The following is a 72089-nucleotide window of genomic DNA, read 5'->3' on the forward strand; positions in this document are numbered from 1 at the left end:
TTATTATATACTGTAATTAAGTGCTGTAATTTACTTTTTAGGTAGATATGCTTTCTTGCCTCAATATAACTGAACTATAACTGTCTTTGCTTGTGAATAGTCATAAGACCTTAATGTTTACTGCTGGTACCCTTTGCGGCCATTACTATAATGAAATCTTATAACCCTAATACCCTTAAGTTATTTGCTTACTATTCTATCAGTGGATTTGCACATAACAATCTGTGCCATTACTGAGCTTGGCAACCCGTGAATTTCCAGAAATTGTGGAATTCTGGGCAATTTGCTCAGCAGTGGTAACCATATAATGTAATTATGATTAGCTCTGGGTCCTTTTTGATGAGAATTCACATTTCATTTGAGGTGGTTATTTAAATTTATTTCCTCATGTTTCATTTAAAGTGTTTTTTTTCAATCTGAAGTATTAACTTGTTAAATTTATTTGCACCATTGTAGTCAACTAGACTTATTGCCTCCCTTCATTTATCCAAGTCTTCTTCAAAACGTAACTTTATGTTTTTGTTTCTTTGCCAGTTACTCTGCCACACATTATATTGCCCTTTTTTTGTCATTAAGCAGCACTGATCATTTCTAATTATGTTAGGCCACCACTCATGGATAAATGTAGAGAAAACAGCTGTCTGCACTATAAACTAACTGTTGGCTAACAGCAAACTCCCCCCCTGTTAAAATCCATTATTTTTATCCCCTGAATACTGTCATTATCCTAACAAGAATGAACAAACTGTCTCTCACACTACCCAGTATCCCTCCTTAGCCAAAATCAGTATTAGTTTTCCACCACTGTCCCCGGGCATGTTCTGGCTCTCTGGCTCCATAATCCAGGGCATATTCTAAGATCCTTAACCTAGCAGCAAGCTTTGTTTTTGGGCTTTAGTCCAGCTCTACTCTTGGGAGGTCCAACAGCTCCTCCAAACCCCCTCCAGTCATTTTTTTGGCGTGAAGGATTTTTATTTTCAATCACGCTGTCCCAATCCCCAGGACAATTAGAGGTCATCACAGAGCAGTTTATAGAAAGTGCAGAGCAACAGAATGTTGTTTTGGAAAGTTGTAATGATCCCTTGTGTGACTGAATAGGCTTGGAACAGCAACATTAAAAGAAAAAAAAAGATCTGTACAACACAGAAACAGAAATAGGTTGCTTATCTTTTAATAATTTTTACTTACCGGAAAATCTTATTTATTCACATCCCTCAGGAGTCGGGGTTGTCCAAGAAAATGAACTGTTCTGCATAGACATTCACTGAAATTCACCAGATCCTATAAAATTCTGAAATGTGAATGGAATATATTTTCATCTTTTCATTGCTTGCACTCATCTCCATCTAATCCATAAGTGACATCAGACCTCTTTGGCTTTGATACACTCAGGTTATATAATATCCAACAGTGCTAATAAATCTTCACCACCTCTTTCATTCATGCTTTTAATGTGGTATGTTTGTTGAGAAAAAAGTACATTTTCTGTCCTTGTGTCATAATCCATCGTCCAACACTATGTAGATACTGAACCACAAGATATGTACCACACTGAAGATATTACAGCAGACAACTTGTATGGCAAATTCCTCACATTCTTCCCGTATGAGAAAGTTTGACCCACATTTCTGTAATGATTAGTGATTTGTTTAAGACCAGAAAATGAAGAAACAGACCATTAATGTAAGATTTTAGAATCAAAATGTTGCTTAGCAGCCAGTTACCAGATCTATTAAGCACTCGGCTATGAGGTTTAAAATAATCATGATGCACTCGTTCACCTCTCATGTGACTCATACAACCAAACTAAACACTGCCCCCTCTCTCTCCGTCTCCATCTCTCTCTCTCCTCTCTCTCTCTCTTGCTCTCAGACATTATTATCGTGTCAGCATGAGGCCATTGACTGATTGAAGCCTGATGATGTCATTTCCTTCATAAACAAGTCCAGCTTCCTCTCTATGGTCCATATCAGCTGAGTTTATCCTGTGAGTGCCCCAGTGGGAGTTGAGTTCATTTCAGTGTCCTCCCCAGGACACTGAAATAAATGCTGTAAATGGGGGAGGGTACAGCTAAACTCCTCAGTATTACTTCTTGTACTCATTTTTGCACAGCTGCATGAAACTGTTGTATTTCTGCAACATTTTATTTAGTTCTACGGGCTACAAGAATATGAATAGGCTACTGGTGTACTGTAGACCCACAAAAGACTAGTCTGGTGAGTCATATGTTATCCTAAAACCATCCCTGTATACATGTAGACTCTACTTTAGTTACCCTGACTCACTGCACAGTTAAACTGAGTGAAAACAACTGACATTTCACTGGCTTGTTGGTAGAGTAGTGTTTGGTTTGTGTAGCAGTGTGGATCAAGTGTTTAACCACAACCTACACTGATGTCAAACAAGTCTCAGGCAATGCAGTGTGACAAATTCAACAGCTTTACTATGTTTGACCATTTAAAACACTGCACCCTGTCCTCTAGATTTATTCAAAAGGATCTTGTAGTTCTTAAAGTCAGCAAAGTAAACAGAATGACTATGAAATACTTTTTGGAGTTTTTTTATGGAGTGAGACACAGCTGTAGACTGCCTGCATCAACATGGGCTGGGTTGTTGTATTCAGCCAAGGTAATCACAATTTAGATGAGCTTTAAAGCTGCTGGTTGCTGTTGGGGGAAAAAAAGGTCCCTGTTTTTCCTGCCAAACTCCCTTCCCACTCTGTTTCTCGGGGAAGGTTGATATGGGTTAGGAGTTTAAAACTGCTACACACCCATGTGTTTTCACAGTTCTCCACCACATGTGTTATCAGCTGAGCCATGAATGTGGGAAAGCCCCGCAGGCAGAATGACATCATGCCCTGTGTAAAACTAGATATAGTTTAACACACAAGGGTGTAACTGGGAAAATATAAGAAATGAGAAATGGCTGAAAACAACAGAACCCAATGGAAACTAAAATTACCATTAACTGTTAAAGTGTGAGTTGAGTTGTCTATGTTTGGACAACATTCAACATTTTATGCATAGCAAACTACGGTGTGGGATATATCAGGAGAGATCAAAGCAGGGATGATTACTCCAATTTCTGAATCAGACTCTGCATTAAATATGAAGTTTTTAACCTCTCAGTCTTACCACAGATGCATCCTTTACACTATCACAGTAATGGTATCGATTTGTTTCACTACGATGTGGCTGAAGATATTGATTTTAAGCTTCAAATGTTTCTGTATGCTACCCTTTTAAAAGCTCTGGCATAGTCAGCTGTTTAGTGTTGAAACATTTTAACTGTTCCTCTGCATTTGTTATCGGTTTTGCCATAATGAGCAAGAAGCTCAGTGGCACAGTGACATCATTTATAGTTCAGGAACTAACACACAGGGGTGGAACTGGACAGCAGCAGGGACTCTTTGGTATTAGGAGAGATTGAAAACAATGGAAACCATGATGGTTACAGTTTTTTCTGTAGGAGGGGTTCATGATGATATACTGTTATTCACTCACATTAGAGACTTTAGCATATTGAAGTAATAACTTTTGATGAACGTACAAACGGTGAGCACAATGTCTCATGAGTGCTTAGTAGGGCAATAGAAGATGGACTGTATCTTTAGAACTGGAGTCTATGTTTAGACTTCTCCAGGACATGTAGGCTCCATTTAACTAAACACCACAAATGCCCTAAGATCAGGCTAAAGATTCATCAACTTCCAATAGACAGTGGAGGAGCAGAAACTATATGTCCTCGCTCAGCTTTTCGATGAAGCAACATGAAACAGGCTGAGAAAAAAGCTCTGTTTTGTAACAATATATAAGTGGATCATGTGGGACCCATCAGCATAACACATGTTTACCAATTCAGATGCCAATGATGAACATGTCAGACCAATACATTATGTTTCAATTTGGAGTAAACTCCAGTTTATGGTACTTGAGTGATCAGGCGATTTTGTTTGGAAGAAGTAAATCAGCTGAGCTCGCAAGAGAACTGATTCTTCCTCTATAGCACTACCAAAAGAGAAGTAGCTCATGTTGTAAAACTAAAAGGGAAAAAGCTTGAGGGAGGATTACATCATCATTGCCATCACCACCATGACCACTGCACTGACCAGCACCTTCATCATCACCACCACTCTCACCACTGCCTCCAACATCAGCATCACCTCCCTAAGCTTAGTGCTTTAGCATAATAACTCTGATTTAAAGCCCCGTTGGAAAGATGACATCATTCATTTTCCCTCTATAACTCTCTAGTGTACAACTGATAGATCTGAAGAGCAAGGACATATTTTTGTAAATGATGTGATGTGTTGGCTTCTTTGCAGAGATTGTCAGCTGCTTTGCTGTCTATATCTCACGGAGAAGGTCCTGTAGGAAAGCTGACATCATTCTCATGCTGCAGAACAATAACTGGCATCCCTAATCCTCTGACATAAAATTGACATATGTCTGGAAGAGGCAAAATATATGACAACAATGGAAATTGTTGGCCCTTCCGCAGAAATAGTCAGCTGTTTGGTGTTCTGGAAATAAATGGAGGGGATTGAAGTGTTTTAGCAGAGCAGCAGAGTTGCCAGAGACACGGTACGTGAACTGTGACTGCAAGGGTTCAATCCTTCCTCATGAAATGCTGTCACACATTTCTGTGCAATGTTCCATGTGAATCTACACTGTAATGTCTAAAATCGGTTAATGACCCTCTGGAGTGTGACTTCAGACTGCCCTCGGGCTAACTGACATAATTCCCAGACGTTGAAAGCAGTGTAAAACTTGAAACTGATTGAAAGCATTTGAAAAAAATCATAACCACATTGGAGCATTCAAGATTAAAAACCTAAAGCCCATCATGTTTTGATTTAAACACAGAGTACTAAGCCTCATCCACCCTGCAAATGGTTTTAATTAAAGGAAGTAAATTAGTGAAACTTGGAAGCAGGGGTTCATCTACTGTGCATACTCAAGAGAAACACTTAACTGTGTTGAACTAAAACCAAAAGAGCTACAGGCAGAAAAGGAATTAAATCCTACTGGCTAGTGTGATGCTGACTTGCATAGTTGTATAAATACACTGGTGGATTAGGGCCCTAAAAGTGACAGCATGGTGGGAAATGATGACCACTGTGCTAGAAAGGTATGTGTTTGTTAGTTGACAGCGGTTTCCTAAGGAGAGAGAGGAAAGAGAGCTATGTGTGTGTGTGTGTGTGTGTGTGTGTGTGTGTATTCATGGTAGATGATGCACCACTGAAAAAAAACAACAAATGCCCAAAATGCTAGAGACACACTCATGCGTGCACATGCATTTGCAGCCATAACAGAGTGGTGTGTTTTCCCAGAGAGTTGACACACGGGTGATGTCATGCTGCTAAAATCTAGGTCTAACATTGGTTAATATGTCTATGGGGTGTGTGATGGTTATGTATACATATTGTTACCACAGTGACATATGTACCTGCCACCTGAGTCATACATACAGTAATCAGAATATTGTTCATGTCCATGTCCAGTGTATTAATTTGTGTCCACGTGTTTAGGTATTTAATCTAATTTCTTTTTTGCAAGCATTTTTTCCCAAAAAAGCAGTTCTGTTTTAAAGGTAGAGTCAATGATTCTAATCCAATATGCTTTTTTGAAGTTCAGCAAATATCTCGTCTGCTAGCTATTCCTTTCTATGTGTGCACTGGAAAAAATCTGGTGTCCATACATAGCACTTGCTCTGTAAATAGACATGTAAACACAGTGACTCAGATTAAGCCTCACAACACTATTTCCAGCTAGTCAGAAACAGGAGAATTCTTGCTCGTGCACAAGACAGGGGAATATCAACAGAACAGCTGTCTGTGTGAGGACATGACAGTCGCCTGTCTCCAGCACCCATTGAATGGTTATAGAGAGAGACTGTCCCAATTCACATAGACAATGTTTTCTCACAGAACAGATATGCTTCTATTTTATTAAATGTATCAATCCACAGAGTTTGTTTCTGTTGCGTTTAGTGACACATAATCTTAGCAGGCATCTTTTTAAATCACACAAATATCAAGTTGTATATGTGTTTTCAGCTTATTAACCATTCAATGAATCAATAAATATAAACACTGTCAATTTCTTCCTATGGAGCTGAAATGCAAACTACTGTGGTTCAGTAAACTACTGCTGTCAGTCAGGTGAAGGCAGTTTGTCCAGCCCATGAGGCTGCAGGGAGGTGGTGGGTGTGGAAGGAGTGTTGTGCTTACAGAAGACAAAATGTTTTTTCTGCTTGTGATAATGTGTGAGTGATAGAAGTGACTCTTTAGGTGACACATGTGGATTCTGCCATATGGCCTTTGGTAGTTGCTTTGACAATGCATATCCATGAATTTAGGGGATAGACCTACAGGAGCACAAATGGATGGTTTTATTTGTTTGTGTGTTTTTATCAAATGAAAATAACCTTTTTCCAGAATGACTGACTCTATCTTTAAACTACAAAGTCTGGTCAAGATTTGCTCTCACATTTTTGACCTCTTGCAACGTTTCTCTTGGATCATTCACTATCCTGGAGCATACCATCAGTGTTATTAAAATCAAGACAGTTGTCAACAGGCAAATCAAGACAATATTTTGCAAAGGTCCTCAAGCAGTATACATACTACATCTCTGTGGGTGATCCAGTATTTAATTTACATTTAATTGAAATCATTCATAAACAACCTGCGTGGTTTAGGATGCAGTATTGTTTGGCTTGGTCATTTGGAGTTTTCATGTGATCAGGAAGAGTAACTCATTGTATTATTGCAACCACCACTGGATATTACTTACCCATATAAGGGCCTGTGGGTATAAACAGTCTGAATCATTGAATCAATGAATCATTCATAGACAGAGCAGAGAGCCATAGTAATGAGGGAAATCCACATATCAGTGGGATACTACATGCTATGAGCTTGACTCAGTCATCTAAGCAGTAATGCCTGAATAATAAAAGTTTGAATCCTCGGGTGTCCTGTATACATTACACTCTCTTTAGATGTGTCCTTAGGCAGAATGAAGCTTTGTCTCTGACTCACCTGAGTCATGATGATGTCTGTTGAAGAAACATTGTGTATTGTGTTGGAATCAATGAGGAAGGGGGTCGGGCAGCTGAATCATTAGAGTGATACAAACCACGTGACTCATTTGCCAAGGTCCAAAAAACAACTTCTGTTTCAAATTCTAAAGCATGATCTCACAGTCAGGACTTATAGTCATGCAGTTATTTAATTAGTCAGCAAGTTGTTGAGTCCTGGAATAATAACTAAAGGATCTGTCAGACTGCAGGCAGCATGTGTTACTGTAAGTGGCATGTCAGGTGCTTTCAGAGGATATCATATAGTATATGAGAAGATTTCTGCTGAACACTTTTGAGAAACAGAAAATCTGATCATCAAGTGTAGACTAACGGGGCGACCTTGACATCCTTAGAGTAACATTACTATTTGGGCTTAGTTGTTTTGATCTTCAGGAGGAGGTGTGAGAGTGTTTTGATGGTGGATGCAAACATGTGACCAGATGATGACTGTGGGGCCTCAATGTGATTGGTCATCTAATCACACACACACACACACACACACGCATACACACACACACACACACACACACACACACACACACACACACACACACACACACACACATTGTCAAAATGGTCTTCCTTCCTGCGAAATGACAATGCTTCCTTGTTCATCCAGTTGCCATAAAAATACAACCAGCCACAAGTCAACACTGAATGACTCCAAACAAGCTGGATTATTGCTCTAATTAAGCTTTAATAAGCCCTTATTAAATGGCCGCAGGCCTCGTTAGGCGGTTCATTAAGTCATTTCATCCTTTTATTCCTTCATTAAGTCTCTTTTCGTCTCTCTTTTCTTCTCAGGGAGTGCATAAGTGGTGAGGTCTGGGAGATCACGACCTTAATTCTCTCCAAGACAGATGGTTTAATTAACACTGGAGGAATCCTTACTGACTCCACAATGGGAATGTGCAGGGGGAATTGGATGGCTAAGGTAAGGTCCTAAGCTAATGTGTTTTTTACAGGCAATATACAGTAAAAACCTTTAAAATTACAGCTATTGCATATCCTGTATTTATGATGTAATTAGACAATAATATGAAATAGACAAAAACATACAGAAATTATGAATGTACATGTAATTGAGCAGTATTTTAGAGAGGGGCCTGCTAATGATCAACACCGGTTTAATTAAAGGGTGGACATATCTTCCTTTTTTTTTTCTTCTTTTTTTTTTTACCAGACCTTAACATAAGAACTAAGGAGTAAAGTAAATATATATTCATATTGCAAAGTCAAGAGCTATTTACTGGTGCTGATCTGGAAGAGACAGAGCTATGCAATGGTGACTATATGAGACTACAGAAATTACAGAAACCTCCTCTCATTTTTATGCATGCAAATTATGTATGAAATGAAAATGAAATTTTTTTCCCACTCAATGCTGACATTTTAGCTGCACCAATTCTTTAAAAGTTCAAAAGGTTACTGTCTCATCACTTCAGTGTAGGTTGTTTACAGTTAGAAACAGGAAATGATGAGGTTCACTGTTATTTTCAGAATCCCAGAAACTGCAGAGGATGAAACATTTACCACACAGGAACCCCTTTAATCTTCATAAAAGTTCAACAAATAATCCTCTACAGCCTTACTTATTTTTGTTTTCGAGTCAATGTTAAAAAGATATTTTAAAGATTTAAACTTGATATTGTTTTACACCTGACCTTGGTCAGACAGTGATCAGAAACAGAAAGTAGATAAGTTCCAGGACATGACATGGTTTTAAAAAGCATTTCATAGGAACGTATGGTTGTCATTAATATGTTACAACACATACTGTTTATAGGGTTCATTTTAGGTGAATAAAAAGAACAACAGAGACCAGCAGTGAGAAATAAGATATGAAGGCACATGCACTGATGATAAATGATATAATGATGTATTTTTTCCAAACCAATCTCAGAAATGATCATTTAGAAACAAAACAAAAAACTTCCCTTTGAACAGTGCAACATCAAATGTTCTCCCTAAAGCAAAGAAGCTAAGGATTACAGTTAGTAACACCTGCATTTTTTAGTGTCTGCTGCATAGGGGGATTTCCACTTGTGTGTTGAATATTGAAAGATGAACCTTGAACGCATACACTGTGTTTCCCTTTTTACGTGCCAATAAACAGCACCTGAGAGACTGTTTGCCGTTAGCAGTGAGAAAAGTGATACCCCAAGGAATCTGAAGGGAAACAGGTGTCTTAGTTCTTACAACATAATGCAGTTTACTATTGCACAAGGATCAGTTTGAATACGAAATTGTGAAATTGTATGAACATTGATAGTTTTGTGTCCTGAAGGTGGTATAAAACAGCATGCTGTGTGGTTGTGGGTGCAGGTGTGTATGGAGACAAACATTGATGAAGTACTGAACCAGTAACACAGGGAGACTGAGCCAAATTTAGCCATCTATTTTGACTGAAGGAGTTGTGTATGTGTGTGTTTTTGTAAGAGAGCAAGAGGGACATAGAGATAATGAGTGTGTGTATGCATGTGACCATGCGTTTGCATGTTTATTATCAGTTTGGATCCTGCTGGGGTGACAGATGTTCATGACAGAGGAAGGCAGAGATGAGATGCAGTGTCCAAATTAATCTACTGGTGTGTGTGTGTGTGTGTGTATGAGGGGGGGGAGTACACTTACCCATGGAAGTCAGAAAAGCTGTCCTTCATCTGTCTTCATGGCAGTTTTTTGCGTATGTGTGTGTGTTGACATGATTTAGTGCAGACAGGTAAGACTTCCACCTTCAGGCATGAAGTGATTGAGTTTCCTGACGCTTCAGCAGATGTCCAAACCCCAGGATTCACCCTCTGCCTCTTTCTATTTTTGGCTCCCTTCCTGACTTTGTTGTTTTGGATTTCTGTGAGCCCCTCCTTCCCTTTTTTTTCTTTCTGTACTCCTTGTCTCAGTCATTTTCTCACAAATTGCTGCAGATGATCATTTCCCTCAATTGATTTAGGGCCAATTTAGAGATGAGGACACACACAAACATAGAGACACCCACACACATTCACACAGACAACATACACACACACAGACAGACAGACACACATGCCTCAGACTGTTGATGTTGACTCAGGATGCAGACAAACACGTACCTACGCACAGTAAAAAACACAATGTGCTTGTTTGGACGTCAGGTGGAATCTGTATAGGAAGGCACATGAGAAGCGTGAGAAGTCAAGAGATTGGTTACACAATTAGAGACATAATGTCCATTAAAAAGCAGAAGTTCAAACTGTTTTTACTTTTGTGCAAAGAGAAATGAAACATGTGAAACCCAAAAATCAACAGTTGAAGCAGTATATGGGTTGTTGCCTCATTTGAATAACATATTCAACATATTCAGAACTACCTACCATACTGTGTTTTGTGTTTGTTCAAAGCTGCAATCTGCATCTTATTATTATTAGATTGTACCTGTTCAGCCAGTTATGTAAGATGATAAATAATCTTACGATATCTGTTAAACATTGCTGCAGGTTTAATATGATATGGCATTACATTATTAAAGTGGGAACTTTCAAGTTCAATATAATTCAATCAAGTATAAATCTGAGTAATGGCTCTGGACAAATGCTGAACCAACAAGATCATAATATGCGTACCTTGGTCTGCTGAGCAAGCCAGCCCTTAGCTGTGTGTTTTTAATTGGCTGTAATTGTAGCTGTAGTCTACTCAATGAAAGCAATCAAAGGTAATAAATTGCAAGACATTGGTCACCAGCCATTAGGGCAGAACTTCAGACCAGGAAACATGCGCATTTGCACTTACAAATACACATACTGACACACATTCAGGCAGTCACCCACACATTTCCTGTGTGTTTCATGTAAGACAGTCTTTTCTTCTTTCTCTTCTGTTCGAAGAGGAAGTGTGGGTCTAATGACTTTTCCTATGCGTCACAAGCACCGCATGTGGGAGGCAGACAGCGACAGTGCACGTGTGTGCATGTGAAAACCTTTATGCATATATGTATGAGTTTTTGAAGAGCTTGACACACTGTTTTTTATGCATTTGTTAGAGGCTTCATGTGTATTTACGAGTTTGTGTTTTTGAGAAACTTCACATGCACATTTGTTGTTGTTTCTGTGACAAAAAGTTATGCGTATGTTTATGTGTTCACAGGAAGAGTGCACATCTAGCCCCTGTTGAGAAATAAAAAATGGATGAAAAAATAAGTTTGTCTCTGAGGAATTGTACACTCACTGTTGCGTTTGATATGACCACGTGTGCTTGTGAGACACTTGTGTGTGTGCTTGTAATGAAGCGTGACCATACAAGTGCACGCAGTGAGATTGTTTTTGTATGTGCTTCTTGTTTGGTTGTTGTAAACACAGCTACCACTGCACTGAGACCTCACACAGTTTGTGAAACTCGCTTTTTCTCTTTCTTTCTTTCTTTTTTTACCTCTCAAGCTTTGTATATCGATCTTAATCAATATTTTATGTCTTATGAGAATTAGTGGGTACCAAGCTGAAATTTCAGTAATAAACTGCAGTGGTAATGTATCATATATTTATGATTACTTCCCATACTTTTCCATCAGTGTCCCACAGCATTATTTTAACACCCTGAAATCAACAATGTGCTGCCTGTCAAAGTCAGACTGAATGTTTTATATTTTAAGTCAAACAAAACAGCACACTGCACTGTGCATTTTTCAATATTCTATCTACATTATTGATAACATTGATTTCAATTATGCTTAAGAAAATAGAAATTGTATAATATAGTATTTTTTGGTGTATTATACAGTTATTATCATATTTTTGAGAGGTCCTCAAAAGCAGTAATTTTTTAAGACACACATATTTTACACAGCAACCCATTATTATTTATTGAAAGTCTTGTGGTTAAATGAATTTTAACCACAACCTCTTTTTCATGGTACCTGTCAATCTTCTCCAACTTCACATTAACAACAAATATTCAATTTTAAGCTCCCACTGTCTCACTCAATTAATGAATACTATGAATCATTGCTGCATGGATCCCTTAATAAATGATCCAATTCACACACCTAAAATGGACTGTGCTACAGTCACCTTTGGGATCAAATATATCAAGCAATGTTAAACAATCAGGTGCCTAGTGCTAAACCGCATCTACAAGAGTCTGAATAATTCTTCATGGGCTCCTAGAGTGAAACAAGGTTAGCTAATCCCACAATGCTTGGTTCCCCAAGCTCCAGCTGCAGTGAGCTTGCACAGTTCATCTGGGGCCACAGAGAAGTGTTTTGTTCAAAACGAGTACCCATTCAAAGACCAAGGTTGGTGCTTAGCTATGTGCAAGTGACTATTGAAACATTATTTTAGGTGAAATGAAAAACAGAATCAAAAACTGTTTTTTGATTGGATCCAAGGCCTTTGCTGAACTCTTCCTCCAAACTCATCACTCCCCTTCTCTGCCTTTGCTCCCTGGTGCCAACTCCATCATTTCCCTCACTATGTCTTTGGCTTATAAACACCCACTCTCCTTTTCCTTCCCTATCTATCTCTCTCCCTTTCATGTCTCCTTCCATTCTCCTTGCCCTTCCATCACTCTGTCCTCCTTTTTCAATCCTTACTCCCAACCTCTATCAATAGCTGAGCATCTCAACTCTTTCTGCACCCCTACATATTGTTTTGTTGTAGCATGCATTTGTCACTCATTGCCTTTCCACCCCCTCATTTTTCTAGTCTCAGTTCAGTTTCAAATTCATGTTGTTTAAACTGCAAATATGACAGGTTGTAGTGATTGGAGGATTGGTCATTCACATGTAAGTGGAACAAAAACAAGACTTTCATTGGAAGTAATGCATTAAATGAATCATGCTGTGTACTGTAATTATCACCATTCAAAATATGATGAAATTACAGTAAAGCTGCATTCACACCAAATCCAGCAATGTGGGGAAAATGCCAGTTCTCCCCAATCAAATGAATGGGGATGGTGCAATCAGGTTGTGGGAGTGGAGACTACATGGGGTGCACCAAAAAAACCGCAGCGACCAGAAGTTGAACCAGAACTTTTGCTGAATTGCAATGCAACGTCATGCTGCGGTGGCCAAGATGCCCATGGGAAGAAGAACCTTGTGTACCATGTAGCAATTTCTGACTCATTTTAAAAAAGATGAGAGGAAAAAAGATAGAAAGTGTGCGAGATAGAGATTGAATGAAGAGAGGGAAAAGAAAGCTGTGACTCAGAGAAATGAAATGTTATTTTCTGATTGTTTCACAGCGGTTATGTTCTAAAGCACAAATAAACACGCCCACACCTCCAAACAACCCTGCAGGAAGGTGCCATATTGCTGGATTTTGTGTGAATGCAGCCTTCAGAGAAATTAAGAAGGAACACCATCCATTGCAATAAATATACAAAAAGATATTGTTTATTTTCTCATGTCATCATAGTTCAGTAACTAGGTTATCACTGATTATGGACTCAGCTTTATCTATAGTTTTAATGACACATTCTGCCATGTATTCTCAGTCACGGATTTTAGGTGATGAAGTACTACTACATTTCTTTACTTCTAAGTAAGGAATATGTAAAGGGAATTTCTCTCTATTTCTCTCTCACCCTCTGTAGCTCTCTTAATTGTAGCTTCATACCCACGCCTCTCGGCTCCACATCATCAGCAGTGAGACTACTGAAGGCCAATGGTGCTGTAATGCATGGGTTAACTTTGCTACTTTGTTGCTTCATGTTGACTATGTTGTGTATGAACTAATAATGTTTGTAGTTTTTAATTCTCTAAGGTGACCTTGGGTGACTTGACAGGCGCCATCAATTAAAATGTATTATTATTATTATTATTATTATTATTATTAACTGGAGCTTAATCGAGAGATTAAAAAAATAAGTTTGAATGCACACTATATGTAGGTATGTAAGTTATAATATTATATAATTGCTGTAGCACCATGTATGGGCTTTCAGGAATGTTGGCTAGTCTACTTTCAGTTTAGCTGTAGCTGATTTTTCGGTGGGGATGATGAAGCGTTCACATCCTTGCAGTGCTCAGAAACAAACAACAACAACAACAACAAGAAAATGTATTGGTAAACTTTGATGAAGGTCACCAACTTTTTTACTACTAAGCCCCCAAGCAGCAAGCATGTTGATCAGCAGCTGCAAGCAGATGACCAAGTCTCTGTGCAGCCTACTGATGAAAACAAGGCTACTACATCATGTGTGCTGAGGAAGAGGGAATAGAAGTGGAACAGCAGCTGGATGAGACCACGAGCCGGTAGGAGACCCCCCTGCTGCTGTGGAGGAGGACTGTGCTGAGTTAGACCTACAGGGAACAGAAGAAGGAGTGGTGCCAACAACTGGAGAAGCACCGGTAGAAGACATGTCAGATCCCTTCAGTACTGACCCGGGTCAAATGTGAAAGTGGAATGACATTGTTCTGTGGTTTCCTAGAGTGATTTTTTTAATGTGAATTGTCATGCATCTTGTTAATTATCCACTCCAAGTATTTATTTTATATTTCCATGACCTGATTATGTGTGCCATTGCTGTAGTTATGTAGAGGAGGAAGGGGGCTCCAAAACATCCATAGCCCCAGGGCCTAAAATAATGTTAAGGCATCCCTGCTGAGTTCAGCTGAGTTCAGTTGAGGTCAGACAGGCAGTGCGCGCTGCCTTGGGGAGACACAGACTGGCTACCAACCAGCAAAGTTAGAAGGAGATATCCTGGTGCTCTCTCTCTCTCATTTCCTACAGCTTGTTGCTGCCGTTGAGGGTTAGAGGTTGAACCGAGCTCTTGGGAAGCCAAACCTGACCATTGGAACAAATAATAATAGTAATAATAAATGAAATACTGTTTCTCGAATCACTATCATTCCCTCTTCCTCACTTAGTCATGTCATCTCCTGTGAGCGCACACATAGACACGCACGCACGCACACAGATTTGAATGATTTATTTATGTCAGCATAAATTACACTGATCTCTAGTGTACTGTATGAGAATCAGATAATGGTGCAGTCGAGCAGTGATGTTTAGTAGTGCCTCAATACCAGCTAAGTTTGATTGGTGTGTGTGTGTGTGTACGTGCTTGTATGTGTGTGTGCATGCGTACGTGCATGAGTATGTGCGCATGTGTTTGTTTAAGCCCACTTGGCTTTCTCTGACAAGTTTGATCTGAGTAAACAAGGAGGCAGCCAAATAACTGTGGATGGAGAGAGAGAGAGAGAGAGAGAGAGAGAGAGAGAGAGAGAGAGAGAGAGAGAGAGAGAGAGAGAGAGAGAGAGAGAGAAAGTGAGTGAGTGCAGCAATAAGAAAGGCAGAAGGGCAGAGGCAAACACTTAGTCAGGCTAGACCCCAAAGCCATGGACAGGAAGCTGATATTTTCCCAGACTTACTTGACTTACTCTTTTTTTTTGAGTCTGATCCGACAATTGTAGCTTCCTCTGAGGGGGCTAATAATACAACAGAGCCATTGTGCAATGTGTCGTTTCCCTTCGCCCGATTTAGCAAGAGAGAAGGCGTTTGCATGCAATCTTTCCACTCCCAGTGTGGATGGGTGGAGTTTTTACTTGCCATCAGATTGGATTGTCACACCACATCGTAATAATGCACTATTATAGTCTGGCTCAGATGAACATGAACACTCAGATAACAGTGCTCTAGTAGTCACTACAGAGATCTCTATTGCTGGGGTCTATCCTGTACTGGCAGATTCTTTTAAAATAATTTCTTTTGTGGTGAAGCAGCTGCGCTTCTATTACGGCATGTAAAATGTGGGAAATATCTCATTACTGGAATGTGAGTGGAATTACAATGAAGCCCACATGCTGTAAAGGAAAGACTGGAGACATGGAGTGGATGAATACACGCAAAACACATGGTCAAGACAAATTCAATCTACAAAGACTAATACACTCTTTGAAATGCACAGTAATTACACATTCAATATTAATAGATGGATTCTAAGACATCTTTCTTTAGCTTGTAACTGCGAAAGATTTGATTATTTCACCTGTTTCCAATATAACACAGCTTGTCTCAAAAATTTATAGGATACATTTCATTTCATCTTTTTATTCACATGTCATTTAAAGTTCCTGAAACACTGCAAAATCATATGTTGTAACATCTGCTTTCTATCTGTCTCTGTTGCAAACAACATGAGCTACCAGAGAAAGAGAGACATAGTCCACAATGATTTTATCACCTTTTAGCTTCAAATGCCTCAAACTAGTGCAAGATGGTTTTTTTTTTAATAAGTCCTCTAAATGTGTTTTGTAAGCTGCTGAGTAACTGTATTTGCATTTCTTTAGATGAAAAAGATCCATAAAGGCTTTGTATGTCCTGTGGGATGGCTGAGTTTTATTAGAAACTGTGTCGGGGGCAGGTGCAGCATTGAAAATAATCCCACACAGACTTGAAGGCCGAAAGTGAGATGAAATTACTTGTTAAGATGGATGGTTTTTGTAGTATACGTGACACAGCCTTATAAAAAATATAAATGATCTTGCAAATGGAATATTAACCCTAGCATTGCTTCCATATCCACTTCATACAAGATGTGAACTCTAACAATGTTGTTTTGTTGAATTTTTAAACACACAAGCCTTCACTTATTATATTCACCTTTGCTGGTCACACAAATGATCAATTGTGGGTTCGGGGATGATAATAAATATCACAAGGAAAGCACTACTTACACTTGAGTTGTGAGAAATAAGAAAAAACGACAACAAGAGAGTAGATTTTATGAGCTACACAGCACCACATTAATGAGACAAATCACTGTTTATCCTTGATTATCCCCCAAAGGTAGAAACCAATGCAAACTCAGCCTGTCTGGCCAGGTTGACCTGTTTGTGTGTGTGTGTGTGTGTGTGTGTGTGTGTGTGTTTGTCGCCTTGCATGCTCCCCTATCTGTTCATCCGACTTCTGGCCTGTCTCTCTGTTTGTCTCCATGTATGGCTAACCATGCAGCTTTCATTTTATCAGTAAGTCTATCAATTGGTGTGTGTATGTGTGTGTCCATGGGTGAAATGACCACTGGGTTTCCCGCTGTGTTGACCACATGCTCCACTCCATTCTCCTTTCCTCCAGTCCTCCTTTTTACCCCACCTGGCTGCTCTACCTTGACCACCCATGTTGTTCTGTCTGGCCTGGCTTCTTGTTTTGCACTGAATGGTCACATTATTTGGGCTTTTTCATCCTTGGGGCGTGGACCCCCATGTGGGGTCCCTGCAGTTGAAAGTGGTACTCCATGAAATGAAATCCGACTGGGACAACAAACAAATGCAAAAAGGTTTGCAGGACAAGTTTATGCAGATAGATTTTTGCAATTCTCTAGTGAATTTTCAAGCTTGTGTTCTATGTACAAAATCTGAAATGATCTGATCACACCTCCATTAAAAGATTTTGGCTTGGAAGAGTCCATAAAATCCACACAAATATCCTCATGAGAGATTGTTTTATACCCTTTCGTTGTACTGTCTTTAGGCAGTCAGCTTTTTGTGTGAAGGCCACAACTCAGAGGAATGCCCTACCGGATGCCATTAACAACTGCAGCTCCATTTGCAGCTTTAAAATGAACTTGAAGAAACTACTAAAAGATTCTCTGCTCTGTTCTCACTGATTTTTAAAACACTTCTCGTGTGTGTGTGTGTGTGTGTGTGTGTGTAATGTACTGCTCTGTGTAATTATGTCATGTTTTATTTGTGACCTGCCAAGGGATTTAATATTATACATGGCCCCTTTACAAATAAATTAAAATAAAATAAAAGCACACAGCAGTGATTAAACCCATATTCACTTTGCACACAATTGGCAGATAGGTATTTTGTGGCATTCCTGTCAGCAGATAAAGATCTTGCATTACTAGGGATTTCCACCTTCACTGAACAGAGACCAACAAATGATACCAACAGAATATGAAAGGAAACAATATCACTGTGCTGCGCTGCAACTGACAAGGAGCAGTTCAAAACCAGTGCAAAGAAACCTTAAACTAATGTCCTTAAACATATTGTTGGGGGGAAGCTATAGGGATGTGATATTTTGATGATGATGATAAGAAGCTTTTTACACTGCAAAATACTTACTCTTCTCTCAGCACCTGATCTCAACTCCCATCATATATTCTTCAGTAGTCAGAGACAATAAAGGTCTAATCTGTTATGGCCAGAGCTTGTGAGTGCACATACCTGACCAGTGAGCCATATGGTCATTGAGAGTCTTTGTGTATAACCTTACCTGTCTGGGTGCATGGCATTGTTTGTGTTTGTGAACATGTGCAGTTAGTGTGACTTAGGTGTGATAATTTACCCATTTGTCCTTGTGTGTATTTCTTCCCATGCCTTCTCATTATAGCACTAATTACCTGGATGAGGACGTAAAAGGACAGGAGATTTTTAGTCTGGAGACAGGAGGTGAATTGGAATGTTTATGTCTAGACTTACCTAGATGATTAGAAGGTGTGTCGTGGTGACGTAGAATAAAAAACAGAAGAATTGGTACAGGAAGTGTTTTTGTTTTACCTGCTTCCTGCTTCCGATTGAGGGCTGTGGAAAGTCACCATCACAGAGGACCTTTCCTCAGCTGAAAACATTGCAGCAGCTGTGGGTAAAGCACAACAATACCTTTATTTTCTAAGGAGGCTGAGGAGAGCCAACCTCTCCCAAAAGTTGCTTGTCAACTTTTACAAATGCACCATAGAGAGCATCCTAACTAACTGCATGGCAGTCTGGTACAGCAGCAGCACCAGAGCTGACAAAAAAAGCCCCTTTAGTGTGTTGTGAAAACAGCACAGGACATTGTTGGCATTGAGCTGTCATCACTAGAACATCTACACAGCACTCACTGTATGAAGAGGGCTAAGAACATCATAAAAGGCACTACACAGCCTGGACACCATCTGTTTAAGCTCCTCCCATCAGGAACTATTGAACTCAATCATTGCAGGCTTGCAGCATGTGCAATATTTACTTACATGTGATTTTAAGACACCAATCACATGTCATTCAACACCCCACACACATTTTAGGTTTCCTATCTCATTCCTGTCTTCTTTATTCTTTATAAATATGTGTAAGTCTTAAATACAAATGTACCATTTGAGGTTGATACAAATGCATTTTGTTGTGCTTGCACACTGGCAATAGAGTTTTTGAATATATATTGAATATAATTCCCTTGCAGTCTGCAACATTTTTTTGAAGGCATGTGACGATGATGTTAGATTCATTGAGAACAATTGAGATAAGTGCTTGCACCTCTTTGCCCCGCTGTAAACATTCACTTGTGCCCTCTTTAAACTTTCTTCCAGTCTCAATTTAAAGGGTAGACGCTAGTAAAACTACCCAGCTGTCTGCTCGCTCTTTCTCTGTGTAAACCTAGCCAGCTGTCTGCCCTCCACTTTTGACCTTGTTTTGATGAACACTGTTGTATGTGTGTGCCAGTGCACACATGCATGTGTGTGTGCGTCCATGTCAGTGGGCTTTCATGGTGACCTTTGACCTTTTGTGACTGACAGGCTAAATCTAGCCACCCTGCCTCTCTCTATTGGTCTCCATTTCTCCCCCCTGTTTCCTGACTGATAGCCTGTCAGTGGGACAAGTTCTCAGGCTGGGACACTGTGTGTGTGTGTGTGTGGTGTGTGTGTGTGTGTGTGTGTGTGTGTGTGTGTATGTGAGTGCCACTGAGACAGGGAGGGAAAGAGAGCATGTTCAAGTGTGTGTTTGTGTATAGGTGAAGGTGTGTGCACAACCTAAGGGGGTCAAAAAGGAAGACACTGTCCAGACATCTCCAAAATAACAACCCATATAGTCACAGAGCTGTGTGTTTTTGTCGCTGGAAAGAGTATCTGGTAATTATTTAGTCAGGCTTTGACCTTTGACCCTGTCCTTTGACCTCCAACATCCTGTTCAACTGGGGAGAAGATGGACACATTCATACATATGCACACCCACACATGCTCACACACACACACACACACACACACATACACCCTGGGGCTTACAGGACTTTTGTTTGTGCGGGCTGGGAGTAAATTCAGAGGTTTACATGACTGGACTTTCAAGGAATGTGGATAGAATTGATTAAACATGCCTTAGAGATACTGCTTTTAGATATGGCTGATATTCTTCTTTATAGCCCATATTTCTCAAGTTATTACCTGTATACCTGTCTGTATCTATTTTACATTAGAAGATCTAGCCCAAGGACTAAGACAGACAGAGGACAGGAGATGAGCCCCTGACAATGATGGGAATAAGAATGAAGCAAACTGTTATTGAAAGGTTTTTGACTATTACTGCATTACTGTTTATTGATTGCTGCATGCACCAGGCTTTTGTTCATTCGATAAAAGGACCCCAAATGATACAAATTATTGCCTTGGCAACCAAGGTTCCTTTCCTGCCAATACAATAAAGGAAAGGAAAAACAGCACGAGTATAAGCTCTTTCTCTGCAGGATAATATAATTTTATTCTTTTGTGATAACATCTACTCAGATACCTATATTAGCACTCATGCTTTTCTATGCTTTGTGTAATTGTGTGTGTTCATGTGTACTGGGCAAAAATTTTCACATATGGTCCATGTACAATTTCTCATGTTAAAAGTCCATATAGTGTATGCCCATTAGTGATATGCGATACATCTATGTGTAAGTTGCATTCTTTGCACTGTAATAACAAACCCCATGACCTCTGGCTGTGCAGCTTTAGCTGCTGATCATGAAGCAATGTAGCATGTAGCTAGAAATATGGTTATGGTTCAATAGTTAAAAATGGTTAACCTGGTTAACATTGTGTTTTTGCCTGGATTGGACTTGGATGTAATTCGACTACATCTAAGCCTAGTGATTGCATTTCTATAACCATATTGTATTACTGAAAATAGCCAAGCAAAGATGTCTGTAAATATAATCACGAGGTGAAAAAAGAAAAGAATGTATTGGCACATAATGGCATTGATTTCACCAGTCTCACGTTATCAAGCTTTAACGGACACACAATAAAACAGAATGCAGCAGTATCAAAAAGACTAAATAAAAACAATAAAAAAATACAGCAGTGAAGTGGAATTCAATAAAATCACTTGAAAGAGCAGACTTAATTATGGTCAGGCCTGAGTTTAGCTGGAGGGGAAACTTGTTTTTAACTGCTGGGGCTGGGTGAATGGGTTGACTCTGTGCCTGGGTGAAGTATTTACTTGGGCATTGTGTGGGTTACTTTGTGTGTGTTACTGTGAGAGTAAGGGTGTGTTTGTGTGTGGATGTTAACGGATGTCTGTGTGTGTAAGCAAGGCAGCCCCTATCCTTAATTCCAGGGTGAACTTGGACTTCCTCCCCTTTCAAGTCTTCAACACAGACTGACACAAGATTTTTTTAATGAATCATCTCTAAGGCAGTTCTCCTCAATCTTTCTTACTTGATGTTTATTGTACTTACACTTCTCTATTGATAACAAATATCTTAAATGTTATCTTAAATGTTATTTGGCAAATAATTAAAGCCCCTATGTGAACAATTATGTGATAACTTTAAAAATAATTATGACATATTAATGTGTGAAATTGGTGCAGTCTATGCATTGGTTACAGCCCATTCATCTCATCTCAACATTTGTGTGTTTGATCTTTGGCAAGAGGGAGTTGAGGCATGTATTACTGTCTCCCAGTAGCTTCTTTGATGCTACCAGTAGGTGTTATCAAAGTCAGAAATGTTCACATCCTACAAATACATGCTTTAACCTCATCTTGGCAAGTAATTCATTCATTACTTTTAGATTAGACACTAAAGTAATCAATTGTCTTTTAAGACAGCCTCCCATGTCACTTCATCTATAATAGAATACTATGACATGTCTTTATATTGAATATACTGTATGCTGACCACAGGGGATGCTCTGAAAGTTCCCAGAGGTATTAGTTGTCAAGGCTGCAGCTGTATGATTGTCCAATGTCACCTTACACCAGACCTAACCCTAGTGACTTTTCACCTTTAGAAGGATGAACTTTGACCCTTAGAGAAATGACCCTTGATCTTAACAGGTCCTAATGGTGCGGAGAGGACTGCTGGTGACAGGACACAGATGGAAACACACATACATGTAAAGGCAGACACACATGGGCTGGTGCACAGACATTGAGCCACACTAATAAAGTGGAGAGCGTTGCTCTGCAAGCCTGAGGAGTGACAGGAGAACCATAGGGACACGCACACCCACACACACCCACACACATATGCAGAGCTCAGCTTACACAGGAAACTGCTGAGACATGCAGGTCATGTCTGTTTCCATGTTTATGGACCTAGCAGACATACAAAGACTGGCACACACACGCACACGCACACGCACACGCACACACACACACACACACACACACACACACACACACACACTCAATAGGTGTAATCAATTTAATTTATTTTGTGTGCTGTTGGACAAAGTTTTGGCTAAGGCAGCATTGTCTGTTTGACAAAGCAGTAGCTGGTTTTGTCTACACAGAACTACAGGTCAACTTGACTTTGTTTTATTACTGCTGTTTGAGAGCATGTATGTAAGTTTGCACCAACACCTAAAGAACATACAAAGATACTGCACATGTTCACACCTTACCTACAGTAATTGAGTTTTTCTGAAGGTTAAACTGGACACAAACTAATTTGTTTTGGCCTCCAAAGGCTTCCCTCACCTAAATAATGAGCCTTGTAGTTTACCCTTTACTAAACCTCCCCAGTAGATCACGGATGGCCTTTCAATTACCGAGCTAAAACATGCAGAATGGCAATGCATGGCATTATCAATGAACATGCAAGAGCATTCTCAGCTCCTCATGAGCAGGCATACACGCGCACACACACACACACACACACACACACACACACACACACACACACACACACACACACACACACACACTTGCAGACATGCTCAAAACACATTTGCAGACAAATACACAAACATATGACATGTACACACATACTTGTATGTATGTCAGGACACACATGCACACACACATAACCAGATTATTTTGCTTATTTGCTTAGCAAGAAAACTTTGTTGGGGTCACCACTCCTCACCCCGTGCTGCACCAATCTATAAAGCCAGCCCTCTGGGCCCAAGTCAAGCCAAGGTATTTGTAGTGTGTCTTAAGTTACTTTCTGTACAGCTGCTGACTCGTTCATATTGACTAGAGGTTTCACATTTATTGTAAGATAAATGCAAAACGCAGCAAAAGAAGACTGACCGTCAGCTTTTAATGTTGGAGCTATCAACCCATCCATGTGACATCAGGCTACTTCTAGAAATCTGTTGTGAGAACTTTGCTCCACGCACCATGTTAAGTGAAGACCCGTAGCAATATTCAAACTAAAACTGTTTTTTTGTTTGTCAGTGGAGAGTGAAAAGAGGAGATGTGGAGTAGATGAAGGACTAGCAACTTTACTGCAAATTTGTATTTGAAATTGAACTTCTAAAAGTAACTTTATTACTGAAACACACACAAAGGAGTCTTCTATCATTCTATAAGGATGTGCTTTAATTCATTTATTAATTATTGAGCATTAATGTTTTTCCTCACACTTTGCATGTTTAGTAGCACTACATTTAAAGTACAGATGAGCTTCTTTGAAAATGGAGAAGATAGCAAAACATATGATGCTATGTAACTCCAGTAAGGAACATAATACATGATACTACTGATTAAGGTACCTCTGTTTAATCAATTTATTGTAGGAGTTGATCAAGTTGATAATGTAGTAAAACACACAAAAAAAAGGTTACGCAGCCTAGGGAAGAAAAAGTTTTACACTCAAGACTTTGCCAAACTTATATTTATGATAGCATCATCCAATTTTTTTATACTCATTATCATTTTGAAAATAACATATCTGCTCTTGCGTATACAATATTTATAGAATATATGCTGATAGATGGAGAAACAAATCATGACGAGGAATCTCTGTAATCTGACAGCTAAATGTTACTTTTGGATGCTTTCTGTTTGAACTGTTTGCCTAAATTTGTCTTTTTTGAAACAGGCTCATATTGTGACATGGTGAGATGAGATGGTTGTGAAAAGCTGTATGTATGCAAGTCCTACTGTTTAGGAATATATAATTCTCTATTGATATGCTAAAAAGACATTTGGGATTGGGATTTTAAAGGCAGATATCCACCAGGGAGTTGTGGGCTAGCAGAGGGTAGCTGCATAATCAGCTCTACCATCAGCTAACTGATGTTCTGCATAACAGAGATGGGATTTCTGGGTCAGTGTGTGTGTGTGTTTTTGCGTGATTGTCAATGTGTGTATGGCAGTGCTTGTGGGCGGTGGGGGTTTGTCCTTTTATCTGCATGGATGTGTGCATGTCTGCATGTGTCCTATCTGCGTGTGTGTGCATGTGTGCAGTCTATGTCTGTATGTTTATCTGTGTGTGCGTGTGCATCTGTGTCAGGGGCACTGACCTCTTTCCCTACAGGGAGGACAGTCCTTGTCTCATTAGGGAAGAGATATTGAGAGTAAGACAGAGACAGACAGACAGGAAAGGAGAGAAGGCACAAAAACAATACAAAAAAAATAAGATGGAGGGAAAAGATAGACAGAGAGCCCAGAAGGAAGGCAGGCATGGAATGTATTAGTGGTCAAAGGTCACTCATCCATTTCCACAATGAGCAAGAAGGGCCATGGCAAAGGAGATCTTGAAGTCTCTGATTCATACTGAAAACCCACATGAACACACACACACACACACACCTCTCAGTAGGGGTATATGTCGCAGTCCTGACTTGAGTGTGGTTTAATTGAATCAAGAGGCAGTGTGTGGGTGTTTGGGGTTTAGGAAAAAGGGGAAGGGGGGGTGTGTGGGTGGATTGTTCATAAAGTCAGAAAATGATGTCAGGTTCTAGGTGTATATAAATGCACCCAGATCCCTGTCTATACTTGTGTGTGTGTAAGTGTGTCCATGATTGTCTGTGTAGAATCTGTGGATGTATATACTTGTGAGTATGGGATTACTCAAACCTCAAGAATCTTGATCCAGCTTGGATGCCTCATGCCACAGATGGCTGGTTAAAACTTCTTTTAAGTTGAAAGGTAATATAATATTTTTTCTACCTCACAGACAGAATAAAGACAAAGCGGAGGGAGGAGGAAAGGAACCATTAGAACAGCTATGAGTCTGAGAAAATCAAAGGATAAAATGTAGTGCTGGTTATTGTTCATACCATTCAAGCCATTAAAGGATACTGATATCACATACTGTAGAAGAACAGTGGAAAAAGGGGACTGGGGGTGAGAGAGAGACATAAGTTGAGTGATGGAGAAATGCTGAGTGAATGTCATGATAGTCTTGGAAAAAAAGTAAACAAAAAAAAAAAAAAAAAGAATAGCACCAAACTACAAAGCGACCACAACAGAAGCCCTAAACCTCAACGGAGCCCACCACCTTATGATCACAGACCAGTGCGGTTTATCTGGCAGGAGGCTCCTATACTTATTACAGTCATAATCTAAACTCCTCCTGTGTTCATGTTGCAGCAGTTAGACCCACACATGCCAAAAAGATCAAGTTATTTAACCATTTGTGACACAGACCTGACTATTTCCCAAAAACCCATAACCCCTTTAGTGCCTGAGACAGTCTAAATGCTGTTTTTGTATAGACTCAACAATACCTTCAAAGCTCCTGGCATATTCTGTGTGAGTTTAGATACTTGAGTTGCAGAGATTTACATAGCCTATTTGAATTGTTACATGCAGATATCATGCCATTAGATCCCCACAAATGTTATTCATTGGTGTGTATTGTCTCTGAAAAAGTGAGAGATGGATGGGTTAAGGATAAGAGAAAGATTGATGGATATAGAGTGAAGAGAATGCAGAGAAACAGCTGAAGGGAAACAGTGCGTTGGACCAAGAAACAAGACAGAGAGCGAGGACAGAGATCGAGTGAGAGCCAGAGACAGAAAAAAGAGAGGGAGAGAATTAAAGAAACCACAACAGAAGCCCAAAGCCCACTAAGTCCCCTTCTCCTTATGATGGTGGGGTGTGGTGTTGAGGATCTGGCACAACTTCCTACAGTACAGCCCCTTTCTAAACATCTCATATATACACCCAGTCAAAGACAAAGTCACAGATAACCACATCACAGTATTTGTGCATATGTGTGTGTGTGTGTGTGTGTGTGGTTAGCTCAGCTGCTCCCAGGCTCACAGAAAGCATGCACTGCCTGAGCGTGTCAGAACTGTCTCTTGATCTCATCTGTCTTTTTATTGCCTAATCCCTGTCTCTATTCTCATCCCTCCCTTCCTACTTATGTACCCCCTCTTTCTGTTCTTCATCTTTTCCCTTGGCATACACTTCTCCATTTTCTCCTTAAGGTTTGAATATAACCTTAGTTGCTCTGGCAATATGAGGTCCTTTCTATTCATAGCAATAAAGGTTGTCCCTGTTCCTGCCCTCTCACACATCTGTCTTTCTCTCAGGGTTTTATATCTGACTAACACATTGCGCCTTTTAAAGTCTTCCCATTTGCTATAGATCAGTTTCAGATAGCCAACTCGCCATATGTCATTCATGTACTATCCCAATTGCTTTTGATATATATGGTTCACTCATGAATGTTTCATTCTGGTTTACATAATAGTGGCTCAGCTCTTTGGTCGCACACACTGAATGTATGATTACAAAATGCTGTCCGTTGACCCTCTTACCTTACGTCTGTCTGTCTTTCTTACACCATCTGTAGCTTTAAATTTCCTCCACTTTTTCTGTCATTTCATGAAAATATTATCATGCAGTGGGGACATCACTATGACACAACATCCCACCCTAATTTTGTGGGGGTTTTTTTTCTTTTTTTTTCTATTTTCAGTTGTATTGGCATGATACATTATATTTGTGTTGCCAAAGCATTCAGGGAAGGAAATAACAGAAAATAATGACAGGGGGTATAACACAATAGGATAATGTAAGAAAAATAATTACATACAGTAAAACAAAACATACAATAACAAGACAGAAACAAGAGTGCTAGCTTTTAAACAAGTTATATTAAATTAAATCTGTACAGGTTTTTAGATATTGCACAGGCTATATAATAAGAGCAAAACCAAAGCCTCTGCAACAGTAAAGAAGTCTTGTGTACATTATAATTTGTCAAGATTTTCTATTTACCATCCATGTATTCATTATTTTTTTTACTAGCTTGTAGAGCTTGTAGTATCAATCTATACCATATATAGCAGCATGCAGCAAAGTGAAATTGTAGCCTACAGGTGATTTGTCTCCTCTTTTTTTTTGCCTAGAGGCAGCGGGAGAACAACTGAATCTCTGCCCTGCAATACTTGTTTCCCCCACAGGTAAGGGAACATGTCATTTTCTGACAAGGCGGTGAAGCCTAGAGTAAATTTCTTTGTTTTTGTTTTTTTACTTTGTGGTCACATTAAGTGAACAACCTTTGTGTGTGAGGCCCACGTGGATAGTATAAATGGTCTGAAAAATGGGCCCTATGTAGGACTGTCCACAGGTTCCATGTCCCATGCCAATTGCTGGTGGTTTTAATGCAGGATTACACTGGATGTTAGGTGGGGCCCAACTGGGCAACTTACACAAGACCTATATGGGCTCTATCTTTAAACTCTGTGTGGGTACTACATTGGGACTACATGGGCAGGAATGTGGGTTGTAGGTGGGTTTGTCCAAGGAGTCCAAGTCATCACCATGCCAATTGTCCATATGGGTTTCATGGAGGATTACAATAGGTGGTTATGTGGGGCCCATCTTCAAGCTTTATGTCCAAAAACACATTTCTTGATTGTTTTGGTAAGTTGAATAGGGAATACACTGGGGACAGTTAGAAGCAGTAACTTCACCTATAACTCCTTAATACTGCTTACAATGTGGAGAGCCTGCACAGACACTGACCATAGAGGTCACAGTGGACAGGATGAAGCTCTGCATTGACACAAAATCCGGCAGTGTTGAGAGTGGTTGTTTGTGCTTTAGAAGGTGACCACTGTGAAACAATCAGAAAAGAATTTTATCATCTGATTCACAGCTTTCTTGCCAGCACCCCCTCACTCTCTTCATTCACTCTCTAGCTCGCTCGACTGTACTCTGGGAGGAGGGGCCAACATTGAGTGCATAGTATATCCTTAATGTTTCTTAATTCTCATGATTGTGGCACAGCATTATAACATCATGACACTACCGCCAGTACCCACAATCACACAATATTAAATATGCTAAAAAAATATCCCATTAATAAAATGGAGCTTTATAAAATGCAACTAAGCATGCAATGGAAAGGGTGCGGTTGCCAAAAATACATACCTGTGCTATAAAAAAAACATGCCGTCTGTAAAGCCTGCTTAAAACATTATAGAATCCAGTGTAGAAATCTGACAGCTGAAACAAAACTGGCTTACTTCAAAAATTACACTGTTTGATTATGTAACCATAATCCACAACAGTCTCTGTCTTGTTTTGGAGCATATTACCATATGTCTAATGCTTACTGTACACTAGATGATTTAAAAAAAAAAGAAGTTTGCCACCCTCTCACATCTAAAAACAATGTGTCTTCAGTCATCAAATGTGTAGTCACAGACTATAAGAGTTTCCCTTTGAGATTAGATTCCTGCTCCTTGTGGACATTTACAAGGAGAAAAAATTGTTACACAATGGAGCAGAGAAGCTACCCTTATGCGCAGTGGTTTCCAGCCAAAAGAACATGTACATTAATTCAGTTATAACTGAAACTTTGAAGACAAACAACTGACACTACATGCTGATTGTGCCAGCCATTAAATTCATACCAGCTAAGAAAATTGCATTTCAAAAATCACATTCCAAAAGGTGTCGTTCTATACTTGAAAACAGCCTTAAATTTTCAGGTTTTCCAGAACAAGGTATTTTTATAGCTTTAAACTTTAAAACAGCTACACAGTTTATAAAGCTACCCCAAAAAAAACAAAGCACTTTCAGCTGCTGGATTTTGGGGTAGCAGCCTGGTTAATTATACAAAGGCAGAATGTCGCAGGTATAACTACTCCAACTGGCTTGAAATCATGTGTGAAAAACCAGTAAATACATAGCAGCTGACAGAAAGAGGGGGTCATATTATACAGACAAATATTAGATTTTTCTGGGTGAATAAATGTTATTGTGACTTATTATAAAAGGGACACTGTCATAGTTTTGCAGGCAGATGGACCCGAAATGCAGGAGAAACAGGCAGGCAACAGGAACTGAAGACAAAATAACTACTTATTACCATACTCAGATTGTAGGCAGGTGAAGGCAACAGAACTGGCTGGCTTGAAACACAAGGAACAATAGCTGTAACACCAAGATACATTGACCACAAATTGACAAAGAATGGACAGGTATAAATACACAAACACCTAATCACAGAACAAGGTATAGCTTATTGGGGTAGGCATTGAAATAAAGAGGGAAACATGAGGACCGGTTAACAATAAAGACAACAAGGGTGTGGCAGGCAACGAACAGGTCAAGGCTAACAAGACTAAATACTGAACAGGTGTGCAGGGGAAAAACAGCTTTAGCAGTACTATGACAACACATGAGGAACACAAGAGATTGCAAACGTATAAGAATAAAACCAAAGCAAGGCAGCGATAAAGCTAAAGAAAACCCTGAACTCAGAGGACAAAAACAATACCAAGCTCAAATACTACACAAACGCTAAATGCAGATACCACAAACGATGTGTAAACCAGAGCACATACAAAAATACACACAGAGCAGAAAACAAAATGTCCAGAAACACAGAATCCATGTCAGATGTTAGACAGAGAGCAATGAGAATGCTGTGCTTTCAAGTTTAATTAGGAGTCATTTATAACACCAACAAGCACATCATGTTTAATTAGATAGAATGGACAACCATTTACTGCATACTACCCTTATGAACGGAGTGCAATTAGCTGATAATTTGCCTGATCAACCACTCTCAGTAGTCAATACAAACAAACATTATTAGACTATAAACCATTACTCAAACCAATAACTAACAGCATTCAGTGTCAGACAACCTTATCATACTTTAGCAGTTACCTAGTGTTTCTTTGGCATAAGGACATTCTGCTGCTATAGTTGATCACTCTCAACAATTGACGTATTTTGTGGTCTGAGATGTTTTGTGCACACCACAATTTGGCTGTTTGATTTGATGTCACCATCCTGTCAGCTTGAACCAGCCTGGCCACTCTCGCCTTACCTCTTGTGCTTTAGCCACACGGTATTGATGTTTTATTTTTTCCACATCATATTCTTTGTGTACTCTAAAAACTGCGTGAAAATGCAAGGAGCAGCTGTTTATAATACTCCAAAATACTCAAACCAAGCCCCTCTGACAACCAGCAACCACTTTACAGTATATCATATTTTTTCCAGATTCTGGGGTTTGATCTGACCATTAACTGACTGCCAGATGATTGATGAGATAGTTGCATTACTGTTCGGGTGTTCCTAATAAAGTGCCCACTGGGTGTAATGTAAATAGTTAGTTTCTGTATTCCATTATAGTGTTTTGCTCTCCCCTCTCTCTCCCATTTTTGCCACCTTTGCATGATTTTAGTTCAGATTTTCCCTACATAAATACATGTTTTTCAACTTTCCTTATTGACACTTTGGACACTTCATCATCCGAACTGAAATGACTAACCTCTCAATATTCAAAAGAATAGTCCTCATCTCTGGAATTTAATTCTCCTTAACTGACCACATATACAACTCTGGAGTACTGCCATGGAATCAGTGCACGTGACTGTTGCTACAGTATAGGGATCTGACTTCTTCTTACCTTCTTAAAGCCATTATAATCCAAGTCATCTCTACTGGATAGATTGATAAGTAATTAATGATTCTGTAACACATTCTTCCTATTATATATACTATATGTCACAGTGACCATTTTCTGGATATTTGTGCGTATTTTAATTTAACTATATAGCGCTGATAAACACTTTCCCATAACTCTCAAACTTTCAATGAACTTGTTCTTTTTCTCTATTACCACTCTGCTATCTTAATTGTTGACCGTATTAATATTGAGAACTTACTGATGGAGGTAATACCACAAGTTGACAGTTGACAGTAGCTCACTAGCTTAAATCAGACCACTAAACGTTTTCATTTGGGATATTTAATGGCAATGACCATACAACAATCTCTGTGCTATGCAGATCATTTGCCAACTACACCTGGGGTTGGCCTGTGTTTGCGCTATACCCTAACCCATACAATTGACCTACTGTACATGGATCCCAGACCCATTGCCTGCCCTGAGCCCACATAATCCTCTTATCCATAAGTGGCCAACCTTGAACCCATACAGACAGTACACCTATGTTTGGTTTGTCTTTGCCCATGTCTTACCCATATAGCTTGGCCAAGTGGACCCGATATGAATTTGTACATACTGTATGTACTACCTCGGACCCATGTAGTCAGCCTATATGGGATTGATTACTTTACTTATGATTATTATGACGCTTTGCGCTCAATTCCCATTAGGAAGCCCACATATGTTTTGTATGGGTTTGTTCATGTCTTACTTACCTACATGGTTTACCCAACTAGGCCCCATATGCATTTACCATTCTGAAACTGCCTGACTGGGTCCACACACAATCTACAGCTGGGTTTAACCTGTCCTTTATGTCATCAATACAGTTGAACTACAGGGGTCCCCACCCACTGTGCTCTCTGATCCCACATATCTTCTTAGCCATTACTGACCAACTTTAGACCCATACAGACAGACACCTATGTTTGGTCTGTGTTTGCCCATGACTTACCCATATGGTTTGGCTGATTACCTATTTGTGTAATCCGTATGTGGTTCCATGTAATAGGCCTATACATGATTGATGTGTTTACCGATGTATAAACCATTTAGTAAACCCAAATGGGCCCCATTTGTGTTGCCCATTCAGAGCCCATGCATTAATTCCCATTACTGACCCAACTAGGACTTGCATTGGGAGCCCACCTAGGTTCGCCCATGTAGAACCTTCTTAGTTGACCCAGATAAGATGGCCATTTTGGGCCCATGCCCAATTTGAACCCATGTGGCCCAAGCATAACCAATGTGGGGCCCACATAAACATGTTGGCTGTACATGTAAAGAATTTATATTTCTTTCTCCTGTGATATTGTGTTATACGTAGAACTGTGGCAGAGTGTTTGACTCTGATGACCAGATTTACATATATGAAAGCACAGCTAAAATATCATTCAATATGTGCAATCTGCCTGTAATTATCATCTGATTTACTAAGGGAGCAAATAATTGCACAATCAATGAGTGGGACTTACATCAAGGCACATTTTGTGAAAGATCGGGTCAACTTTTCTGGAGAATTTCTCCAGCACCAGATCACATAGATGAAAGACTAGTTTTGTGGAAAATGTCTAAAGGATTCTTTCTCCTGATATTAATGTCAATATCTTTCCATAATCCTCAAATTATTTCTTTGTCTTAATCATTCATTTCCCACTTTACCCTTAACTGTTTTTTATTGGCAGACATGAATTAAAACACAATTTACTGTCAGTTGTTATTAAGACACTATAGATGAGGCAGTGGGTCTGCTTTAATTGTAATTGCACTGAATGAGTACTGCATCAGTGTTGGTCCAGCTCCAAGAGCTACCATTACATTGTAGATGTGGTGCTAAGTAAAGACACCACTATGCATGAGTCAGGCCCTCTTCGGCATTGAACTGAGTCCTTCTCACCACCCATAAATGTGAAAATAGTTAATGTGTTTCCATGCTGGTTCAAATGCCTATTTCTGCATCAGTTGTGGTCCGACCTCAGTTCCTTCTTCTTCAAATGTAGCCACCACTACTGTGTCTGAGTCAGGTTCTTTTAGCCATTTATAACCACGGTGCTGAGCAGACATTCACCCATAAATGTCTGTGTATGTCTGCATCCATTGGCAGATATCTTACAGAAAGTGCTCGAGGTGTATTTAACCTGAGAATGAAACTGCTTTCACTCTTCATGACACAGGGTCATTAAGAAATACTAGGCCCAATATAGGGGTAATAATTTCCTTTATGTCCTCGTCTTTTCATGCCATCTCACAACTCACTCTCTCTGTCTCACTGTCTTTTTCTCAAACTTGGGTCAGTGTCTCTAGTCAGTGTCTCTGACTAGGTGTTTGCAATGGTGATAACTCTGTATGAGTCAGACTGACTGATATGTTTAGTTCAGTTTTTCTCTGTTTCTCTCTCTCTGTCAGGTCCGTCTGGCCATTTAGCCTGTTTAGACTGTGAAGCTGACAGACGATGCCCATGAATGATGAATGATGACTGGAGGTCTGTCTAGTACCAACAGAATGCATAATACAGCATAGATACAGCGATTCCAGTCCTCCCCACCAGGGACATGGTGCAGTTACTGTATCATATCATCGGCAGATCTGCGCTCCACAGAAAAGCGCAACCACTTAAGGTGGAAATCTACCCCAAAAGAGTATTCAGGTAAGTTGCTCCTTGGGGAATCTCAAAACATGTGACTCTAGGTATCGCACAATACGTTGAGCAGTTTTAAAAAGAGTAAGTCTTGGAATATACTGTAAAATTAAGGCAGAGGAATTCTTGATGATGTTAGTGTAATGATTTACTGATGCTGGCCATCAAAGAAATGAAGCAAAGTCTGTTAGCCAGTTCAGAAAGCAATGCTGCTGTTTGGCTACCACTGAGTCTGTTTATAGCATTTCAAAAGCATCATGATGTTGACTTGTAAAGAGTGGCTCCACTTTCAATGATAAATTATGCACTTAACCTTCCCCACCAGTACTATAAATAAAGCACCAAGCTTTAATGTATTTCTGACCCCTATTTCACCAGCAGAATATTAGATCTACAACTTTTCTGTCCATCATTTCATGATTCTTGATATGAATTATGAATATGTTTTTCCTTTCAGTTTATGTTTCATGAAGGCTGTAGAGGGATATTTTTGACCTTTCAGAGTCAAAGTAGATATGGGAGTGCATCTTTTTCTGCATATCTGCATGTGGTTTTTTGTATGTTTGTTGTTATGTTTTTGAGTAGGTGGACACAGATATACAGTAGCATATAGCCATGTTTACACGCCCACATGTCTGTGTTTCTGTGTAATATCTGCTTGTGTAGTTGCATAGTTATACTCAGGGCAGACATGCATGTTTCTGTGCCTGTGTCGGCATGCAGATGCCTTGCAGTGTAGAAGCATGTACAGTTATACTGGTGTGTGGCTCTGTCTGTGTGTTCCTAGTATGTAGGTCACCAATATATTCCTGATGAGGTCTGGTCCTCTGGAGAACTCTGCAGATATGAGGACCTAAATTAGACTCTATTATCTGTGTGTGTGTGTGTGTGTCTGTGTTTGTGCGTAACAGTGACAGAGATAGAACTAGACACCATTATCAGACAAGAGCCTCAGAGGCATGCATGTTCAATTTTGTGCACATGCATACTTTAACATTTAAAGAGCAGTATTATGAGTTTGTGTATGTGTGTAGGTGTTAAATTACATGTTGTTTCCAACATAATGTATTTGTGTGTGTGTGTGTGTGAGATTGTGTGTGTAAATGACACTAGTATGATCTGACAGGGCAGTTGCCTGTTGCTACTGACCTGGGACTGTAAACCCCTTCATTTTAACAACTGTTGGCTCAGAGAGCCTGTCCATTTTGCTGGTAGCAGGCCAAACTGTTAATAAGCCTCAAGCATCATTACAAGTAGACTATGTGGCCATTGGATCAGCAGTGGTAACGTGTTATGGTATTGCACTATGAAGGGAAACATTATCTATAAAAAGGTGTGTATAGTGACGAAAGAAAAACGCACAGCCACAGTGTGTATAATATATGTGTATATATACTATATACGTGTGTGTGTGTGTGTAAATCTGCAGCATTTTCCATTTTGTCATAGTCATTTTGACGGCATGTTTAACATACAGGTTATTGGGCTTCCTCAAAAATTATTCCATGCATAGCTGTTATAATTTTATTAACCATTTTGCATTTTTGAATCAAGGGCAAAGATAATGAGGTTTCTTTTAGGCATACAAAATTATATATCTTATGTCATTTCTTTAATAAAAATTTGGCTTTCTGCGTAGCTGCTGATCTAGGACAGTTTGTTGAAACATTACATGTAATCCCCTTCATTTCAGGATGTCTATATTTCCAGTCAGCCTACTGTCTGTAAGTCACAGGGACAATACCACATGCAGTCAATCTGTCAAACCAATTTGGAATTTTGCTAGAGCTCAGCCCAAAAGTTATATTCAACCCGAGAGAGATGAATGGGAGTGAGAATGTCTACCTTTGAAAAGCTTCATGCTTTGACCAAATCATATGCTGTCACTCCTATAAGCTTTAGAAGGCCTGCACTTTTCATCAAAGCCCTTGATGGCTACCTTTCACAGTACTGTCGAATACACCCTCAAAAGCTTCCCTCCCTCCTTTCCTCCCTTCCCCAACCAAATCTCTTTCTTCTTCCCTCCAATGTCGACTCCCCCTCTTCCCCCGCCTCTCCTTCCCCCTCCCTCAATCCTTCCATTCGCTTGTCCTTAATCCCACCATCCCTCCCACCCTCCCTTCCCTCCTCAATCAAACCCTCAAATCCCTCCAGGTTTTTTTTTTCTTTTCAATGTGTATGTGTGACTTCAGCACTGTCAAGGTAGATGAAACAAGAGGAATTTAGATTCATCACAGTCATAACCTGCCATGATAATAATCCACTACTATTCTTCCCATGTGGCAGTAGGCCGATATTACTGGCCTTTTCTGGATTTATTTGCATATTTGTTTCCCCTTTGTTTCTTTTGATGAATTATTTAGTACGGAGTGAAATGACAGCAGAGATCACTGATGATTGCTGTCGCGGGTGGATGGGTGCCTTTTCTCTTCTTTGTAATTATTCCCTTTTTTCCTGATTTTCAATCAAGTTTTTTACTCATGTTCCCTGGTGACAACAGACAAGAAGCAGAGAGAAAAACAAACAAACAAAAAAAACTAAAAAAAAACAAAAACAAAACGGATACATTGCAAGTGGAACCTTCTCACTGTTAGTGGGAATGCAGCTTTCTTTGTTGTCGTAATGATTTCAGAGTAGGGAAAGCAGGGGGAAAGAGGAGAGAAGGGAGAGAATTGAGATCAAATGGAAAAATACTGTAAACAGAAATGTGCTGGTGGAGCCACCTCACACACTTCCTTCACACACAGGACAAGTGAGTGTACATGAAAACACACACGGACATCCTGTTCTCCATCACCCCCCAATCATGGAGGTTCGATTAGAATAAGATAAACTGATAATAATATTTTAACAATGCAGCTTGTCATCCTTTTGAGATAAGTTTGAACACAAAGTCAGAATGAGCTTCCAATAGCTTAAGGTTTGGACCATTTGTTGTATCTGCACACAAAACAATGCCTTAAGACTTGTAATCACAGTGGGTTGAGTCCACATTAGTGCCTTGATTGTAAGCCTCAGAAACTGCAGTCACAGTGTGTACCGTGGATCTACATCATTTACACAAACACACACACACACACACCACCACCACCACCACCACGCTGTCCCTGTATTGCCCTATCCAGGAATAATAATACATAATTCATGTCCTGAAGTCTCGTCTGCAGACAAAAGTCAGTGTTTGCATTTATTATTTATTGAAAACAGCTCACTTGATGAATCCTTTAACAAACAGGGCTTCCAGTAAGCACTGTACCTATTTCTTCTCCTCTTGCTGTTTGTGTTTTGGCATAGATTTAAGTGGGCTCATTAGCAGAGACGAGGATGTAAGGAGAGGAAAGGAATGGCAGAGGAGAGAGAGAGAGAGACATAGAGAAAGAAAGGGGTAACGAGAGAGAAAATGAGGCCAAAGGATAAAGGAATCATTTTTGTAAAGGTATGAATTAATGAGAGGCTTGTGCATTGCAAGCTAATTAATGTAACAATTAAATGCTTTAGGGACCAAGTTATAACTTTTAGGTCTTCATCACACTGATATAGTAAAAGTTTAGTAATGTTACCCAATGGGTATTTGAAAACACTTAAACCTGGAGGTAATGGATTTGTGTCAATGTATAATGTTACAATTTTTTCAATGCTACTACTGCATTTCTGTACTCTGAAGAGTAATTGACAAGAAATCCAACAGAATTTGCACAAGAAAGTCACTAGCACACACACAGACACACATATACACACTATCCACTGTCATGGTTACACTTGTTGTGTGGACAGTTTGTCCTGAGGATGGGAGGCAATTTATCGCAGAGTGAAAGGAGCATTTGCCATCCTATGCTAATGCAGTCATCATTTATTCCAGAGTACTTGCATTTTTTCTCTTCTTCTACTCCACCCCTTCACCATCCATCAGTCATGAGGTATTATCTTTGCAGAAGATTTTATATGCAGTCCCCCCTTAGATGGGTGGATGCACACGCATACACACACACAGTAATTTTTGTTAAATAAAAAAAAATCAAATCTGGTCTAGCAAAGGTTGAATAATTGATGTGTTATGTTAAAATAGGAATGAAATAATCATAGCCTGTTGGATGTTGGAGGAACATCAAACCCAGAGTTGGAGCTTGGCAGACTGGGCTGAGCAGGGTAGGGGCCTTATGTATTTGGGACAGCTGCCCAATAATAATGAATAGCAAAGAGTTAGGGGATTAGGAGATTTTTGTTCTGCACTGTACCTGACACTTTGTGCGTGCCCACCCATGTTTTTTTACAGCATGACCATGGTACATCTATCCTGCGTTAATACTGCAAGATTTTCTGGAAATGATTTGGTTCAGTGTGCTGGGAAAACATTCCAGTATGCTTGCAAAAATGGATAAATGGTTGCAGCAGAAAAAATGGCACAAGGCTCACAAGTAGCGCTAGTCTAATGGGAAGACGTTGGTCCCACTCCACAAGCAATACATCTCAGGAATGCCACAACAGCGTAGAAAGAAAGTGGGACATTAGTAACAGCAAAATGTTACATTTCCAAATCACATCAAGGTTAGTGATACTGACAGAAAAACCAGGTTGGAAACAGATGTTAGTCTAATAAAATTATAATAGACCAATAAAATGTGCTTGAAAATAACACAAAGAAGAAAGAGAGGATACACTTTTTTTAACCATAGTTGAACAAATCGATGTTTATCCTTATTATTATCTGGTGACAAAGAGTATCTTATCACCAGACCAATGCAGACTAAATCATGAGTATACAGAGGGTTGAGTTCTGAACATACTTGACTTGATAGATGGTTCAGAATGAACTATCAATGCTCAGCTTTACTCCTCTAGAAGCTCACGGTGATGCTGAAATGGAATAATATGTGCTTGTTTGCCACTGTAGACCAGTGGGCCTAATTTTCATGGCTATAAAAGTCAGCCATGAATATATACATACTGTACATCTCTTTATAGATGCACACCTACAAACCACTATGCATCAATGCTTCAAATGAAGATAAACTGTTTTTATGTTTAGGACCACCTTTTAAGATTGTGCCCATTTGGGATACAACAACAGTGTGTGATGAATACATTCATTCCAGGCTCCAGTGAGAGCTGTGCAGCCGTGCATCTCTGGCCGATATCTTTTCATGATTGTATGAAGGCTGTACAGTATAGATTTTCCCATACCGCAGCAGAGGGATATAAATGTTTATTATTATTACTGTTTCAGTTTCCCATTCGCCATCTGCGTTTTTGCCCACCAATTCCAATTTGCGTTTAACAAATGATCTCAGAGAATGAGATGCAGTGGGGTCAAGAGGTGCATTTATTCTCTCTTTCACTGTGGGGGTTGGAAATTAGGATTTTATAGATACTTAGAGACATACAAATAAAGGATGCAGTGTAAGCAACATTATGGGCTGTTGGGGAAAGAGTGACTGACAAAAAGTGTTTAGTGTAAACTAAATTTCTTTGAAAGAAAAAAGGCTGACTTGGAGTCAGAATTGCTTTTTAGAATGAAAATGAAGACAGTAAGAGGCAGCTCATTTGTGGCATTTGGGACTCGAAATGAGGACTCGGAGTGACTGTTGGCAATGTGCCAGTCACTTCAGGGAACACCAACAGAATAAATTTGGCAGAAAAGGGGGTATGATGGTCATTCATCCAATCCTGCTGCCACACATAAAGAAACCATTACTTCTGCTGAAGCTCCCTTGAAGCTCCCCTGTCACATTTTGCCTGTTGAAATACACTGTCCATTCTCATTTCTCCTTCTTAATAATAATGTGTTGAATTCTCACATTGAACATTTGTATTTGCTTTATGTAATTATTTTTACAGTCTTGGACTTTTAATATAATGGCTTAAGTGTGTTATTAAATGTATTTCAATTTTATAGGTTGTTTTGTTTTTTGTAAATGAGAACTGGATCTCAATGAGACCACCCTACTCACTGAGGGATAGCACGAAATATTGTCAGCATTCATCAACTTTTACTAAATGATGAGCACCAGTGTCAACCTGTGGATGGACAGCCATTTGCAAATGATGACACTTTATCTGTGATCCCCAGCCAGACTGTCCCCTCCATCCATTTATGAGTTCAACTGTGTTCAACTCTGGGGGCTTATTTTATTAATTCACTGTTTCCTCTGTTACAGGCCCCCTTCTCAGTAGTCCACATTGCGAGAAGACCACCTCATAGGGATTTTCCCCTTCACCAGGTAACCACAAAGGGAGAAAAGAAGCACATTATCCACATGTACAACATACTCCCCAACACACACACATGCTTTCTGTGCTATACAATGCTGACCACCAGCACAGCAGGATACACACACGCTCACACACACACAGCATATTATCTTTATGAGGTGTTATACACCAGTGACCACCAACACAGGGTCTCAGTGTTCTCTAATCCACACTCTGGCTGAATAGACCGCTCCATGCAATGGAAGGATTACACTGACGGATTAATGGGAGTTTTAATTTGAGTCATTGTAAGTGCCCTTGTTAATAAGAATAGGTGCAGGAAGGAATACCGCTGCTTCTATACGATAGTGTTAAATGTGTACGTTTTAGCTACTGTATTAACTATAATTACACACTCACACTGTGAGTTAGTCCCAGTTTTGTCTGAATGAAGTTGAACAGAATAGAAGCCATAAAACTTTGATTATTGTAAAACTGTCTATTAAACAGTTATTATTTTTATTACAGTTGCTACCATATTAGGCATGAGAAAGTATTGTCATGAAAAGTAACATTATAGTGATACTTGTTAGCAGCTAGATAAATGTACTTGCACTGTGCCTGTGGTATGTGTTATCAACTATATTGAAATAAAATACAATACAGTTGTTTAATTGAGTCTAATGTCTGCCTGCCTCACACAAGTAAAGTTATGTTTTTTCTTGACTGGTGTAAGTTTAAGGAATGAAAGAAAGCAAAGGGCATCAGCTACAAAATATTATAGACATTACAACTCATGAAAATTCCTAACCTACATAAGCATTGCTTTATGTTGTACCCTTCAGTTTCATCAACTTGTGGCATCATGTTACTTGCTCATTTTCTGTGTAATAATAGTCACAATTCTGTAAAGTATAAATAGTGCCTCTATCCTCTGCATTATGTAAACAACAATCAACAGCAGCCAACACCTATGGTAAACACATGTACACATGGACACACAAAGTGACATAATTCATGCATAGTTTGATTTCTGCTACCTAAACTGGGCCAGTATAGACAGAGTAAGAGAAAGAGATAGAGTAGAGGCCAACAGACAAGAAGAAAAAGCCCATTCATACAAGCAACAGGAAAACCATGGATTTAACCATAAACAGGGGTGAAGAAAGGGAGGCTTAAAGGATAATATCATTTTTATTCTCTTTATGTTGTCCCTTTCTTTTCTTTCTGCATCCTACCTGTAAGAGAAAGTGTAGGCATAGCTGTATAAAGATAGGGTTTTAGAAAAAGACGAATTATAAGTTTGTTGGAATAACTTGCAGTAACTTTGCACAAGGTCAGAGTGCTGCATTATGATTTACTCATCCTGGGAAAGAGAATACAGCCATCAAACTCTAAGAACTTGGGAGTTGTTGAGCTATTGTACTTATTAAAACCACATTGGTGAACTCTCCCTTCAAAATAGAAATAACTTTTTGAAACTGCTGGCTGGAATTTTAATCAAGTCCTTACCTGAAATTAAAAATATCTCAACAGATGTCCCAAACAACAAGAAATAATCTGACCATTAATCACTTTACCCATCTGTATCTTAAGCAAAGGGTTGCATTCTTTGAAACTGTTGTTTGGGACTGTTTATTTTCTTTAGTTTTAAGTTTGCATAGAAAATAACTACTCATTTGCGTCACATTTTTCATACAATTGTGTTCCACCTCTATGAGAATGTATTTTCCAGTGAAGTTTGATTGGAAACAAGGCAACTGCTGAGTGGCTGCTATTTGTGAATAATAACTTCCATCAATGTTTGCGTTGTTGCAACACAAAGATAGAGAATGAAATACATATTTTTCTCTTTTTAGTTGAATGCCTTATTTCAAGTTGATGGCAGACTACAATCAACCCAACAAAAGATATATTTTTCTTTTTATTGTATGTATGAATAAAGCAGTTGAACAAAGCTGTACAAAGCACTTGTACATGACAGAAAGCAAAATGTACAAAATCATAGTTATGCAGAAGAAAGAATAAAAATGAGTTAACTGAACATTTCACAGCTTGACATCTTCCATTCCTTTGCAAAAAATAAAAATAAAAATCTGTATGTTATGTTTTTTTTTCTCAAATTGCAACTATTTTTTTATTTTTGTCCTGAATTTCTGAATTCTGATTTTTTTCTGAATATACGTTCAAAGAAAACTGAATTGCAAGCAAATCTAATGTGAGCAGCAAAATGGAACATCCTTTTGGACTCAAATAGCCCATGCACATTTGAATATCACTGCTAAAACTGTAATGTTTTAAGCACCAAATTGGGATGTGCTTCAAAATCGGCAAATTGGGACATCCCCGTTGATATGGAGATGCTTTTGGCAAAGAAAATGGCACGCCTCATATATTATGCTAAAAAAATACACATTTGAAAGGAAAGTCTGATGTTGTAAGCAGGAAATTGGGGGTAAATTGGCACATCCTCACAGCTTTACATTAATTGTGCTTCTGGTATTGTCAGGGCATAGCAGGGTGACAGACAGATGGGCGAGGGCTGACACACGTTTTTTTTTTTTATTTTGGGGGGGAGGGGTTTAAAATTCAAACGCTCCTCATGTGTGAATACAGACACCTGGGGTAATCAACTGGCTGTGTGTGTGTGGTGTGAGTGGCGTGCAGTGCTGTATTCATCCGTAAGCCTCTCTGTCCCTGTCTGTCTTGTTGTCAGGGTCTCTCCCTTGCTTCCTGGTGTCAGAGATGTCATGTTTGCTGACTGATTAAGAACCAAATTGGTAGAGAAAAAAAACCCAACGTACTTTTGCAACATTTTTATAAAAAGAGGTTTAAATTATGGAGGCAATTTATTTCTGTTTGAGCTCCTGGTATGGCTGATCTCAATGCTATTAAAAATTCATTCATTGGTAATACCCTCCCACTCGTCCTTCTCTATCTGCCCCTCCCTGCCTCTGTAGCGGGCCCATTTAGTCAATGGTATCTCTGTCTCTTTGTGTCATTTCCAGAGTTTTTCTGTGGTTTTTATTTTCATTGTCGTATTTTATTCAGTTTGGTTGCAGTTAGTTTCCAGACTGGGTTTAATTTAGTTTGAATTAGTGTCAATATTATTTTTATTTTTATTTTACTATATTATGGGGAATATTTTGCCAGGAGAAAGATTTAAGAAGTAGGTATTACAATGAAAACACAACACTTTGCAAAGGCAATTGACTCACAGTCATGTAGACATCCCAGTCTCAATAAACTTGTGTACCAATGCCTCCTCATGCTTATTGTGTTGACACATTTGACAAACTAGAGACATTTTCTGTATGTCTTTTTTTAATTTGGTTTTAGCTTACTGTAATAACCTTGGTCAGTTGACTTAATCTTAGTGGCATAGAGTGAGATTCAGTGTCTCTATCTCTCTTTGTTCATTTTGTCTCTGCTTTCATTCAGTGTTTCCACCCCCCCCCCCCTCTCTCTCTATTTCTCTCTGTCTCTCTCTGTTTCTCTCTCTCTCACCTCTCTCTTCAAAAAAATCTGGCATGGAATCGAGTCAGGATAGCGCCTGCTGCTTTTCTGACACACTCTTCCTTTCTTAAATCAAAACCAACTGTGGTGAAATCAGGTTATTACTTTAGCTGTGTTTTTCTCTCTCTCTCTTGCCCATTCTTCCATTTTTGCTCAAGGTCTATGAAATTATACACTTTGAAAAGAAACAGAGGGCAGCCGATCAGTCAGAAGGACAGGTGCGAGTTGGATTTGAAAGGGGATTGCTACATAAATAAAGCAGGAAAAATAAATAAAAGTGTGAGATGGAGTAAGTGTGTGTCTGTGTTCTCTGTGCATATACTGTATTCGCCTCCCTTCATACTTTACACTTGATGCTCCTCACATGCACATACACGTACACACAAACAATCCCATCGTGTGGGGTGGTGTTGACTGTGTGGCCTGGTTTGTTGTGGTCAGATATTTGGGATTTCTGTACTGCCTTTCATCTGAGAAGAGGGATAAGCATCGACCCCAACATTTGTGTGTGATTTGAAAGAGAGGGTGCTGCATATGGTCTGTAATTGAAACAACTTTTACAGCATAGAAACATGGATTGAGGAAAGAGCATAGAGGGAGAAGACGTCGGGCAGGGAATGAGAGAGGATAAGAAAAGTTTGACAAATGAAGCCAAAAAATAACTTCAAATAACATCACCACAGAGAGAGAGGGAGAGAGAGAGAGTGAGAGAGAGGGGGAGAGAGAGAGAGAGAGAGAGATGGAGAGGAATAGTGGGATGATGAATGAGAAAACCGCAAGAAGGACCTAACTTTTGGCAAAGCTGCAGAGTTGGATAGAGTGATGGAAAGAAGAAGAAAGTAATGATTTTATCAATAGCAAAGCTTCAAAAACCCTGCTCTGAAGTAAAGGATGGATGGAAAAGGATGAAAGAAGTTGTGATAAGTATGGCTAAAGAGTTGAAGGAGGGTGGTCCACAAATGCAAGGACGGTCAACGTAGCTGAGATTCAAGCATACATAAATAACCTCTACATCTACCTGTACCAGTGATGAATGATCAGCAATGATGACGGATGGAGATTGGAGGAGAAGAGAGGGAGAGAGAGGTTGTAAATAAGACTGAATTACCTCACAGGAGAGGTAAAACCACAAGAGGAAGGATATATGGTAAGTAACACAAGACTGTATGGGTAGCCCTCTACAGGACTGTATTCTCCTCCAATCACATGCACACAATCGCCCACTGAAATTTCCATGTACATAGTGGCCAACCATGAGGTGACTAGCGATTACGTCTGCATCTCACAGTATAAAAGGCAGCATCCCGCTGCTGCTCTCATCCTTCTCACTCAAGCAATGGCAAAATCACCTCACTGATCTTATTTCTACACAGATGGAGTTGCCACTCCAGACTCGTTGCTGCCCCGGTCTCATTGTTGCTTTTGACAGACATTTCTTTTGATGCAGCCACCACCTTGCGTGCACTGCCAGGGACTTTCTTCAACTGAACACCAGCAACATTTTTGGCTGTGTGACGTCTCACTCTGCTGTGATGAGAGCAGAAGATGAAGATAAGTACCCTACCTTGTTTGGTTATCTGCTGCCACTGCTGTATGCCTCAGCTGAGACCGTCGCAGCGGTTTTGCTGATGGATGATGATGACATCCTCCTGCCTGTGTCTGCAACTGTGTCTGCTGACTTTTAGAAATCCACCACTGACCTCAGTTTTCCATGATTTCCTGAACGTTATGGCCATGGTGGCAAAGCATGCAAGGCACTCACTGCCATAACTTCCCTCTGAACCAACACCGAAACCACACCAAACAGTGGTGAAGAACATCCTTCAGCTACCCACAAGGGACTGGTATACACAGCTCATCTCTTTGCTTCATGATAATTCGACAGGTGGTATTACTACCTGCTTAGAGAGTAATGTCCCAGGCCCACACACTAACCACTGACAGAGTCTGCTCTGCTCCTCTGTTATTTCTCTGGCAAATATGGTAGGGTACGAACATCTAACGCTGTGTTGAGGCAGCTTACAGTGATGCATTCACCAGCCACTCAATCAGCTCGGCCCTTTCAGTACTGGCCGCCCATGGGACAATCTTTTGTTTATGGAAGGTTTGGCAGTGGAGAGGGCAGAATCAGAGGATCACAGCTTCTTGGCTGCTGCCCCCCAGCTGGCTGTCCTTTGACACAGTTTTATCAGAGGGAATGGACAAAACACTGAGACTGAATTGAAGAAGAGTACCCCCCAGCCTTGCTAATCTGGGAGTCATGCTCAACTCGATCATTCAATGGGCCATTTTGCCATAACCCAGAATGATGACCCTGCAAGCAGGCAGTCCTCAGACTGCTGCAGGGAGCATCAGTGATAACTTTCATAGGGGTTGGGGCTAATGGCTATAGGCCACCCAGTCATTCAACTGGGGCTGCTGAACATGTGCTGCCTGCAATGGTAGTTTGCCAGTCTGCACAGAAACAAGCACTACATGCTGATCATTGAACCCATCAGTGCATGAGGACTGGTGTACTGGGGGTCTCCGTGGCATTTATCGAACACCACTGGGTCAAGTTGGGGGGATACATGTCTGGGGAGAGTGACATGGTGTATGGCCTTCAGGGAAATCAACGTCAACCTCCTCGAACTTCAGGTGGTCCTCTTGGTATCCAACACTTGTGACACAATGAGTCAGAATGTTATGTTGAATGCATGGAACCCTTTCAGTACACTGAACAGCTGTTTGTTTGCCATGGAGAAATAGTGGCAGGTAAAGCCCTATTCAAGAGCTAATTGGCTTTATGAGTGCATTTCTCAAGCCTACAGGCAGACATGGTCCGCACACATTCCATATGTGGTGTATCAGCGTCAACTGCCTCATTCAGTGGTCAAAGACATGCACAGCAGCATCTTGGTCTATGCCTTGTCTGTTTTCATAAGGGTCTGTCTCTTGGACATTACTGCCTCATTTTTAAGGTCTGTGTTCGAATCAACATCGAAAACCCCCACCCCCCCAGGTATGCAGGGCATCTGTTGTATGACGTGTGACCCCAACGAGGCTAGGTCATGGTTTACCCTAGTTCATGTTAAATGATCCCCTACTGCTCTGCTGACCAGTTTGGATTATAAAGTAGTAGGTGGGTGACTGAAGGATAGTCGATATGACTCAGTGAAACACTCTGCTGACATGTCATGGCAGTGCAAAATGGGCTTAACCTACTGTACCCATAGAGTCCAGTAGAGCTCAAGTAGAGACTAGAGAGCGGAGCCTGTGCAAGATGACGGTTATGATATTGTTCCATAAGCACAAGCAGAGCTCTCTTACTATGGACTCTGCCACACCTACACTGTCCACTGAAGTGGTTTCGGGATCAGAGGAGCAGTGAGATACATAAACATTTCATTGGGCAATGTGTGCATGTGATTGGAGGGTGTCCAGTAGAGGGCGCTGTCTGTTTTTGAAGAACAAGGGTTACAATAATGTTACCTTTCTTATGCAAAACATGAAAGAAAGGCAGAGTTAGTAACCTTCTTCAGTAACCTTGAAGACACATAGAAAGGTAGAAGAAAAGAGAAAAAAGTAACATTTTCAGTAAACTGTGGTAGAGGACTTCAAGAGAGTGAATGAAAGTAGGGAGGCCACAGAGGCAGGATAATAAACAGATAATGAAGCAACAGAAAGGACATGCAATAAATTAAGAGAGCAGTAAACCAAAAAAGATACAAGGAAATAGACCTTCAAGTTTTTTTTCCAAAAATGCAAAGTAAACATTATGAAAACAAAAGACTCATGGCCCATCCTTAACTTTTGCTGATCTTCACACCAATACATTTTGCACATATAATGGGGTAATACAAAGCTGCAAATTCATCTGAGATTGGTATATTACTCAATAAACAATTAGTCACTTCACCAAACAGGCATGCTACACTGATGTACAGACTTTAAAAGGTACATTTTTAACTGATTATCACCTTAGCTATAATGAGTGGTGAAAAAATCGTTCCAATTAGGCTAATGTATGTAAACCAGGTTAATTACGAAATTCTTTGTAAACTTTTTGTCAAGTGTTGCCCCCTCAAATAAATATTGGATAGATTTGGAGGAGCAGGAGGGATGTTAGTGTTCACAGGCATGTGTGTTTGTGTCTGTGTAAGCTTGCATTTGTCTTTTTGTTATGCTGCAAAGGACCATGTGACCGGGTCAGACTGAAACTTTTATGGGTCCTCACCCCACAGCATTATCACAAGACTACAGGTCTACACAACAGACCAAATGAACACACTTGGCCACTTTGTCCAACCGATAAAGAGAGAGAGAAAAGAAAAGGAAAAAATATAAGCCAGACCAGAGCAAACTCAAGATTTACAACCATTGACCAACAGAATTTTTTTCTGCTAAAATGTGACTATGGCATGCAATGGGTACTGGAGGAACCTGGAGCACCTGGCTAAAAGCTACACAAGCATAACAGAAAATGCAAAATCTACAAAAAGGCTGCAAGCTGGCCCTGGTCAGCATTAAATCCACGACATGTGTTTCTTTGAAGGGACAGTTGTAACCACTGAGCTACCCTAACCTCTAGCAGCTACTTGCATGAGGCAACTGTTATTAAATAAAGTTGCATTCAGCTTCTTAGGTTCCAGGGATATGTTATATTAAAGTGCTACGTGTGCATACTATAATGTGATCAATATCAGTTAGATTCATACTTCACTCAAAGCTATTTTTGTTTCACATAAGTGATTTAAAACCTGTACAAATTTTGGTCTGGAATTCATGAATGAAATGAATTCACAACTTTTCCAAACAACTTCCTCTCCCTAGTGGTGGGGACTACACAAGGCTCTGCTGTATTCGTCCTAGCAGCCCATCCTCTCTCACCTGTACAAATTACTGTGTGTAAACAGACTGGATCACACTCGCTTCATGTGGTTAGCCACTTCCTTGGTCAAGGCTGGCTCCGTTCAGGAGAAATAAGGCATTTCCTGTACACCAAGGGAACGATATGCCCAACTGTAAGATACTTTAATACTTTCCAGGTGGAGGGTGGATTTTTATCTTTTTAGAGAATTTTGAGTACTCAACAGGGGACATGTTCAGTCATTTATAGTCTCTTCAGCACTTGCTTTCACTGATTCAGTCTCTTTAAAACATACAAACTGTAAATGTCTTTTAATAAAAGAAACACGTAAAAACAAGTAATTATGCCACTTCTATCACCTGTATTAATTCCAATTCCTTTCAGATGGGGCAAGATAAAACATAGGGACATTTATGCACATAATTTAATTTGGTAATCCTGTATTAACATGAGACCTTTAAAGTATTGTAATTATACACAAATCACACTCATTTTAAAGTCATATTTATTTTGGCTCAAGTATTTTTCTTTCCTTTGTGTATTTACTTGTTCTCAACTCCTTGCCTTGCTCATATGTATGTCCCCTATTACTGAATAAGTACACCTACAACTCGGGGGTGTACGTGTGGGTGAATCCAAAGCTAAACACAAATCAAAGAGTGCTGATCTTGAATAATATACTGTATATGGAGGGGCTGTTCTAATAGAATTCATACATTTTTGCAAATAAAAAAAGCATTCCTCTGAACATATTGATTTGAGCGTATTTGTTGTTTCTCTCAGATAAGATGTTTAAAAATAGGAATTTGAAACATAAGGATTTGGTGATGAGACTTTCCATTCTGATTTTGGTTGTAAACACAGAATCCACTTTATGTTTCTACAGACCTCATTTCAGGTTTAATTGAAAACTCTTATATCTTTAAAAAAAAAACAATAACGCATTGCATTAATAATACACAATTAATCAAATATTCACCACACATTTAAATATTAAAAGCGGTATCAACATTTAAAGTTTATGAGTTAGTAACGTCATAAATACACAATGAGCTTGAGCTACAAGAATATATGATGTAAAATGTGTTAGTGCTTTAGATGGATCATTTATAAATCCTATAAAGTTTTTAGTTTATAGAAGTAGCCTGACAAGGTCATCTCAGACACTGCTCTAATTTCTAAGACTGACCTTGCGTGTGTGTGCGTGTGCGTGTGTGTGTGTGGTGATATAAAGAAGCATTCCAGCCAGAGTGGAGGCATGTCCTGGCTAATCCACAGGCCAAAACACACAGACGGTTAAGTTTCCATGACCTCAACCCCATACTGTTCAAACATGCACACATCCACACACCCAGACACACACAGTCGTGTTTTCATCACTACAGAGGACATTACATTGACTTTATTTCCTTTATGCTAAAATTAATAATTTACGTTAAGGGCACTTGCTTTTTATCCCAAGTGTGATCTAATCAGATCATCTTAAACATAAAATATGATACATGAGACATTTTAATATGACACAACAATGCAGTGGAGATTTTATTGTGCACTATATGCGTGCATGGTCATCTTTCTACAGTCCTTGTCACCATTCCGACAGTCACGCAATACAAATACTATCCTTTGGTTTATATTGAAAACACATTGAACACATGGCTTCTCACTCATGAGTCTAAACAAACAAAAATAAAGGCAGTCATCAAACCACAAGCATCAGCTCATACAATGATGATGATAATTGAGGAGGAGATGGAGAGGAGAGGAGAGGAAAGGAGAGGAGTGGAGTAAGTCCTTGTGAAAGTAAAAATGAGACAAAATCATAATGATTTAAATCCCATCCCCATCTTTGCCTGTTTCCCTTACTCACTCTCTTCCTCTACCTGTGTTTCCATCATTTCAGAAGACATTACATTGACTTCATTTCTAATCCTAACCTTTACCATAACCACCACATGCCTAACCATAATTCTGACATTAACATAACCGTAAACTTACTTTAACTTTACACCAATTCTTTATCCTAAAAATATTGATTTACATTAAGGGTACGTCCTGCTTTTCCCCACGTGGAAGGTGAGTCCCTACAACACAAGTGTGTTAACAGATGTATGTCCCCACAACATGAGGAATACCTGAACCACACATGTACATGTACACACACACACACACACACACACACACACACACACACACACACTTATTTCTTTTTTTTTGCTTTAATTCTCTTTTTTTGCCTTTTCCACTTCCTGCTGCCTTTCTTCTTTTTCTCTCACTGCTGCCTCCCCTCTCTAAATTGCAACATTTTGTCAATTACCATTTAGTGCATTGTTAACCCACAGAGGAAAAGCGCAGTGTGTTCTGTAATACCACAGGAGTTCTGTCATCTTCAGAACAATTACGTCAATTAGCTCACATTTAAATGCTTTCCTGAGTAATAACAGTCCAATGAAGAGACAACCGACCAATTAATTCACTCTAATTGCTCAGTAGGTACAGTCAATCAGTCATAACGTCCCCTCATTCTCTCTCTCTCTCTGCTTTCTTTCTTGCTTTCAGCACACATTCCACACTCAGCGGCCTGACTCACCAGCTGTCAATCAAATCTAAACTCGCCTTTCCACCCCTCCAGAGACGGAGGTGCATTCCAGTATGTTGACATCATGGCCATGCTGCGAGTCAGCACATTTGACTTCAAATATACCACTGAGAAAAACTTTGTTGTTGCCTCAAAAACACTGTGGGAGAAGAAAGGGATCAGGCAGAGAAGAGGACATAAACTCTACTGAGTTTTAAGACTAACAGCAAGCCATAATCAAAAACTGACTCATGTAAAAGCTAAATGTATGCTTGCAGCTTAGATCAATTAACAAGAAAAAACATCACTGTTACAGCCTGTATACTGGAGAGTGCTGATAGATTGCTGGATGACTGTGGCACATCTTAGAGCCTGTCTTTGAAATAATAGTTCCACAAGCTCAACTATTATGATATATGCCATGCAAGATTTAAAATATGCCCTTACTACTACTAGCAACCAACCCTTCTGTGTTCTGAGAAACACATGCTATAGAGTGTATAGAGTATTAAATAAATGATGAATCTTCACATTTAATCCTCACCTCATGAGTTATTTTGTGCCCAGTTCAGGCATGGATTGATGTTTCAGTCATAGACATGCCAGATTGTATCCATACAGCAGAAACTATATATCAACAGTGACACTTTTACATTAGTGATTCCAAAGATTCTTAACATCAACTACATTATGTGTACTGTGTGAATTTACAAATAGTCCTCTGTGTGTGTTATGACTGTTAGAATATGTTCTGATTTACTCAAGGACAAATGTGATGTGAACGAAGTAACAGGAATGCCATTTGACATCATGGACTGTATCCTGCCTTACAATTATTTTATAATATATCATTTTTCAATATATCAAGACTGATCCCTTCAAAGAGCTGCTCACCACATACATCTGTTAGTTGAAGACCCCCAATCTCCCTTTGTTACAGTAATTCAAATGAATATCTTTTAGTCATTAATGTGTTTTGAATGAAGAATTCAGTTTGAAGTGGTCTAACATACCACAGCATTTTTTTGTTTCTGTGAGAAGGCAATGAAATACAATTCACCAAAAATATTCACTAAAAATAGAAATTTCTGTACACACTTTATAATACAACTGACAACTTTTGACTTTTTTTTCCCCTCAGATAAATTTGATAGAAGATTACAAGCTAAGATTCAACTGGTGTCATGTATCAATATATCACGCTGTATTCAAAATGTCAACAATGAAAGACCTTTTTCGGTAATAGCATTTACTACGATAGATATAACGTGTTTGCAAGAAATCATTTTCTATTTCCTACTCAGTATAAAGTATAATCAAGTAGAGAATGGTGTGAAAAAAGGAGAAGAGAGATTTGCATGCTATGCTGTATGACACATATTTTCAGTCATTAGTTGAAATCCACAGCGTCATGGGTAAAAGTTATGTGCCTTCTGTGGCATCATTGCACCCCATGATGTGAAATATTGATTGGAAATATTGTTTTCCCTCAGTGCATTTAATTGTTCCTCAACCAATCTGCTTATCTTTTTTCATTCTGGTTCCCACCACTAATTTGGAATGGGATTTAACTGGCGATGACTTTAGTGCGGGATCAGAACACACCCAGCCATTATAAAAAAACCCAGGGACCCATAATGTGGTGTGGGCTTGGCCACTAAAACCATGGGGTGGAGAGTTGGGAGAGAAAGGGGGAGTTGGTGACTGTTTCTCTCAGTTGCTCTTTGAATTGTTGGTTTTGCCCTTTCTCGCCTTTGGCCTGTCATGAGAGATCTTTTTCTCCCCATCTTGAAATTGTTTTCTGTTTGTTTCCTCCGCTCTCCGGCTCTTTTTCTGAGTGTCTCTCAGTTTTTCCCTCACCTTACTTGTCTATCCCAGTTTCACCTTCTTCTCTATACCTCCATCCTCTCTCACTCTCTCCCTCACTCTCTGGCCACAATAAGACCTAATATGAACTTTTGACAGGAGCTGGGATCTTTGTTTTATTGCCAGTGTTACTGTGAATGCCCTCATAAATCTAATGCTGTAATGCCTTTGAAACGCCTTCTAGGCCTTGCAATCAAACACAAGGACACACACACACACACACACACACACACACACACACACACACACACACACACACACACACACACACACACACACACACACACACACACACACACACACACACTCTGTTTCTCACTTTCTCCCTCTTTCCTTCACGTCTACTCAAACACACGCACAATCGCACACACAGATGTGATGTGTGAGAATGAGGGCTTTGAGGTTGTTTGGGCCTGCCTCAGACACAGCAGCTCCACTGTTTGTTTGCAATTTCCACTGGCTCCAGTCCACTCCACCAAACCCATGGGAATTTGTGGATCAGCATCTTCTCAAAAAACTCCTGGGCGTTAAAGTGTATAACTGAGCTCAGAAAGAGTGCAATGAGTTTGTTGTTTTTATGTGGTATTTCTGATGAATTCTGTATACCATACTTTATAGTGGAGATAAAAATGAGTGCAAGACAAGACATGTTGACAGAATTTAAGAGACAGTCTGACACTAAGTAACCAGATCATAAAGGAAGGAAATGCATATGTGGATGCATGATTTGTTCAGTGGAATGGCATTTTTTCTAAATCTTTTTCTGATTATACATTCATGCATAATTGCTGTTTGCTTCCTTTTTTTCCAATATCAATTCAATCATAAAAGTCCATAAAAAGTCAGTAAGATTAATCCTTTAAGTGAGACTTTGCATTTACTTGCTTTCTGCTATGCATTTTAAAAAAACAAAACCCACAGGGGGAGTTGTAGTGATATGTAATTGCTGTTACATATGTAGATTTTGTAGTCTGTATCAGTTCACCTCCCGTGATAATATTTTGAATATCGCCTGCAGGGATATTTGCAATCTGCATAGGAAAATACAGTATACACATACAGTATTAGCGGAGTCAGACGTTGAATTCTATTGCTCACTATCTAACTTTTTAGTTTTTGCAATGGCAGTATGGTAGAAGTCAAAACTGGAAGCTTGTGCCTGGTTACCCACATACCAGGAAGAAGCTCTCATATATTCTTACATAGTGTGGTCAACGTGTGGAACATTTCAGTCAGAAACTAGAAACGTTGTGACACCACAGCATTTAAGTGATAACAGGTGGCTTTCAGTTTTTAAGGTCAATGTTGCTTCACTTTCTCTGCTCTTACACACTTCCCCATGCACCATCTATATCACATAAACAGTAAGAAACACATGCAGTAAATGAAATGGAGCATTATTTGGTGCCTGGGATGTTGAATAAATAAATAAATAGAGATAGGTTGTAAAAGCGCAGTGACCTTTACTTGTATTGTAGACTTTGAGGAGCCCAGCTATATAGTGGACTTGTCAAGCAAACATTTAAACAAGCTCTTAAGAAGACAAACAAAGCCCTGGAATCACATCTTATATCAGAGAAACAGTTGAGAAAAGATTTTAAAAAACAAATAATGTTCTCATGATTAGTCATCACTCATAACTTGGAATCAGAAATCTGAAGCTAACTGGAGAATAACACATGAATGTAAACACACTCACTGTTTCTTTCAAGTGTGGCAAAGTAAGAGACAGACAGATCACCTGGTCTAGACAGGACAGGACCGCCAGGGTAAGTGTTACATTATCTCTTTGTGTTCTATTACTGTATACAATACCTGTTTGCCTTCTCTCTGTTTTGACCTCACATATTTCTCTCTCTGCAACTCTGTTTTTTCCCCCTCTTATTGTCTGTGTCTCCATCTCTCTCTGTCTCTGTGCACCTACAGCTGATTACATGAATAATTTACAGCATGTAAATCCTCAGCAGCTGCTCAGAGTTTGCTGTTTTGCCCTCCTTGTTCCTCTCTCTTTTCTCTTTCAGGTTAACATGGGAGAATTTTTCTTAACCTTGTCACCTCTCTCTCCCTCTCTGTCTTCTTGTTTCTGTGCTGTGGGTTAAGCTCTCTCTCTCTCTCTGTCTCGCTCTCTCTCTGTCTCTTGTCTTCCTCTCTAATTACACAGCTCTTAGTTCCAGTGTCTTCCCATGGATTTGTGTGTCCTTATATATGGACTGGCTAAATTACATTATTTTTCTCATTCTCATTATGGGTATTTCAAGTCCATAGTTATTTTTTGTTAGATCACTGATACACACAGTTACTATATGGCTTCAGATCCTCACTAACAAGACACTTTATTGACTCAAAGTTCAATGTGATTACAGTTCTTCAACAGCTGTGCCTTATGCACAACTGGGGAGATTTTCTTCTGTCACTCTAGCCTTCAAATGCTTTAAAAAAGGATCTCAGACTGCGCTGTCAAATTAGGTTTTTTTTTCTTTATTCTTTGGTCCTTTCAATCAAGTCCCTAGGTTGGACTCTATATTTTTTCATGGTCACGTAAAAGTAATTTCATGCTGAAAAGAAAAAAAATTAGTGGTTCCACACAAGAAAATCTATCAAAAAATAACACGAGGCTCATTCAAGGAAAAAAAAATAGAGAGAGACAACGCAAGGGAAGCATTACCTTTGGCTCTGTTAAATAATTTATTTTTCTCCATTCACTTTCAATTGTTCGAAGTCAGGACCAATCTCTCCAATATTATTGCTAATCTAACTTCAAAGGGTTGCAGTCATGTTAAAGCTCTTTTTAATTGTGATAAGGAATATGCTTTCATGCTTAAACCCATCTCTCCCTGTTCATCTGGACATAACCCATAAATATTGAGGCCTTTTTTTCATTGGCAATTAAAATTAGAATTGGTCACATTTTTCACTGTCAGCCATTTCCTTTACACACAAAGACATGTGTGGGCCACACGCACACAGGCATGCACATATGCAGACACACACAGGACCACACTCCATGCACACACTACCATATGTATGCATGCATAAGCACCTACATTATACCGAGAATATGGGCTTAAGTTAATATCAGTTAACACAACAGCCTTTGCGTGATCTCCTTAGGGCATTTAAACCTCTACAAAACTAAAAGGCTTTGTTAGTCTGAGAGGATTGATGAATCACCACAGGCTTTCCTGTTGTTCCTATGACACATGAGATTGAGGCTTCTCTGTATTGTCCAGAGATAACACAATACGATGATTCTTCAGTGAATCACTTGGCACTCTAGTGCTTTTGACACAAAAAATCTTGGGGCTTTGATATGTACTCAATGTTTTGAGGCAGAGCAGCAAGATGTAATTTTGTTGTGACAAAATTTATTTGGATATCAGTCAATTTAAAATAACAAGAGTGACATGAAAATGTACTGTTTGTTGCAGCTTTTAGTAGATTGCCCTTCTAGTTTGGAAAGAAATAACTCTCTGAAGTTGTCTAAGGCCAAGAACAACACAATGTCACCACGGGATGCATAGTGTAAGCAGCATGTTTGCAAAGCAGCAGCAATAGCTTCTGTCATATGATGCATTCAGGTACAGTACTGCTGTGTAAGCCACCTGCATTTTGGCAATGCTTGGAACCCAACACACAATCACTGTTATGTGTGTAAAAAGGAAGAAAATAAACTACTTGTGTTAGACAGCTGTACTGAGAGAGGCATCTCTCTCCCGTCACATTATAAAATTCAAGTAACAAAAGTCCAGGTCACATTGAGTTTAGAGCTAATACCTAAGCTTGAAAAATGAACTGACTGGCAAAGCAAACAGAAGCAAGCTACTCTGAACAAATCGCTCATCAACTCATCTTCTGACCATGGTCAGTTATAATATGAAAGTCATGTTTGACAAGACAATTAGAACCATCATTTTACCTGGGACTGGGTCTCATACAGTATGTTGCCAGCCATATATTAATAATCATGTCATAACAGACATGTGCTTAAAGCTAAGTGATGGTCATTGGAACCACCCTTCAACAGAGACAAACTCCTTTGGTGACAAACAGTGTTAGTAACACTGCAGTCAGACTGACAGCTCCACGCTTCAGTTGCAGTTCTCTCACACTTCACCACAGCACAACTTTGCTCTGCAGTCAGTCAGCAAAATTGTTTTAAACTGAGTTTCTCACTGACAACACTTAGAGAGGGATTTGTTTCTAAGTTTGGAGGATGAACTATTAGTGACGGTGAGGGAACAGAAGAAGCTTGACTTCGGTTCGTTCCCCCTCACCACAACTCACTACAGCGTGCCTTTAACGCTGCAGTCAGTTTGGATATTGAGTTTTGGCTGACATGGCTGGGCTGGTTCACTGCTTGTTTAGCAGTCTGAGCCAAGCATGTGCACGTACGGAGGTGTGTGTTTATGTGCATATGTGTCTATATTTGTGTTTTTGCAGGATTTGTCTGCATGTGTGTAAGTGCATGGCTGTGCGTGTGCCCCTATATGCCTGCATGACTTGATTGTATGTCTATATATCCTGGCATATAGTGAATGAAGGTAGTAAGCCTTGGTGTTTTTTTTTTTTTTTTTGGGTTGTTGTGCAGCGTGGCCTCATTACCCAGGTGTTTACCCCCAACCACAGGAAGCGCTTGTCAGTGACGACTGTCTGCTGGCAAACATTGCCTGAGGGAAAGAAAGACAAGGAGGGAGGAAAAGAGAGAGGGAGGGAGACAGAGGGAGGGGAGGGAAGTCATAGAAACACAGCTTTTCTATCTATCTATCTATCTATCTATCTATCTATCTATCTATCTATCATCTTTGTATGTATGTAACATGCCTCTGTGTGTATGTGTGTCAGTGTGGTTGTGCCAGTCAAGCCCTCAATGGTAGGTCATTGGGTTCCTCCACTCCTCACTCCTTCACCAGTCGAGGGAGGGAGGGAGGAAAGGAGAGGAGACATACAAGCTGTTGACAGGGATTTATGAGCTGATAGTGTCAGACTGCAAGCACAACAACAGTCTCCCTGTCTGTGCCTGTCTGCTCATAGAGAGAGAGACAGAGACTGACAGAAAGAATGGAAAAGGGGAGGGCATGTAGAGAGAGAGAGAGAGAGAGAGAGAGAGAGAGAGAGAGAGAGAGAGAGAGAGAGAGAGAGAGAGAGAGAGAGAGAGAGAGAGAGAGAGAGAGAGAGAGAGAGAGAGAGAGAGAGAGAGAGAGAGAGAGAGAGAGAGAGAGAGAGAGAGAGAGAGAGAGAGAGAGAGAGGAGTCTCGTTCACACATAGTTCCTGGTAAATTACTTTGATAAACCTTTCAGGCACCGCTTGTGAGTTTCACTCTTCACAGATGCAGCTACATTCAGGAACATTTCTATCTTGTGCCTTTCCACACATGCCATGGTAATGCCGGAATAGATGGGGAAAGAGACAGTCCAGCAGGTGGCGGTAATGGAAAACTTATGGATGTCAACGGCCATGTAGCTATGTAGGATGTACGTGAATGTTGCGAAAGACAGGAACATGGCGGACAAGAAGTTTTTTTTGTCCAATGCCTATGTTCTTGTAATATATCTAACATTCAACACATTTTCGAGTCAAATCACCTGTGAAAGCATCGGCAAGGCAACTGTAAACAAACTGCGGATTCAAATATGTTATTAGTGAAGTCTTATGATCGGTTCACTCGCTCCTTGTGAAAGAGTTTTTCATCAGACGGATGTAACCCTGTACTACTACAGCTATACTGTGTATAATGTTAGTTGGTCTTGAAGTGGGAAATTGGCGGTAAAGATTTCCATGAATATCAAACCTTGTTCCCATTCACACATGACACTTGAAATGTTCATGAAAATTTCAGCGATAGACTGCAGAGATAGAGATAGAGAGAGAGAGAGAGAGAGAGAGAGAGAGAGAGAGAGAGGAGAGGAGAGAGAGAGAGAGAGAGAGAGAGACGCAGAAAAATGAGTTAAAAAAGAAAGAGCAGAAGGTATACAAAGACAGTGGGTGAGGAAAAGAGGCAGGATGGGGATGTAATTTAAGTATTTAGGGTTTTCTCTAATTTCTCCTGTCACAATGGGTTACTTTTCGTTTTCCAACCTCCTCTCCTCTCGTCTCCTCTATTCTCTTACTTCAACATCGTCATTGTATGAGCTGATGATTGTGGTTTGGTGATTGCCTTTATTTTTGTTTGTTTAGACTCATGAGTGAAAAAACATGTGTTCAATGTGTTTTCAATATAATCAAAAGGTCTTGCGTGACTGTAGAAGTGGTGAAAATGGACTGTAGTAAAATGACCATGCACGCATATAGTGGACAATAAAATGTCCTCTACTGAATTGTTGCATCTCATTATAATTTCTCAATTCTCAGATTGATGATTTGATCAGATAGAGGTATTACTATTAACTGTGAACAATGAACTATTATACGTTTTAGCACATAAAGCAATTGTTCTTGTGTATGTGTGTGTGTTCAGATTTGTCATGGTGAGTCATGACTGGAATGTTCACTGTTAGATGACTCACACTGATATATAGTTGGCCTGTCTGACTGTCTGACATATGAGAGAGACAGTCTGGTGTTTAATTTTATCTAATTTGCTGTTCTAAGCATAATCCATAATATCTGTCCCTATTTAAGTTTGGTGACTTCTACTTTATAGTCTATTCTACATGCCCATTTGGCCCTCATTCATGTGAAGCTGCAGATGTATAGATGTTATATACAGTAGTGTAGCTTTATTTTCTTCAGCAGACTTAATAGAGTTTGCAGATCATTATATATTTAATGTTTGATTCTAGAACAACTGTACTTACACTGACATTAAGAAATAGTGTCAATGTGTTTAAGATGCAAGTCTAAAACTATATATTTTAGTAACTGATTATTTGTATTTGTACAATATATATTCATGTCTAAAAACATTCTGCACATATAAAGTCAGCCTCTCTGACAAGACACTGACTTTCCATTTCAGATATTGCATAATGGTGTCTAAAATAATGTGTCCTGTTAAACTTTATGATTGTCATAATAACAGTGATCCGGATGTGAAGTCTACCAGACTGACATGATGGGAGACAGACAGCCTGATCGGGCAAGACACACATACCCGCTGGGGATAATATAGACTACTAGTGATTTACATGCCAGTTTCTGTTTAATGATATAGTATTAAAGAGTAGTGATTTATGAAGGCTTTTTCATTTTGCATAGACACTCAGGCTTATTTCAGGGTACAGCTTACATTCTCCAACACCCTGAGTAAAGATCCCATATTGAGTTTCAGTGTGAGCAAGGTGGAACAAGTAAAACTGCAATCTTTATTTGTATAGTGACGGCAACATAAGGGACCTTGCAAAGCTTTCATTTCCACTAGCTGCAGTGCAATGGGCTATGGGTGGCAGTTCGACAGTTAAGGTTGGATTGTTTGGTCAGTTCAAACTACTTAGGTCACTTGGGGTGAAAAGAGCAGCACAACCACTGGTGGCGTGCAGTCTTGAATTGCATTATATTAGTGCTTGGAGCAAAAGCTACAATAAATGATTAGTCCAACATATTTCCATGCTAGCTGCAAGTTAGAGATAAGTGCATGTCAGTGAGTCATTGTGCAATAAAATTCAGCAATAAGCTTCTCTTGTGCAATTACCCCTTCCGCTGTCAACCACTGCGCACATCCCCTCTGCCTATGGTCTAATAAGTGTGCTAGAGGTTTTAAATGAGTACAGGTTAAATGTCACTTCAGTGGCACAATATCAGGTAACCATATGTGTCTTTGCCCAACAGCAGCCTAAATCTAGTACACCTGGTTACCAGACCCATACCGAACACTGGTGCATAGGTAGTCCCACTCTGGCGAGATAATCCTATGCCCTAATTGGCGCTAGTCAGCACCCACCCTAGTCAGAACCTAGACGAATATGGAGGCCATATATAGGAACAATAGGCCATAGCTGACTAAAGTTTCATTTTCTTAAAGACAACAGAATTGTAGAAATACCATGCTATAAAATTACAGTAGCACCCTCTGTGGTAGAAGTGTATCACATGTTACACACTTTTGCAGTGTGTTTGTATGTACAACATTCCCAAATTTGGTTGCAATCTAATGTTGCATTGAAGAGTTATGGCCCACTAAGTGCACCAGGCCACACCTTCAAATTGTTGGTAATCAATTACAGACAGATGGTAAGTGATACCCAAAAACAAACTCATATGTTTCATTCAGGGTGATCTAGATGTGGCATGTTCCAAGTTTAGTGAATATTAAATGTAATAAAATTAAATATGCCCCAACAGAACCAAAAAAATGTGCTGAGCAAAAAATCTGAAATGGCAGAGCAATTTCTGGGTGCAAATAGGCATGGCCTATATCCGTTGAATCGGCATATTCCCAGGAATGGAATTTGCCAGTATTGTTTTGCTATGCCTCACAGTTCATGAGTTATTAGCCAAAACATAAAACACATAATAACTGATTGCGCAGTGGGACTATTGGTACCATGTTTTAATATGTTAAGCATTCCCACATGGAACACCTTTTAAACATTCTTTAATTTTAAAATTCCAAAAAATTATAGAAAGTCATTAAAATATGTAAGAACTGAACATTTGATATGTAATTGTTTCTGTAACTGAAAGAATTAGTTAGCAATCAGAAAATATATAGAAGAATAAATAAAGCTTTTAAGAACAATAAACATAACAACCATTTTAGCGATTCCTTTTCTGTCTATAATAACCTTTTTGGTTGTTCTGATTTGGTGATCGTGTTTATATTTACTCGCATTCAAAGATATATTTGTTCTCTCTGTGTTTGTGTTTGCAGATCAAACATGCAAGCGGATGGAGCAGAAAGATCAAGATGAAGAGAGGAACATGGTTGATGCATGTATATTTGTCGCATCTAAGGTAACATCTTATTGTTTGTTGTCTTCATTGTCATATAACTTCTTCAGTTGCAACTGCAACATTTAACGTTCAATATATAAGCATCATCTGGTGGATCTGGAGCACAACACAGTGTCTACACAGGCAATGTAGTGACAGCAGCACATTAATGGAGCAGCAGCTGTAGCTATCGTCAGCCACGTTTTGGCAGCACTCAGAGCTCAACACCCAACAGCAGTATAACACGCACAGTAGCTACTTGTGTAAAATAGAAGGGACTAAACTTGACATGTAAAAATATTAAAATGCTTTTTTTCTATGTTATATGGTGCAAATCATGATGACTTTTGTTGGAAATTTTGTAAATATATTGTTAAAGTTTGTATCTATAGTTCTGTAATGGTGATGTAATTGCATGATACAATAAAAACATGTGTTTTACTATATGCATGTATGGTTAATTTGAAAAAAGCTTTTTTTGTTCATGTTCACTGTGACATGAGAAAATGTTGTTCTTTCCTGTCTACATTTTGTTCCACAATGCTCTACATGCTTTTCTTCAAGGGACCTTGCTTTTTGTTAGTGCTTTTCATGTATTTGGAGTTGAGAAAATGTGCGGTCAGAACAATGTTGCGCATCTAAGGATTCACATTATTACACAGATTTGACAACCCTAGTGTCTAGTACAATAACATGTTCATGTACTGTACTTCATGTGCACTGTGCCTGTTAAGAAGTAATGATCACAATTTGGTCACAGGGGAAGAAAGACAGCATTAAGGACATGTACTCATACAATATGTAAAACTCTGTGGCGAAATATCTCCAGACTGTAGGACTCTCATGTGACAATATACAGTACGTACAACGATTCACTTTTATCGTTGCAGCATAGATTATTAATGAACATTGTATTATTCTCTGAAAAATCGAGGTAATATAATTTTGTATAAAAACATTTAATGGTTACTCAACAGAGTCATGAAAATGTGGAATTACACTTGTCATATAAGAATCTACTATCAGTGTAGGAAAGGTGCAGTGTTGAGAGTATCTCTTCTGCAACATCAAGAGAAGAAGAAAATGTCTTTCTCTTCCACACATGTGCTTTAAAACACTTTAAAGCCACTCATCTTACTAGAGATGAGTGGCTAGCTGCATGGTGCTGAAGTAATAATGGTAGAGACTGCAGATGTATTCTTTCCTCTTGAAAAAAGAATTGTATAATGGATAGAATGGTGGTTTAAACTAATGACCTAATGTACATATGGCATTATGGCATATCTGTATGTGTGTGTGCCCAAGTCATAAATCTGATGACTTTAGAATTGACTTGACAAAATCAGATGAAAAGTGCAAGTAGACTTTGACTTAAACACTGATGACTCTTAACTTGGACATTAGCGTTTTATGTGTTTATATTTCAATAAAACCAATAGAGCATACACTAGAGTGAAAAAATTCTGAATCAGAGAATCCAATATTTAGAGCAAGCCATGATTGCCCGTCATCATTTAATCTGATCACACGTCTTCATCGAGTTATGTTCAGTAAAACGCACAACTCCAACCCAACTCCAAGCCTAGATAACACCCATGCTAAGAATCAGCCAGACTATGGATAAATCTATGTGTAGCACCAGGCATGCTGCAGACCTCAAATTCATAAATGGAATAGCACGCAGCATGCATTCTGAAGAGGTCATTCTTCTGTTATATGAACTATGTGACTATAATCGAACCTTGTGAAGTACAGTTTCCGGTTCCTATATAAGCAAACCTAACCCTCTTCCCACTCTTTCGCTCTCGTATTCGAGTTTCACGTGCAGGCAGTCTCAGTCAAGCTTTCATGGTCATTTTTCTATATACCAGCTGCAAGCTTCTCGTGCAGCTACTCTAACGTCACTTGGCCATTACAAACACCGGGTTGCACGTTGCTAGTACATCTAGTCAATCGTCATTTTAGGCATCATCTTCCATTAAACACATCGTCTTCACACGTTACTAACACAGCTTATCACAAATACTAACCGAAATCTCTCCGTAACGTCCACGTTAAAAGCACCGGAAAGCAACTAACCTGAAATTGCTTTTATATCATCTGCATCATAAACACCCCCATTCCGTTTCCTCACTCCGACCACAGTGTTTCATTCCGGCCGGTTACATCGGGCACCACGATGCCTGCGACCTATGCCGTCTCCCCACTCGGACCGCAGCGCTTCGCTTACTTGTGGACATTGGGTCCAAGATGCCAGTGATCCATGCTGTTTCCTTACTCCAACTGCAGCATTAGCTTAGTCATGGACATCAGGGTCCAGGATGCCTGCAACCCATGCTGTTTATCTGTCCAACCAACACTGGGTTGTCCTATTTCGTCACCATAACTATTTCATTATCGATGTCTCTTAGAGCCTTTTCTTCATCACCAAATTCAGACGCGCCTAATCATTCCCGGCCACACCAGCAACTTCTTAAGATCCGTTCAGTTTTGGTGGAAGTTTGTAGGGGTCCAGTGGATTCTTCATACAGCCTCCCCACACCGCATCAAGAGAACAAACGATTCATTCAAATCTCGTTATTACATTTGTCAAACGTATCTCATTGGTGGTGTGATCCTTGCCCGTGAAATGTGTACCAGCAAGCATGCTGCAGACTTGAGCTGCACAAACTGCTTCTGATAGGGATGCAATCATGCAACCCAGGAGAGGTCATACCAAATATATAATGGATGAACCCAAGCCAGCCACTTTAAATGCAGCATTTATGATCACAAAATGATAGAGTCCTTCAGTCTTTGCACTCATAGCCTGTTGAGCTGCACTTACTCCCAAGCAACAGTTCCTAGGCGCCCTGAAGGCCAGCGACCCCTGGCTTTTAGAGTGGATGCGGGAACCCAGGCAGCTTCAGAGATAGTTGCAGCAATACGGAAGGAGTGAGAGGTGTACAGTTCAGAGGGGTCCCTCAAGTTTTGCAGAGAGATGGAGGTGTGCAGTAAACCAACACCTTAACTTAAGCCTTCCTTTGTATGTCAGGGACAGGGGTTCGTCTTGCCTCGCCTGAGGACGCCACTTCAGGTACCATGTTATAGGGGATATTAGCAGTATTAGTTTGAGAGATAATTAATGAACCTTTACTCCTCCTGTCCGATTTTTAAATGTTTAAAAGGTGGATGATGTAATGCGAGTGTCTATAGTCAAATCAGAAATGGTGAGATTATGCTGTGGGTCAAAAGAGTCTGAGCTCGTTGTGTATTCGCCATACCTGAGGAAACTATAAAATGCTTCAAATAATAACCTACATAAGAACCAAAACACCCCTGCCTTAAGTGAGACACCAGTTTGTGCACTAGAGGTAATGGGAATGGAAAGCTCTTATCATTGCTTCCAGGATGCTCTTATTAGGCCGTTGAAGAGGAAGCGAATGGAAGGATTTCAAAGTAGGCAACATGCTGAAGGATCTACACATCTTAAATGTACCTTAGTACCTGCTACAAGGCTTTGATGGAAGAGGGTTGCGTTTTACGGGATTTAAAGCAGTGAACAATAAAAGCACAAATCAAAGGCCAAATATCATCACATTGTTTTAGCCAAATTAATGTAATTACCTCCAAGGACGGAGTCTTATTCGGTGTGTGGATGAAGTTTCGCCCCTTTAGCTGGGGTGCTAACGCTAGCAGGAGTAGAGGCAGGTGTATGCACATTTACAGCTGTGTGAGGGCAGTTCTTTGACATGCATGTTTTTGGAAATGAAGAAAGTAGTGAGAGAAGGAGCAGACTGGTCCTGAAGGTTTGCAACGAAAATTCAAAAAGCGCTTCATGACTGTCCCCAAAGGAGCGGAGACATAGCAGCAGAGAGTAGAGGATCTTAACCACCGTCAGTTTGTAATCAAAGGAGATTTTTTTTTTTTTTTTTTTTTTTCTTGCTTGGCGGGAGCTAGACGGACAGTACTGCTGTCTTCTGCCCTCTCCCCTGACCCTTCTCATCTTTGGGTTTCAAAGACACATCTTTATACATAATAGATCATCATCCAGCTCAAGAAGCCACATGACCAGCGCATAAATGGTAAACAATGAAATAACACAGTAGAAGTTTTTAGCTTTCATCGTGAAACAAGCTTTGTCAGCAGCAGTGTGAGCAATGGTGTAGCAAGATCAGTGTAGGTGCGAGTCATGTTTAAATGGACCGCCTCGTGGTGAGAATGACTGTGATTGGTGTGTGACTGATAAAGAATGCTGATTCAATCAACGGCTGTCAGCTGATTACAGCTGGGACGTATGACTTCCGTGTCCTGCATGAACTAACACCATGCTTAATTCATTTGTTTGAATTAAATATGAATGGCATTTAATTTGATTTAATTTGAGTGTCATATAAGGAAATAATGGGTTAGGACTCCAATTGTAAGGGCTAGGATTCGAGACTGGTTGGTCTCAACTTGGTATGTGATTTGGTACTTTTTAGCCAAGACTTGCACTTGTGACTGGCATTACTAGGCTTTATCTTGCCTCTATATCTTATCAGGTTAAAACATATGTTACAGCAAGGAGTAAATTCATGTAGAAAGTATTGTGATTGGAAAATGATTGGATTAGTCAGAACACATGTGGAGGTGTTTTTATTTTATATATTTGTTTTTACTGTACATCACATTTGTTCATGACCTGTGCCTATTCTTGACTAAGCGTTTAGTTGTCTAAACATGAACCATACCAAAATGCAATTGCCATAACCACAGTATTTCCCACAGCTTAAGCATATTGTGGATGCCATTTGCAGATAGTCATAATTTTTAAAACTTTGATACTGAATATTAAAACAAGGTTGGCATTGAAGGTCATCCATGTTTTTTATAGACTTGTCCACTTTTAAAATCTTTGTCTGACCTTACATTACATACATTGAAATAGCTCAGATAATGTGAGTTGACCCTACATAAATCGACATCTTCACAACTTTAAACTTTTAAACATGCCATATTTGTCATATAACAACAAAATACTGGTGCTAAGCTCTAAATATTAGAGCTGGGATAACCCTAACACACCCCTGCAGAGATCAGTTTTTAGGCCTCCCTATCTGCCTACATCCATCTTTGTCTGTGGTTACTAACCCCAGCTACAGTGGTTAGACAGGGCCCCCCTATGTTTTACATGGGCAGTTTATCAGACTTCCTTTCCCTCTGCCCTGGGCCCCCAGTCAGTCTGTCAGACAGGAAAATCAAAGACTTTTGGACATACCATTAGAGTGCAAATGGTACACACTGTACAGCACATGCTGATGATATATAACCTAAATGTCTCACAAGTAATAAAAAACAGGAAGTAGGTCTGAGATGGTTTTGTTAAACAGCCTTCCCAAGTGGACAGGTATTGTTTAAATTACTCATTACATTGATTGTGGGTCAGTCTAAATGATTCTGTATGGAATGGATTGGCAGGTAAAACCATTCAATGTTTGTGAATGCTGTTTTGTTGGAACTGAATGGAATTAAGTTTTATATAAGAATAAAGTATTTAATAAATCATTTGTGATTCAGTTGATTACACAAGCATTGCATGGCATGGATCTAAATGTCAGGTAAAGTGATTTTGTTAAATCCTTGGGCAGTTAATCATATCTTCTGTCAGTCTCGGTTGGCTTAGTTCTGTCAGACATTGAGAAAAGGCATCCACATCTGTCTTCATCTCTGTCCAACATCTGGCCCAATTCCTACAACCTACTGTCTGCTGTATAGTTGCGATGTGCTTAAAATACAGAATCAAGTTGAAGAAAAAATAATGAGAGGATAAGATCTGTAGATGAACAAAGAGTTTTCATAACATGTGAGCTGTAATGTGTAAATCCCTGACTTATTTGGTACAAGGCACTGAGAGGTAGATACATATACAGTGCATCATGAGTTATATGATGAGAACTACTAAAGCAATAGGTTTCCTTCAATTTCTCTTTTGTAGTAAAAGAAAAAAAATATTTTGAAACTACAACGTAATGACATACTAATCTTAAGAGAAACTTTGGTATTTTATGGAAAATACCTAATCCATTGTGCTACTGCCCCATCAGATTACATTGGAGCCTGTTCTGTGGCTGCTGGCTTAAGCGCTCTTGCTCAATACTGGACAAGTTTCAACAATTGCTGTCTTCCTCAGTCACTTAGACACAAAAGATGTGAAAAAAGGATCCAAAGTTTTCTTTAAAACCTTGTTCTGTTTAAAAAACCCAAAAAACGTTTTATAGAATATATCCCCATGGTACATCATCCTTCAGTGTAATTTCCCCCCTCTGCTTGTTCACTTTAGCTGCTTTCCTGTGCAAAACAACATACAACAATTGACTTATTTGACATGGGCTGGAGTTAGGACAGGGCCTCTGAAGCCATTAGACAGTACAAGCAAAATAAGGCTTTCTGGGTCCTATTATTCATTTTTCTGAAATAAGTTATTTGATTAAGTACATCCGTTTTAGCACTCTACAGATAACCTACCTCGAAGTGCACTTATTTTTCACACATTTTCCACATGAAATGTGCAAATGCTTGTTAGACAGGAAAAAAATCTCACATTGGCAAGCAAAAATGATGTTACCTGTACATGCAATATAAACAACTATTTGCTAGACATTGTGAATTAATGACGTCATGGGCAGAGAATGACGTCACACTCCCTCTGTGTGTGTGCCGCAGTATAGCATACAGCTAAACAGTACACTATGTTTGAGGTGAGAATTACAAAATGCGGTAAAGGAATGGTTACTGTCCCAACAAATATGCACCCATGAATAACATTCTGACTAGCACTTTAATACAGTATTACTGTAGCCTTTATTTGTTACCATATCATATCCTGTACTGTATCCTAGGATAGAATTGCTGCTAACACTGTGCCTTCTTTTATTTATATATATATATATATATATATATATATTTTTTATCTATTTTATTTTCTTTTATTTTTTATATATATTTTAAGTTGTTTGTTTTTATGGTATGTCTGTCTGTCCTTTTAATGTGAGGACTACGGGTGGAAATTAGCCTTGGGCTAAACCCGGTATATTTACAGGACGTCATTGCACTAACTGTACATTAATATACATTGTCCTCGGCAAATAAACGATAAATAAATAAAAAACAAATCCCAATCCATATTCGATCAGCACTGACTAGTTTGATCTGAGTTCCGTGAGCTGTCGGTTCAGAGACCACTTTTTTCCTCTAACCTTGTTGTAAGTGGTGCACAAATTTGTTTTGGTCTGAGATGCCGACACTATAGTGCAGTGGCGGTTTTTGCTATGGGCAATGTGGGCAACCGCCCAGGGCGCAATCTACTTGGGGGCGCACAAGCGCTCTCAAAAAAAAAAAAAAGGAAAAAAAAGTCCGTCCTCAAAAAAGAAAAGCGCGCCCTCAAAAAAAAATCGCCAGTTTTTTAGACTAATACCGCTCATTTCCACATCAAGTTGGTGCAGTGGGCGATGAGGCGCCCCTACTATCACCTCAACTTCCTGCTGAGAGTCATGTATACAGGTTGTGTGTCAGAAGAAAAGGCAAAGGGGAGGGGCGGGGGGATCAACTTGCGACTGCAGAGGCTGTGAGCAGGTTGTGAGTGAGTCTCACTCTCAGAGGAAAAGCAAGAGGGGGGGGGGGGGGGGGGGGGGGGGGGATAAACTGACCTGTGATGATTATGAGCCCAGGCCACACAACACAAACTGCTGCTTCCAAATAAATAGTAATACATTTATAAAATTAATACAGACCCGTTATAGCTACATGTAAGTTATTGGGTTATGTGAAAATGCAATAAATAAATAAATAACTTTACACCTGCACTTTCATGTGGTCAAGCACTCCCTGATAGCAATCTAATCACCCAGAAAACATTTTAATGCCAGTTGTAAAAAGGGTGAAAGTCTGTCAGATTACGTTAATTATTAGTATTTTTCATTTATTTATTTTGTTTTATTCATTTGTATGATGACGGATGTGTGTAATTTACTTTGGTGTTTACATACTATATTTCATTTATTTATCTTATTTTTTGTGTTATGAAGGATTTGTAGGGAGGGGCGCCGATAGTCGGTCCGCCCAGGGCGCAAAACCAGCCTGAACCGCCTCTGCTATAGTGCGACATCTGGTGGGGCTGAATGTCATGTATTTCACCTTAGGAGAAAGAGGAGGAAACAAAGATGAGATAGCAGATTTTAAGGGAAAATCAAGGAAGAATAATTATTGTCATGGCTACACATTAATGGTGTACAGTTTGACAGATGTCACCTATCTCTTTTAAAAAAATGGGAGTTTTTAGACAGTTACGCTGTAAAATGCCACCATACATGCTTTGTCCTCAACTTTTTAGCTGCTATGATAGTAGTGGCTCCTATTTTGTTTTCCCTCCTATGTACCTCAGTCAGGATGTGTATAAGCCTGCCAGCCGTTAACCCTACAGAGGAAGTGTGCAGGAAATGAGATCAGCCTTAAAGAGGGGTTACGCCTGTGCCTGAGCCACTGACACCAGACCAATAACTGTCACTCACTGCACCTGATACTGAGATACAAAAATTGCAGCAAATAACAGGAAGGTCAGAGTAGAATAAAATAGAATAGACAAATATGGTACAGCAGAAACACAAAAACACAAAAGGGAAAAGCATGTAGAGTAATAGTCAAAGCAGGATGGGACACTAGAATAATAATGAAGAATTAATATGGAATAAGAGTGAAACAACACAAAACAGAACAGATAACCGAAAAATAACTAAGTACAGTAGTGAAACGAATGGTGGCAAAAGAAGAACATCTCTTAATATTACTCTGTTGGGGGGTGGGGCTGTCAAAGAGTAGAAATATCTGTGAAGGGGTGGAGGTTGAATTCTTGCACTGTATGTGTAACTCTAACAGTACGAGGTACCCATGTTTGTTTGTGCTGCTACACTACACAACGATAGAATAGAATCAAATAGCAAACAATCTAGATTAAGCATTACAGACAAGACCTGACTAGAACAAAACAGCCCAGCACTGTGCCAAAGGAAGAGATTAAAGACAATATAACAAAAGCAACACCCAAACTAGCTAACAGACAAATGTTTGAAAAAGATTTTTCAATAGCTAAAAATACCAGCAGGGTTGGGCTAATTCAGTAGCTGTGTATGTGAAACTGTCACCATGCCCTGAACACTTTCTCTTTACCATGATGAAAGACACAGTCAGTAACTTCACTGAAGAAACCAGGCCTGACAGCAGTATGTGCACGTTTGTGTGTATGACTGTTGTACATTTATACATGCATCTTAGTGTGTGCACAAGCAGCTGAATTTTCGCTTTCTGTAAGATTGAAAAAGAAGGTACAGGAGGCAGGAAGAGTGATGAAACATTTACAGTGCCAGCTATCACCTACACCCAAGAACAAGTAGTTTTTGATATAATACAAACACAACACTTTTTTTTTAAGGCACAGTACACAAGTAAGCAGAATACGTGGTTGTTACATCAGGTTTATGTTGTATTTGATGTGACTGCTTTGTTAAACCCTTGTATAAAACTTAAGTAGATGTTTTTAAGACCTCAGAACAGAATACAAATGAACTTGACAACACTGACACTGCTCCATAAAGTAAATATATTATGAATATCGCAAATGTCAGTCATATTGTAATTTATTCTTATGCTCTGGCTTTGCTGTTTGTTGCCTTAAACTACAGCTCACTCATTATCTGGCTGCTTGACATGTTAGTTGCACAAGAACATGCAGTACTTTTTCCATGCCTTGAATTTTTTCATTGAAGGCTTTCCTGGAAGCTGACTTCTACGCAACTGAATAGTAGATTTGTGGTGACAGGTACGTAGTCAAATAGGCTTACTGATGCATAACATACTAGGACTTCTTGTATAGAGTAGCTTTTAAAACACAGAGATGTTTCTCTCTGCCTGCAGATCTGACTCTTTGTCAAGAGAAAAACAGGAGATGGACAATATTGCCTTAACAAAGGGCATAATAGTTAAAAATGGTGAAATATGAAGGATAAAAAAAACATGACCGTGACTGCTGACTTACCATGCCCCAAAAAATATAATTTATGTATGATGGTGTTAATGTCCTTGTCTCGTATTATGTGAATCAATGAATGACTGATGAAATGGGTAAATGTATGAACAAATAAATGAATAAGTAATGAAATGATTAATCATTTAATTAGTTAAAACAAACCAAGCGAGTGTCAGAGACTGACAATGCTCAAAAGACTCATCTCCAAATTTGCATAATCAGACTTGTGTAGAAAGTGTTTTGTGAAAAATGTTATCATGTTTTATACAAAGCTATACACATTTATCATGCACCTCTAAACAACATTTTGTACACTTTATGAACATGTAGATCTCATAAAACTTATTGAACAATTAGCATATTTAGCATTTAATATTATTGCATCAAAAAAGTCAACAGAGCTACTGTAAACCAAAAACTAGTGAACAGGAGGAAAGAACCTAGATTTAAAAAAAATCTAATAATAAACTATAAAATAAATGTATTAATATAGTATTATTATTTATAAATATTATATATATTAATTTCATCTCATTGGGAAATTATCTATGCAAAAATGGCCCTTGGTTATAAACCAGCAGTTTGATTCTACTGTAGTACACAAGACTAGGTAAACAGCCAGTAAAGACTTAAATGGCTA

The sequence above is a fragment of the Scomber japonicus genome, chromosome 10 (assembly GCF_027409825.1).
Source record: "Scomber japonicus isolate fScoJap1 chromosome 10, fScoJap1.pri, whole genome shotgun sequence".
Classification (NCBI taxonomy): domain Eukaryota; kingdom Metazoa; phylum Chordata; class Actinopteri; order Scombriformes; family Scombridae; genus Scomber; species Scomber japonicus.